Consider the following 70921-nt stretch of genomic DNA (forward strand, 5'->3'; position numbering starts at 1 on the left):
TGTACCTCCCAGGTTCAAGTGATCCTCCCACCTCAGCCTCCCGAGTACCGGGATTACAGGTGCCCACCACCTCGCTGGGCTAATTTTTTGTGTGGGGGGGGGGGGGCCAGAGTCTCGTTCTGCTGCCCAGGTTAGGGTGCAGTGATATGATCTCAGCTCACTGCAACTTCCACCTCCTGGGTTCAAGCGATTCTCCTGCCTCAGCCTCTTGAGTAGCTGGGATTACAGGCATGTGCCACCACGCCCGGCTAATTTTTGTATTTTTAGTAGAGATGGAGTTTCACCATGTTGGTCAGGCTGGTCTCGAACACTCGACCTCAGGTGATCCAACCGCCTCAGCCTCCCAAAGTGCTTGGATTACAGGCGTGAGCCATTACACCTGGCCAATTATTGTATTTTTTGTAGAGATGGGGTTTCACCATGTTGGCCAGGCTGGTCTCAAATTCCTAAGCTCAAGTGATCCGCCAACCTCAGCCTCTCAAAGTGCTGGGCTTATAGGTGCGAGCCATCGCACCAGGCCATGACTATATTAAATAAAAAACCCTTGAGAGGTTTTTTTTACCCCTGGGAGCCTGGAAGAGATTTTTCCCCCCTATCTTTTGCCTATAAAGACAGGACTGGCCAGGCGTGGTGACTCATACTTGTAATCCCAGCACTTTGGGAGGCCAAGGCAGGTGAATCACCTGAGGTCAGGAGTTCAAAACCAGCCTGGCCAACATGGCAAAATCCCATCTCTACTAAAAATACAAAAATTAGCTGAGCCTGGTGACACACGCCTATAATTCCAGCTACTTGGGGGGATGAGGCACAAGAACCGGTGGAACCCAGGAGGTGGAGGTTGCAGTGAGCTGAGATCATCCCATTGCACTCCAGTCTGGGCAATAAGTGTGATACTCTGTCTCAAAAAAAAGAAAATAGGACTGACTTACAAGAACAATTGTTCTTCTCCTCCTTCCTTTATCCCATTATCCATTACAGGAAAGAAGACCAAAAATGTAGCCATAAAAAGAGTCTCAACATGACCCTTTTTCAAGATAATGACTGTCTCTGAGGACCATTTAAAATCCAGGGAGAACTATTTACAAGTTAATTTTTGTTCCTCGATCCAATCATTCTCCCTCTGCCCTTCGATAGAATTCCTCTTCTCCCCCTTCCCATGACCTGTTTTTAACAGAATCCAAGCCACCCATTCTTTCTGTAACTTCAAGATGGTGGATGAGCTTCCATACCTCACTGGGAAGTTGGATCTTCATTCTTAAGCCTCCCATGTATACATGTTACATACATTTGCATTCCTTTTCTCCTATTAATCAATCTGCCTTATGTCAGTGACTTTTGGCGGACTTGTAGCTTGTCACTTACATAAGGATCCTCCAGTTTACATAGTTTTGTAAATGTCAGGCCACCCTGTCCCACTAGACCACCAAAGTCCTGGAAGAGAGCTAGGATTTAACTTTTTTTTTTTTTTTTTTTTGAGACGGAGTCTTGCTCTGTCGCCCAGACTGGAGAGCAGTGGCTGGATCTTGGCTCACTGCCAGCCCCGCCTCCCGGGTTCAGGCCATTCTCCTGCCTCAGCCTCCTGAGTAGCTGGGACTACAGGCGCCGGCCACCTCGCCCAGCTAGTTTTTTTTTTTTTATTTTTTAGTAGAGACGGGGTTTCACTGTGTTAGCCAGGATGGTCTCGATCTCCTGACCTCGTGATCCACCCGTCTCGGCCTCCCAAAGTGCTGGGATTACAGGCTTGAGCCACCGCGCCTGGCAACTTTCTTTTTTTTTTTCTTGAGACAGTCTTGCTCTGTCACTGAGGCTGGAGTGCAGTGGCAGGATCTCCACTCACTGCCACCTCCACCTCCCGGGTTTAAGTGATTCTCCTGCTTCAGCTTCCCGAGTAGCTAGGACTATAGGTGCCCCCCACCATACCCAGCTAATTTTTGTATTTTTAGTAGAGACGGGGTTTTACCGTATGGGCCAGGCTGGTCTTGAACTCCTGACCTCAGGTGATCTGCCCGCCTCGGCCTCCCAAAGTGCTGGGATTACAGGTGTGAGCCACATGCCCGGCCTGGCTTTTAACTTGTAATTCCTCAGAGAGCCAGGCATGGTGCTTTGCTCAGGAAGCGTTGGTTGAATTAAACCAGAGCACTTCTTGAAAAGGGAAAAGAACAGGAGTTAGAGGGAGATGGCGGGAACCCCTCTCTGGAGATGGTTCTTTAAATGAGTGGATTCTGCAGGGCGCTGTTACTCATACCTGTAATCCCAGCATTTTGGGAGGCCAAAGCAGGAGGATCACCTGAGGCCAGGAGTTCGAGACTAGTCTAGGCAACATACAGAGACCACCCCCCCATCTCCACAACAAATAAAAACTTAGCCAGGTTTGGTGGTGTGGGCCTGTAGTCCCAGCTTCCCAGAGGCTGAGGCAAGAGGATACCTTAAGTCCAGGAGATTGAGGCTGCAGTGAGCTGTGATGGTGCCACCGCAGGACAGCCTGGGCAACAGAGTGAGACCCCATCTCAAATAAATAAACAGATAAACAAGTGGATTCTCAGCAAAACTTCTAGCCACTCACCTCATATATCCACAAGACCTTTGAGAATCCACAGTGTCTTGATGCAGTCAGTTTTCTAACAAGCTGGGGCTTCGCCTGTTTTCCCACAGATAAAAACATGCTGGAGGAAGCAGAAAGGGGCTGGCAGGTGGAAAGGTGAGGACTAGCTCATCATGTCAAGACTATGAGGTTGCTCTGATCTAGAGGGTCCCCCTGCCTGGTGGCCAACGGCCAGGAAGACTCCCACTGCCCCTGGATGCCAAGAGTGGGATGTCAGCTCCATCACTTATCAACTCCTCATCTATAGGGGCATTCTCCCTGAGGCTTCTCAGAAAATAGGGCTCTCCATTTGCTCCCCATGTGCTGAGCACATGATGATAGAACCCCTCCCGACTCAGAGACCCGGGCTCCTAGCTGCCCTGCCATGACCCAGACGGTGGCCTTTGTATATTTTTTTAGACTCACCTTGACTCACCTCAGACCATAGAAACTCTCATCCCAGAGGTCACTGCAATAGTTACTCCACAACAGAGGCTTATCTGGGTAGAGGGAGGCTCCCTACCTATGGCCCAGCAGCCCTGACAGTGCAGATCACATATACCCCATGCCCCAGCACTGCCTGCCACGCATGGGCTTACTTTGCACCCACCCACAGTTACCACCACATTACCTGCTCTCCAAGGTTAGGCGTGGCAGGAGAAGGTTGCTTGGACCAGCAGAAACTATGCAGTCAAGGGCAATTGGAGTCAGCATGGGCTGGGTGGGAGCCCTTGGTGGGGTGGGGAGGAGACTCCAGGTCATACCTCCTGGAGGATGTTTTAATCATTTCCAGCATGGAATGCTGTCGACCTTTGCCACAGATTCATTAGCTCTGAGTCTCTTTTCTCTGTCCCCAGCTACCCCTTACATGTCAATATGGACTTAATGATGGGAAATTCAGGCAAGTTTTTAAACATTTTATTCCCCCTGGCTCTTATCCTCAAAAATGCATGAATTTGGAGGCAGTGGCTCATGCCTGTAATGCCAACACTTTGCAAGGGTGAGGTGGGAAGATCACCTGAAGCCAGGAATTTGAGACCATCCTGGGCAGCATAGTGAGACCCTGTTTCTACAAAAATAAATAAATAATTAAATAATAATAGTGATATGAAGCATGATTAAATAGCTGTATTTTTAAAAATGCATGAATTCGTTACCTGATTCATTCCCTGGTTCCTCTCATAGTCCTCTGTGACCTCAGTGGGAGGGTTTTGGTCTCTCTACTATTTGTAGGCTGATATACAGTACACACACACACACACACACACACACACACACAGTGTATCTTGAGCTTTCTTTTGTGTATCTACACACACACACATATATATAAGAAAGCTCAAAACATAGAAGCCCTTTTTCAAAAATAACTGAAAGTTTCAAACAAAGTCTTTAAGTCTCCAGTTACCAATTTGCTGATATTCTTATTTAGAACCATATGTTCATCATATTGTTGCACAGGAAGACTATACATTCATTCTTTTGCTTAAACGTATGAGTTAAAACACTTGGCCAGGCATGGTGGTTCACACCTGTAATCCCAGAGCTTTGGGAGGCCAAGACTGGCAGATCGCTTGAGCTCAGGAATTGAAGACCAGCCTGGGCAACATGGAAAAACCTCGTCTCTACAAAAGATAGAAAAATTAGCCAGGCATGATGGCGTGTGCCTGTGGTCCCAGCTACTCAGGAGGCTGAGGCAGGAGGATCACATGAGCCCAAGAGGTTGAGGCTGCAGTGAGCCGTGATTATGCCACTGCACTCCAGCCTGGGAGACAGAGTGAGAACCTGTCTCAAAAAAGAAAAAAGAGAGAAATTTTAAAAAAGAAAACAACACCAAGGGCTGTAACTTTAAGATCATTAAATGAACTAATCACTGCATTAAAAAATGATTACTTTATGATCCTAAGAGATATGAGGCCAATACCAGGAAGGGGGTTGATTTCCCAAACCAGAGGCAGACCCTAGACTCTAACACAGTTAAGGAAAGGCCAGCAAGATGACAGTCCCCAGTACAATAGAAGTTACTGTATTTTATTTGTTGTTTTTCTTTTGTTTTGTTTTTTTAGAGATTGGGGTCTTGCTCGATTGCCCAGGCTGGAGTGCAGTGGTGGGACAATAGCTCACTGCAGCCTCCAGTTCCTGGGCTCAAGCAATCCTCCTGCCTCAGCCTCCTGAATAGCTGGGACTACAAGAGTACACCATCACACACACCAAAACAATTTTTTAAATGTTTGTGTAGAGATGGGGGTCTTGCTTTGTTGCCCAGGCTGGTCTCCAACTCCTGGCTTCAAGGGATCCTCCCACCTCAGCCTCCCAAATTGCTGAGATTACAGATGTGAGCCACCACAACCAGCTAGAACTTACTAATTTTAAAATTAAGAACTTAAAACTTGAGCAGCTAGAGCACCAAGATTTTTCTTTGTCCCCAAATAAGTACAGTTGCAGGCATAGAAAATCTGACATCTTTGCAAGAATCATCGTGGATGTAGACTCTGTCCTGTGTCTCTGGCCTGGTTTCGGGGACCAGGAGGGCAGCCCCTTGCACTGCCAAGAAGCATGCCAAAGTTAATCATTGGCCCTGCTGAGTACATGGCCGATCAGGCTGTTTTTGTGTGCCTGTTTTTCTATTTTACGTAAATCACCCTGAACATGTTCGCATCAACCTACTGGTGATGCACCTTTGATCAATACATTTTAGACAAAAGTGGTTTTTGAGTCCAAAGATCAGGGCTGGGTTGACCTGAATACTGGATACAGGGCATATAAAACAGGGGCAAGGCACAGACTGATAGCAGAGCAATCACCACCAAGCCTGGAATAACTGCAAGGGCTCTGCTGACGTCTTCCTGAGGTGCCAAGGGAAACGAGGATGGAGGAAGGAATGAATGTTCTCCATGACTTTGGGATCCAGTCAACACACTACCTCCAGGTGAATTACCAAGACTCCCAGGACTGGTTCATCTTGGTGTCCGTGATTGCAGACCTCAGGAATGCCTTCTACGTCCTCTTCCCCATCTGGTTCCATCTTCAGGAAGCTGTGGGCATTAAACTCCTCTGGGTAGCGGTGATTGGAGACTGGCTCAACCTCGTCTTTAAGTGGTAAGAACCATATAGAGAGGAGATCGGCAAGAAAAAGAGGCTGGCATTCACTCTGGAAATATCTGTCCATCAGAAGTTGCTTTCCCCCAGGCTATTCAGGAAGCCACGGGCTACTCATCCTCCCAACCCTTCTCTCTGACTTTGGATCATCTACATAAAGGGGGAAGACAGAAAAAAATCCTACCAGTGAGTTGAAAATACAGGAAAGCCTATTTCATATGGGTTAAAGGGTAGGACAGTTGAATTTCGTGAAAAGTCTGAATTATATAGGCTTTGAGCAAAGAGTTTTCTTAGTGTGAAGCAGAAGAGGTAACATAAAGAAAGATGTATGGGACCAGGCATGGTGGCTCACACCAGTAGTCCCAGCACTTTGGGAGGCCGAGGTGGGCGAATCACTCCTGGGCGAACTCAGGAGTTCAAGACCAGCCTGGGCAACACAAGGATACTCCATCTCTACAAAAACATTACAAAAATTAGCTGGGCGTGGTGGTGTGCACCTGTAGTCCCAGCTACTCAGGCGGCTCAGGTGAGAGGCGGAGGAGGTTGCAGTGAGTTGAGATCATGCCACTGCATTCCAGCCTGGGCAACAGAGTAAGACCCTGTCTCAAAAAAAAAAAAAAAAAAAAAGAGGATGTATGCTGTATGAAAAAAGGAAACAGATGATTCAACAGCCTGTTTTGTGGGGTAATGAAAAGTCACCCTGGGAACCGGGCTCCAGCCCTCGTTCTACCACCCACCAACTACATGTCCTTGGCAAGTTATATCAATTATCTGAGTTTCTGTTTTATAATCTACAAATAGGTTATCTCTGGCAGCTTAATAACAATCAGGGTTAACATTTACTAAACAGTACATGCCAGGCCATGTGCTATGTGCTTTTCTGTGAGGTAGTTACTGCTATTTACAGAAATAGTAGATGCAGAGACCAAGGTGCTGAGTTAAATGATTAGGCCAACGAGGTTAGTACATGCTGAGCCAGGACAGAAGCCCAGGCAGGCAGGCTGGCTTCCGCAGCAATGCTCTTAAGAACTATGTTACATCCAGTGCTGATAAACTGACTCTTTGTGGGGGGGAAAAAGCCCTGAGTTTAGCATTTGCCAGTTTTCTACCACATAAACATTCCCATTATGGCTTCTTTCTTTTCTTTTCTTTTCTCTTTTCTTTTCTTTCTCTCTCTCTGTCTTTCTCTTTCTCTCTCTCTTTCTGTCTTTCTCTCTCTCTCCCTCCCTCCCTCTCTCTCTCTCTCTCTCTCTTTCATTTGTTTGAGACGGAGTCTTGCAGTATCACCCGGCTGGAGTGCAATGGCGTGATCTCAGCTCACTGCAACCTCTGCCATTCGGGTTCAAGTGAGTCTCCTGCCTCAGCCTCCTGAGTAGCTGGGATTACAGGCGCCCGCCACCATGCCTGGCTAATTTTTTTGTATTTTTATTAGAGACAGGGTTTCACGATGTTGACCAGGCTGGTCTCAAACTCCTGACCTCATGATTCGCCTGCCCTGGCCTCCCCAAGTGCTAGGATTACAGGCGTGAGCCACCACACCCAGCCACATGATTCTAAAAAATAAGAAGATGAAGTGTTATTCCAAACATCTGATCTCCATTGAAGAACCATGCAATCTCTCTGGGTTGGTGGAGGTCAGAGTTAGTGGCTCTCCCTGATTTCGGTGAGAAATCACTATTCCACCGTCACAGGGGATAAAAGGCATCCTGACTGACAGTTGACACCTATTTCCACAGTGAAAGATACATCTAGTGCTTTTAAAGGGGAAGTGGTTTGTCTGAGACACTCTGTTTCAAAGCAGAGAGCATTCCGAAGCTATATACATCCTTACAGAGAGCAATTCTGATGGAAATGCAGGCCATGTTTCCTGGGGGAGCTCGTCCTAGGGGCTGGAGTACATTCTCTGATGTCAGAGGAAATGCAAGATTCCTTGAGGCCTGAGGGAACCCATGCTATATGCAAGTCCAAGTTTCAAACTCTAGTTCCATATGCATTCTTCCAGGACAAATACTGCTTGAGGTTAAAAAAAAAAAAAAAAAAAAAAAGTCACATAGCTGCCATTATATGGATTTCAGGATCTTTTTTTTTTTTTTTTTTTTGACATGGAGTCTCGCTCTGTCGCCCAGCCTGTAGTGCAGTGGCATAATCTCGGCTTACTGCAACCTCCGCCTCCCAGGTTCAAGTGATTCTCCTGCCTTAGCCTCCTGAGTAGCTGGGATTAAAGTCACGCACCACCACACCTGGCTAATTCTTTATATTTTTTGGTAGAAACAGTGTTTCACCATGTTGGCCAGGCTGGTCTGAAACTCCTGACCTCATGCGATCCGCCCTCCTCGGCCTCCCAAAGTGCTGGGATTACAGGTGTGAGCCACTGCACCTGCCCGGAGTTCAGAATCTTGGGCTTCATTATTTGTGTTTAAATAGATCATACAGTCAGGCGCAGTGGCTCATGCCTGTAATCCCAGTACTTTGGGAGGCCGAGGTGGGAGCACTGCCTGAGTTCAGGAGATGGAGACCAGCCTGGGCAACATGGTCAAACCCCATCTCTACTAAAAATACAAAAACTAGCTAGGTGTGATGGCACACACCTGTAGTCCCAGCTATTCAGGAGGCTGAGGTGGGAGGAGCCCAGGAGGTAGAGGTTGCAATGAGCTGAGATTGCGCCACTGCACTCCAGACTGGGTTACTGAGCCAGATCCTGTCTCAAAAAAAAATAAAAGAAGGAAGGAAGGAAGGAAAGAAAGAAAGAAAAAAAGAGTGAGAGAAAGGAAGGAAGGAAGGAAGGAAGGAAGGAAATACATTCAAACAAACAGTTCAAAATGAAGTTACATATATAAGGATGTGTCATGAAACATCTCCCTCTCACACTTCTCCCCAGCCACCCAGTTCTCCCTTCTAGAGGCAACATGTGAAATCCTTCTCAAGCTACACTCTTCTTGAAGGTGTGGGCTTTGGGCAAAAGCGTTCATTCAGTAACCCCAGAAACTCGTTCTGTTTCTCCATAGGATTCTCTTTGGACAGCGTCCATACTGGTGGGTTTTGGACACCAACTACTACGGCAACACTTCTGTGCCCCTGATAAAGCAGTTCCCTGTCACCTGTGAGACTGGACCAGGTAAGCATCCCAGCCCCTGTAGAGACAGAAGCTGGGTGGACCTTGTTCATCTGTTATGGATGACACTGACCTTGAGGGCACATGAGGAAAGCCATTCCTTTGTACTTTTGTCATGCTCTTCAATTGGCACAAATTAATTCACTTCAGCAATGCTTTCCTGAATAGCACAGTAGTATTGGAAATCTGCCTGTTACAGAACCTGGGTGGAGTCCAGAGAGGTACGGGCACCCACGGGCAAAGGCTCATGAGAGTCACTGCCCTGCAGCGCTGTGTCCTGAGAAAGGAGGGGGCAGAAGCCTGAGCTCCTGGGGGTCCTTCCCAATGGCCCGGCCCACTGGATGTGCCCTCCTGAGCTGACTGTCCAATCCCTCGCATGCCTACATTTTATTAGTTACAGCCAGATGGGTACTGTCAAATCAAATGATAGATTTCATTTTCAGTATGTAATAGGAAGCCCCCTCCCTTGCCCTAAAGTCTCAGCTGCCCTCTGAGACTAGTACCCTCTAAGGTACTAGCATCCCTTCCTCAGAGACCCTTTCCTGACCCCAAAACTAGGGAAGGTCCCTTAGTTATTCGCTCTCACAGACCATTCATTCACCTCAGAGCATTCACTCATTCAGCTGTTACTTACCAAGCACCTACTGGGAGCTCTACGCTGTTCTATGTGCTAGGGATACCTCACAGACACAAAGATCCCTGCCCTTGTGGAGCTGAAATCTGAATAGAGGAGGTGAAATATACAAAAATTGTAATAAATAAGTAAACTAGGCCAGGCGTGGTGGTTCATGCCTGTAATCCCAGCACTTTCGGAGGCCAAGGTGGGTAGATCACCTGAGGTCGGGAGTTCAAGACCAGCCTGGCCAACATTGTAAAATGCTGTCTCCACTAAAAATGCAAAAATTGGTCAGGCGTGATGGCACATGCCTGTAGTCTCAGCTACCTGGGAGGCTGAGGCAGGAGAACTGCTTGAACCTAGGAGGCAGAGGTTGCAGTGAACCAAGATCGGGCCACTGCACTCCAGCCTGAGTACAGAAGGAGACTCTGTCTCAAGAAAAAAGTAAACTATTAATATGTAGGATAGGCCAGGCATGGTGGCTCACACCTGTATTCCCAGCACTTTGGGAGGCTGAGGTGGGTGGATCACCTGAGGTGAGGAGTTCAAGACCAGCCTGGCCAACATGGTAAAATCTCATCACTAATAAAAAAAAATACAAAAACTTAGCCGGGTGTGGTGGCAGGCACCTGTAATCCCAGCTACCCAGGAGGCTGTGGCAGGAGAATCACTTCAACCCGGGAGGTAGAGGTTGCAGTGAGCCAAAATTGTGCCACTGCACTCTAGCCTGGGCAACAGAGAAAGATTCTGTCTCAAAAAAAAAAAAAAAAAAGTTTAAATGAATTACCCAAGGTATATAATTAGTTACAGGGAAGAAGAAGGGAGGGAGGAAGGGAGGCAGAAAGGAAGGGAGGAATGAAGGGAGGGAGGGAGGGAGGGAGGAAAGAAAGCCTTTATTTATCTATGGGGTTTCCTGGAAAGCAGGCTGAAATGGAGGTTCACATGCAGGAGTTTAGATACTCTGAGGAACTATACTTGTAGAAGGGAAGGAACAGGAACAGGGCATAAGGAGAGGTCCGGTTGTGATTCTGCCTCATCCAACTCCACAGGGAGCTCTGAAGCTGGGGATGGCTCCTCAGAGTTGGCCCCAGTTGGGTCAAGGGAATCAGATCCCGGGGAGAGCGTAACCTTGATCAAGGCGACTCTCTTTAGCCCAGGGCAATGCCCGGAGAAGGCTGAGAGCAGAGAGCCATCTGCCACACACTCTCAACAGCTACGAAATAAGTCCTGCAGTTCAGGAGGGAGGTCTGGGCGGCACATCTCAGGACCCTCTGTCTCTCAGGGTAGAGGAATTAAGAATGGGATAGGAACCAGACTGGGCATGGTGGCGCACACCTATAATCCCAACACTTTGGGAGGCCAAGGGTGGGAGGATTGCTTGAGCCCAGGTGTTCAAAACCAGCCTGGGCAAAAACAAACAAACAAACACAACACATTTTAAAAATTTGCTGGGCCAGGCGCGGTGGCTCAAGCCTGTAATCCCAGCACTTTGGGAGGCCGAGACGGGCGGATCACGAGGTCAGGAGATCGAGACCATCCTGGCTAACATGGTGAAGCCCCGTCTCCACTAAAAAATACAAAACTAGCCGGGCGAGGTGGCAGGCACCTGTAGTCCCAGCTACTCGGGAGGCTGAGGCAGGAGAATGGCGTAAACCCGGGAGGCGGAGCTTGCAGTGAGCTGAGATCCGGCCACTGCACTCCAGCCTGGGTGACAGAGCGAGACTCCGTCTCAAAAAAAAAAAAAAAAAAATTGCTGGGTGTGGTGGTGTGCACCTGTGGTCCCAGCTACTCAAGGGGCTGAGGCGGGAGGATTGCTTGAGTCCAGGAGGTCAAGGCTGCAGTGAGCTATGATCATGGCACTGCACTGCAGCCTAGGAGACAGAGCAAGACCCCATCTCTAAAAAACAAACAACAAAACAAAAAACGGAACCGGTTGCAGGCAGGGTTAGATAGCGTGGTCAGAGTAGGACTCACTGAGAATGTGAGATCTCAGTCAAGTCTTAAAGGATGTGAGGGAGTAAGTTTCTGGCAGAAGAGCTATGAAGGGCTGTCTGGCCAGAGAGGATCGCCATGCAAAAGCCCTGAGGTGGGAACGTGCTTGGTGTGTTTAAAGGAAAGCAATGAGGCCAGTGTAGCCAGAAGAGTGTGCAAGGTGAGAAGGAACAGAAGATGTGGAGGGCAGATCAGTTTGTAATTGTACGCCCAGTATACTGATTCTTTGTGTAATCTCCAGACTGCATTTAACTGCAAGAGCAGGGACCCTCTCTGGTTTTGCTCACCATTGTATTCCCAGAGCCTTGCACAATGCCTGGTGCATAGTAGATGGAAATTTGTTAAATAAATGACTTATGGATAACGAATAGATGGGAAGATGCGTGGATGGATTGGGGGGTAAACAGATGTATGAATGGGTAGACGGGTGGATAGGGGGATGGCTGGGTAAATGATGCGCTGTCTCCCAGATGAGGACTTTTTCACCTGTACTCATTCTCTTTCCTGCCCTTTAGGGAGCCCCTCTGGCCATGCCATGGGTACAGCAGGTGTATACTACGTGATGGTCACATCTACTCTTTCCATCTTTCGGGGAAAGAAAAAGCCGACCTACGGATTTCGGTAAGAACTCACCACTGGGGTGTAGGTGGTGGAGGGCAGGAGGCGGCTCTCTCTGTAGCTGACACACCACGTGCTCTTCCTCACATACCCCTAGCCTGCTCCCACACCTGGGCAGGCACTGATTCAGAGTTGTGGCAGTTTGGATAAGGGTGAAACTCAGAGTCACGGAATGTTTGGGCTGAAAGGGATCCAGTAGTGCAATCTCTTGATTTACAGATAAGGAAACAAGGCCCAACACCATAAAGGGACTTATAAAAATCAGGTAGTGAGGTAGCAGTAGGGCTTAAATAAAAACGCATGTCTGTACCAACCACAGAGTCGCCCACTCAGGTTAAAATAACCAGAGAAACAGAAGATATTCCTATTACAGAGAATTCCGGGTGTGCAGCCACAGTGCAAAGCCTTTTTATTTTTGTTTTTGAAACGGGGTCTCGTCTGTCATCCAGGCTGAAGTGCAGTGAAACGGTAACGGCTCGCTGCAACCTCTACCTCCCAGACTCAAGCGATCCTCCCACCTCAGCCGTCTGAGTAGCTGGGACCACAGGCCACACACCACACCCAGCTAATTTCTCGTATCTTTTTGTAGAGACAGGGTTCTGCAATGTTGCCCAGGCTCAGGCTGGTCTTGATCTCGAGCAATTGGCTTGCCTCAGCCTCCTAAAATATTGGGATTACAGGCGTGAGCCATGGTGCCAGCCCATGCAAATCCTTAATTATCAAATAGATAAAACAGGGAGGTTAAAATTCATATACACAAGGGTTCACCACTTGCCACAGGCATCTTTCTTTTTTTTTTTTTTTGAGACGGAGTCTCGCTCTGTCGCCTAGGCTGGAGTGCAGTGGCGCAATCTCGCCCCACTGCAACTTCTGCTTCCTGGGTTCAAGCTATTCTTCTGCCTCAGCCTCTCGAGTAGCTGGGACTACAGGCTCGTACCACCACACCCGGCTAATTTTTGTATTTTTAGTAGAGATGGGGTTTCACCATATTGACCAGGCTGGTCTCGAACTCCTGACCTAGTGATCCGCCCGCCTCAGCCTCCCAAAGTGTTAGGATTACAGGCGTGAGCCACCGTGCCCGGCCTACTTTTTATTATTATTATTATTATTTTTGAGATGGAGTTTCGCTGTTGTTGCCCAGGCTAGAGTGCAATGGTGTGATCTCGGTTCACTGCAACCTCCACCTCCTGGGTTCAAGCAATTCTCCTGCCTCAGCCTCTCAAGTAGCTGGGATTATAGGCATGCAGCACCACACCCGGCTAATTTTGTAATTTTTTTTTTTTTTTTTTTTAAGTAGAGAAGGGGTTTCACCTGTTGATCAGGCTGGTCTCAAACTCCTGACCTCAAGTGATCCACCCACCTCGGCCTCCCAAAGTGCTGGGATTACAAGCGTGAGCCACCATGCCTGGTCAATTTTGATTTTTTTTTAAAGATACAGGGGTCTTGCTATGTTGCCTAAACTGGTCTTGAACTCCTGGCCTCAAGTGATCCTCTCACCTTGGCCTCCCAAAGTATTGGGATTACAGGTAAGAGCCACTGCACCCAGCCCCCAACAGGCATCTTTGGGCTTTTGAGTACCGGCTTTAATTTACAAAAATTCCACTGAGAGCACCTAAGTTTGCTAGGCTCCAACATTCCTGCCGGGGCTGTTTTCTTTTCTGAAGGGTCTGCACCTGTGTTCTGTTATGGTTGCCTCTTCTGTTGCAGGTGCTTGAATGTCATTTTGTGGTTGGGATTCTGGGCTGTGCAGCTGAACGTCTGTCTGTCACGAATCTACCTTGCTGCTCATTTTCCTCATCAAGTTGTTGCCGGAGTCCTGTCAGGTATGGGCTGATCTGACTCCCTTCCTCCTCCCCCCAACCCCATTCCATTTCTCCCCCTAATGAGGACAAAATCCCAGCATTCCAGCCACATCCTGTGTGTAATCGGTACTGTGAGCATTTCTGTGGGTTCAAAGTCAAGAATGAGCAAGTTGAAATGATTAATTTCTGTAGGAGTGCCCAGATCCATAGAATGAATTGTGTAGAAGTTACCATGCATCAAATTAACTAACCAAATTGAATTAGCTTGAAATCTCGGAGCTTTTTACAATCTTTATTTCTTACTGATCTTCAACAGGCCCTAATTTACTTTTCAGGGAATCTGCCAAATTTAACAAATTAACACGGTGTCCTAGGAAAGCTCTTTATTTAAATACATTCATTTGCAAACCTAATAGATAACTGCAGTTAATCTCTTTTATAGGTTCAGAGTTTTGAATATCTGTGTTTTCTTAGATCCAGTTAACAAGGGTAAGACAAGATTTAGGTTAAACATAAGAAAGATTTTGTGGGAGGCACTAGAATATAAGACCTTAACAAAACTGTGGAATTTCTCCCCTGGAGATTTGTAAGAACAGAACACAGCAGCATTCAAAGAAGAATGTTGAGAACAAGGGAGATGATGGTTTCATGGTAATCACAAAAGTAACACAGCATTTAGTAGTGGGTTCTATGTTTGAGGAAGAACCTGGAAGCCATATCACTTGAAAAACCTGGGAATGTTTAGGTTAGAGAGAATAACTGTGTCCAAATGTGTGACAGAGGGACTAGATTCATCATTTACTAACTCCTGCAGAAAGAACTGAGAAAATAGACAGTATTAGAGGGGGACCAGTTTCACACAGACAAGGAAGAACTATTCAGCAATCAATTCCATTCAAAGATAAAATGGACTGTTCTAGTGGAGGTGAGCTCCCTACCTCTAAGGGTACTCAAGTAGAGATAGGAGGACCTCCTGGTAGGAAATTTGCGTATGGGGGGAGAATGTACGTGATATGGCACCTCCATCTGAAAGAGTCTATGTTGAGGGCAGACTGGAGTCACACATGCGAATAAGCCAGGCGACCCTCCAATCTGCCATCTGTGATTTAATTCCACAGTCACAGAACAGCTGGCATGTCACCCACTGCTCCAAACCCACCTCTAGCAAAGGTCCCAGATCCTTCCTATCTCTCACAGTAATTCTTTCTTCCACTCAGGCATTGCTGTTGCAGAAACTTTCAGCCACATCCACAGCATCTATAATGCCAGTCTCAAGAAATATTTTCTCATTACCTTCTTCCTGTTCAGCTTCGCCATCGGATTTTATCTGCTGCTTAAGGGACTGGGTGTAGACCTCCTATGGACTCTGGAGAAAGCCCAGAGGTGGTGCGAGCGGCCAGAATGGGTCCACATTGACACCACGCCCTTTGCCAGCCTCCTCAAGAACCTGGGCACCCTCTTTGGCCTGGGGCTGGCTCTCAACTCCAGCATGTACAGGGAAAGCTGCAAGGGGAAACTCGGCAAGTGGCTCCCATTCCGCCTCAGCTCTATTGTAGCCTCCCTCGTCCTCCTGCACCTCTTTGACTCCTTGAAACCCCCGTCCCAAGTCGAGCTGGTCTTCTACGTCTTGTCCTTCTGCAAGAGTGCGGTAGTGCCCCTGGCATCCGTCAGTGTCATCCCCTACTGCCTCGCCCAGGTCCTGGGCCAGCCACACAAGAAGTCATTGTAAGGGATGTGCAGTCTTCAGTATTTCAAGTCAACAACTGTGCCAGGGATTGAGGGGGACTAGTATTTGAAGCAATGGGTGCTGGTATTTGGAGCAAGTGACATGCCATCCATTCTGCCATTGTGAAATTAAATCACAGATGGCAGATTGGAGGGTCGCCTGGCTTATTCCTATGTGTGACTCCAGCCTGCCCTCAGCGTAGACTCTCTCAGATGGAGGTGCCATATCACATACATCCTCCCAGCATAAGCAAGTTTCCTGCTAGGAGGTCCTCCTCTCTCTACTTGAATACTCTCACAGGTAGGGAGCTCACTCCCATTGGAACAGCCCATTTTATCTTTGAATGGTCTTCTGCCAGCCCATTTTGAGGCCAGAGGTGCTGTCAGCTCAGGTGGTCCTCTTTTACAATCCTAATCATATTGGGTGACGTTTTTGAAAAGCTAATGAAAAGCTATTGAGAAAGACCTGATGCTAGAAGTTGGGTTGTTCTGGATTTTCCCCTGAAGACTGACTTACTTGTTCTTCTGTCAGATATACAAAAGTAAGACTTCCAGGTAGGGTCAGATCACAAGCCCAGGCTGGAGATCCTAACTGAGAATTTTCTACCTGTGTTCATCCTTACCAAGAAAAGGAGAAAGGAGCTCTGAATCTGATAAGAAAAAAAGGCTACATAAGGAGGAGTTTTTAGTATGTAGCGTATCATGCAAGTGCTATGCCAAGCCATGTCTAAATGGCTTTAATTGTATAGTAATGCACTCTCAGTAATGGGGGACCAGCGTGAGTATAATTAATAGGTGGTTAGTGGGGTAATTCTGCTTCTAGTATTTTTTTACTGTGCATACACGGTCTTTGTATTTCCTCGGATTTCTGAATGGCTGCAGTGACCCAGATATTGCACTAGGTCCGAACATTCAGGTATAGCTGACATCTCCTCTATCACATTACATCATCCTCCTTATAACCCCCAGCTCTGCTTTTTCCAGATTTTTCCACTGGCTCCACATCCACCCCACTGGATCTTCAGATGGCTAGAGGGCAACTCTGGTGGTGCTTTTGTATGTTTCAATTAGGCTCTGAAATCTTGGGCAGAATGACAAGGGTAGGGCCAGGATTTCTCTCTCAGAGGTCACTCCAGTGTTTCTTTTGATTCCCAGAGGGTAAATATGACTCCTTTCTCTATCCCAAGCCAACCAAGAGCACATTCTTTTTTTTTTTTTTTTTTTTTTTGAGCGGGGTCTGGAAGCTCTGTCACCAGGCTGGAGTGCAGTGGCGGATCTCAGCTCACTGCAGCTCCATGCCTCCCGGGTTCCGCCATTCTCCTGCCTCAGCCTCCCGGTAGCTGGGACTACGAAGCCCGCTCTGCCTAGCCGACTTATTTTTTTGTATTTTTAGTAGAGGCAGGGTTTCACGGGTTAGCCAGGATGGTCTCGATCTCCTGACCTTGTGATCATGATCTCGACCTCCCAAAGTGCTGGGATTACAGGCTTGAGCCACAGCCTTGACCAGAGCACATTCTTAAAAGGAAAGTCAAGCTTTATTTTATTTTTTTTGAGACAGGGTCTCACTACATTGCCCAGGCTGCTCTTGAATTCCTGGGCTCAAGCAATCCTCCCACCATACCGCAGCCTCCTGCATAGCTGGGACTACAGGTGCAAGCCACTATGTCCAGCTAGCCATCCTTGCCTGTTTTTCTTTTCTTTTCTTTTGAGACGGAGTCTTACTCTATCACCCAGGCTGGAGTGCAGTGGCACGATCTTGGCTCACTGCAACCTCTTCCTCCTGGTTCAAGCAATTCTCATGTCTCAGCCTCCTCAGTAGCTAGGACTACCGGCGCGCACCACCATGCCAGGCTAATTTTTATATTTTTAGAAGAGATGGGATTTCATCATGTTGGCCAGGCTGGTCTCAAACTCCTGACCTAAGTGATCCATCTGCCTCGGCCTCCCAAGGTGCTATGATTACAGGCATGAGCCACTGCGCCCGGCCCTCCTTGCCTGTTTTTCAGTCTCAGCTGATTTGCAGAGTATTTCTTCCCCACACTGCCCCCCACCAAAAAAAAAGCTGAAGCCTATTTATTTGAAAGTCCTTGTTTTTGCTACTAATTATATAGTATATAATACATTATCATTCAAAACAACCATCCTGCTTATAACATCTTTGAAAAGAAAAATATATATGTGCAGTATTTTATTAAAGCAACATTTTATTTAAGAATGAAGTCTTGTTAATTACTATATTTTAGATGCAATGTGATCTGAAGTTTCTAATTCTGGCCCAACTAAATTTCTAGCTCTGTTTCCCTAAACGAATAATTTGGTTTCTCTGTGCCTGCATTTTCCCTTTGGAGAAGAAAAGTGCTCTATCCTGAGTTGACCAAGAGTCCCATTAGGGATAGGGAGACTTATAAAGCATCCACAGGGGCAAAGGCAGAGTCGAGCACATAAACGAAGGCCCAAAATCAGCAAAGAACCAGAAAGATTCAGAGTTGGCCAAGACTGAACATTGGCTACCAGACCACAAGTCAGCATGAGTTGCTCTATGGCATCAAATTGCAACTTGAGAGTAGATGGGCAGGGTCACTATCAAACTAAGCAATCAGGGCACACAAGTTGCAGTAACACAAGACTAGGCCAGCTCTGGCATCCAGTAACTCACTGTCAGCAAGATTTTGGGTTATAGTTCAAGAAAGTCTAAACAGAGTCAGTCACAACACCAAGGGAGCTATTGCAGGTTTCTCTGCTAAGATATTATTTCATCCTGGGTGCAGGGTTCTACCTCCAAAGACCTCAAATCATCACCGTATCCCTGGATTTCCTGAGGGTGAGATCTGCTATTTCACATCAGAACTCTGGAGTCTGTATATTCAGGGAAGATTGCATTCTCCTACTGGATTTGGGCTCTTAGAGGGCATTGTGGGAACTAGGCCCCTCACAGAATCAAACGGTCCCATCCAGGGAGAAAGAAATAGTCTTTTTTTTTTTTTTTTTTTTTTTTTTTAATAGAGATGGGGGGTCTCACTACGTTGCCCAGGCTGGTCTTGAACTCCTGGGTTCAAGTGATCCTCCTGCCTCAGCCTCCCAAAGTGCTGGGATTCCAGCGTGAGCCACTGCACTTGGCCAGAAATGGTTTTGATCTGTCTGAACTGAACCCTACTGCTGAGGCACAGCCCCATCCTTGATAATCTATTTGCTTCCAAGGACCAAGTCCAAGATCCTTATAAGAGATATCTGCCAGAAAGTAAATACTGCCCCCACTCCCTGAAGTTTATGAGGTTGATAAGGAAACATAACAGATAAAGTTTATTGAGTGCTAACTTTATCCCAGACTCTGTTCTATGTACTTTGTTTATACAATTAACTCGCTTGGTTCTCCCAGCATCTCTGTGATTTGGCTACTGTCATTTATCCTCATATTACAAATAGGTCTGGAGGGGTTAGGCATCTTGTCCAGAATGGTGGAAATAGGTTAAGGATCAGGCAGTCTGGGCTGAGCATGGTGGCTCACACCTGCAATCCCAGCACTTTGGGAGGCTGAGGTGGCAGATCGCCTGAGGTCAGGAGTTCGAGACTAGTCTGGGCAACATGGTGAGACCCCATCTCTACCAAAAACACAAAACATTAGCCAAGCGTGGTGATGCATGCCTGTGGTCCCAACTACTCAGGTGGCTGAGGTGGGAGGATCCACTGAGCTCAGGAGGCAGAGGTTGTAGTGAGCCGAGATTATGCCACTGCACTCCAGCCTGGGTGACAGAGTGAGACCCTGTCTCAGAAAAAAAAAAAAAGAAGAAGAAGAAGGAGCAGGCAGTCTGGGCGGGGCGCTGTGGCTCAAGCCTGTAATCCCAGATACAAAATAATCATTTTGTAATATAGCCAGCTTATTTTATTTATTTAATTAATTAATTAATTTATTTATTTATTTATTTTGAGACGGAGTCTCGCTCGTCTCCCAGGCTGGAGTGCAGTGGCGCGATCTCGGCTCACTGCAAGCTCTGCCTCCCGGGTTCACGCCATTCTCCTGCCTCAGCCTCCCGAGTAGCTGGGACTACAAGCGCCCACGACCACGCCCGGCTAGTTTTTTGTATTTTTAGTAGAGACGGGTTTCACCATGTTAGCCAGGATGGTCTCGACCTCCTGACCTCGTGATCCACCCCTCTCAGCCTCCCAAAGTGCTGGAAATACAGGCGTGAGCCACCGTGCCCGGCCTACAGCTGGCTTATTAGACAGAACAATTTGATCACTCATCTATTCCCCAAGTTATAGATTTATGTCCACTTTAGAAATGGTTTGTGAGGCAAATTTAAGTGACTGATGACAGTTTTAAAGCAAGGTCCATGTCATGTTATGGCATAATTTGGTAGAATGTTCTAGCAGTGTATCAGTTTTCAGGTGGTAGGCTTGAGGATGATATAAACACACACACACACACACACACACACACACACACAATGCAATTCTATTAATGCCCAAGGAAAATAGACCCATTAAGGAAGTCCAACTTCTGCTGCCTGGACCAGTGCTGCCACAGCACACATAGACCAAAGGCTTAGGTTTTTGTGGTTCTGGAGTCCATTCCGTTCCGTTCCGTTCCGTTCCGTGTCATTCTATTCTAGATGAAGTCTCACTCTGTCACCCACGTGGGGGCACAATGGCACAATCTCAACTCACTGCAACCTCCAACTCGTGGGGCTCAAACGATCCTCCAGCCTCAGCCTCCCGAATAGCTGGGACTACAGATGCATACCACCATGCCTGGCTAATTTTTTTATTTTTTGTAGAAACGGGGTCTCAAGCATCCTCCTGCCTTAGCCTCCCAAAATGCTGGGATAACAGGCATGAGCCACTGCACCCAGCCATGTTTTTGATTTTTAATAAAATTGTAACACCTTTAAAAAACACCTTTAAAAAAATGTATAACAAGGCCAGGCACGGTGGCTCATGCCTGTAATCCCAGCACTTTGGGAGGCCAAGGCAGGCGGATCACCTGAGGTCAGGAGTTCAAGACCAGCCTGGCCAACATGGTGAAACCCCATCTCTACTAAAAATACAAAAAATTAGCCAGGCGGGGTGACACATGCCTGTAATCCCAGCTACTCAGGAGGCTGAGGCAGGAGAATCGCTTGGACCTAGGATGCAGAGGTTGTGGTGAGCCCAGATTGCACCATTGCACTCCAACCTGGGCAACAAGAGTGAAACTCCATCTCAAAAAAAAAAAAAAAATTGTATGACAGCTTGAAATATAATTCACAATACCATACAATTCACTCATTTAAAGTGTACAATTCAGTGGTTTTCATTCTACTCCAACCCACTCAAGCCTAGGTAACCACTAATCTACTTTCTGTCTCATAGATTTGCCTATTTGGGGCATTTCATATAAATAGACTCCTACAATATGTGGCCTTTTGTGTCTAGCCTCTTTCACTTAGCATGATGTTTTCAAGGTTTATCTGTGTTGTAACATGTATTGGTACTCCATTTCTTTTTATGGACAAGTAATATTCCATTGTATGAATATATTACATTGTATTAATATACCACATTTATCTGTTTATCAGGCCAGGCATGGTGGCTCACATCTGTAATCTCAGCACTGTGGGAGGCTGAGGCAGGAGGATTACTTGAGCCTAGGAGTTCAAAACCAGCCTGGGCAACACAGGGAGACCTGTGTCTACAAATACTAAAAGATTAGCTGGGCATGGTGGCACATGCCTGTAGTCTCAGCTACTCAGGAGGCTGAGGTGGAAGGATGGCTTGAGGTTGAGATGGAGGCTGCAGTAAGCCACTGCACTCCAACCTAGGCAACAGAGCAAAAGCCTGTCTCCAAATAATGATTGAATGAATGAATGAATGAATGATAAATAAATAAATATTTGTTAATTAGTTGATGGGTAACTGGCTTGTTTCCACTGTTTGGCAACCACAGGCACACACCACCACATCTGGTTGTTTTTTGTTTTTGTTTTTTTTTTGTAGAGACAAGGTCTCACTATGTTGCCCAGGCTGGTCTCCAACTCCTGGGCTCAAGCAATCCTCTTGCCTTAGCCTCCCAAAGTGCAGGGATTACAGGTGTGAGCCACCTCACCCAGCCAGGTGGTCAGATTTTATGTGAGGAACTTTCAGTGCACTCCTCCATTTGCATTGCCAATGTCTTTGTTTGTCCAACAGGCGTTCCAGGAACATTTCATTTGCAGACATGTCTGCATATCTGAAATTCCAGCTGTAATTAATTGACTCATTGTTTGCGACTTGTCAAAATTTGCTGACTTGTTTTCTGAAAATCATGACTTTAGCTGCTGAATTATTAATATTCATTGACTTCACTCTGCAGTAACTGCTGAACTAGGCTGTAAGGCCTGTTTGTGTGAATACGATAGGACTATACCATTTGTATGCAAAAGTTTTTCAAGTGTCTTCTTGATAATAGAAAAAACTCTGGCTAGATAGCCTTCTGGTTATGTGGTTAAGGAAATAATTGACTAGAAGTGGCATGAAGAAGCAGGCAACAAAAATCACTTCCATCAGGGAACCAAGACCTTCGTTAATCAGAGGGAAAACTAGTGATTTTCTAGTCCACTGATGGACAATTCGAAGCTCAAAGTCTAATTTCAGGAAGAAAGGTTAAAAAGCTGCATCCAACCGGGCGTGGTGGCTCAAAGCTGTAATCCCAGCACTTTGGGAGGCCGAGGTGGGTGGATCACCTGAAGCCAGGAGTTTGAGACCAGCCTAGCCAACATGGTCAAACCCCGTCTCTACTAAAAATACAAAAAGTAGCCAGGCACAGTGGCACATGCCTGTAGTCCCAGCTACTGGGGACGATGAGGCAGGAGAATCGCTTGAACCTGGGAGGTTGCCGTGAGCTGAGAATGCGTCACTGCACTCCAGCCTGGGCAACAGAGTGAAACTCTTGTTTGTTTGTCTCAAAAACAAACTAACAAATAAATAAATAAAATACAAAGCTGCATCTGGACTGGACGTAGTGGCTCATACCTGTAATCCTAGGACTTTGGAAAGAGGCCCAGGCAGGAGGATTCCTTGAAGCCAAGAGTTCAAGACCAGGAGTGCAACATGACAAGACCCTATCTCTACAAAAAAAAAATTTTTTTAATAAAAATTAGGCCGGGTGCAGTGGCTCATGCCTGTAATTCCAGCACTTTGGGGGCCGAGGCAGGAGGATCACTTGAGGTCAGGAGTTCGAGACCATCCTGGCCAACATGGTGAAACCCTGTCTCTACTAAAAATATAAAAATTAGCTGGGCACGGTGGCCCGCGCCTGTAGTCCCAGCTACTCAGGGGGCTGAGGCAGAAGAATCGCTCGAACTCAAGATGCGGAGGTTGCAGTGAGCTGAGATCTTGCCATTGCACTCCAACCTGGTGACAGAGTGAGACTCTGTCTCAAAAAAGAAAAGAAAAAAAAAATTAGCCGGGCATTATGGTGTGCTCCTGTAGTCCTAGCTACTCGGGAGGCAGAGGTGGGAAGATTGCTTGAGACTGGGAGGGTGAAGCTGCAGTGAGCCATGATTGTGCCACTGTACTCCAGCCCGGTGACAGAGCAACACCCTGCCTCTAAAAAGATAAATACAGAAAAATAAAGCTGCATCTGCGCTGCTCTTCTCAATAAAAGAAAGAAGTCTATAAATATTTTTTATTTGTCCTGAGTTGGCCTCTATTTCAAAAAAGAAAGTTGCTCACTATAAATTCTACCCAAAAATTTTTTTCATTTCATGAATATAGAAATGAAGGCCAAGAGAGGTGAAGTGGTGCATCTAAGTCACGTAACTCACATATTCACAGGTCTCTTTATTCTCAGCAAAGAGCAGTCTCCTCTCTGCCAGTCTCCTGCATATGTTTGGGCTGCGGTGTCAACGTGCAGCTGTTGAAACAGAAGTAAAAGACATATGTAAACAGTACAGTCAGATTATTTGAGCCAGACTGAGGCCTTATTAACCAAATTAAAGGCAAAGCTAGAATAATTGTGTTTGAAGTGGCCTTCTCCTAATTATGTTATGGGTTTCTCTCTTCTTTTACTTTTGTAAGTCTCCCCAGGACACAAGGGTAATAACTAACTACAACCAGAACAGCTGGGTGTGTTTGTGGAGTTTGGGTTTTTTTTAGCAAGAAGCTAGTTTTCCAGCCAGCAAATTTTCAATACTTTCCTTTCTGCCACCTCCTCACTTTCTTCTGCTCTTCTCATTCCATAGTTACTGCCCTCAGAACAGTTCAACTCAGCTTCAACACTAGAATGGCCTCATGCTGCTCCATCACAGAACTGGGGATTCTAATCCTTTATTATTCTGTGCTCCTTTCTCTCTCTCCAGAGGCAAAAAGAATGAAAACTGGGGCTGGGCGCAGTGGTTCACACCTGTAATCTCAACACTTTGGGAGGCCGAGGCGGGTGGATCACTTGAGGTCAGGAGTTCAAGACCAGCCTGGCCAACATGGCAAAACCCAGCCTCTACTAAAAATACAAAAATTAGCCAGGCATGGTAGCACATGCTTGTAATTCCAGCTACTCGAGAGGCTGAGGCAGGAGAATCACTTGAACCTGGGAGGCGCAGGCTGCAATGAGCTGAGATTGTATCACTGTATTCCAGCCCAGGAGGCACAGGTTGCAGTGAGCTGAGATTGCAGCACTGCACTCCAGCCTGGGTGGCAAAAAAAAAAAAAAAAAGGAAAGAAAGAAAAGAAAAGAAAAGAAGGGCCGGGCGCAGTGGCTCAAGCCTGTAATCCCAGCACTTTGGGAGGCCGAGACGGGTGGATCACGAAGTCAGGAGATCGTAGACCATCCTGGCTAACATGGTGAAACCCCGTCTCCACTAAAAAATACAAAAAACCAGCCCGGGCAACAAAAAAGAAAAGAAAAGGATGAAAGTCAAATTTCTTTCCCTCCATTGTGAACTGTTTTGAGATTCTTGACAGAGGCATGCCACCTTTGAGGGCACGAATGTCATCTTTTCTACTCCATCTTTCATTCTAATCTTCTACCCCAGCTGATTGGCAATGCTGCCGCTGATCCCTGCTTGATCCACCCTGGCCATTAACTGAAATGAGCCTTTTGAGAGATGTAATTTGGCTTAATTGATTTAATAAGCTGGGTGGCAGCTGGAGGCGCAGTGGCTCACGCCTGTAATCCCAGCACTTTGGGAGGCCGAGGCAGGCGGATCATGAGGTCAAGAGATCGAGACCATCCTGGCTAACAAGGTGAAACCCCATCTCTACTAAAAATAGAAAAAATTAACCAGGCATGGTGGTGGCAGGCACTGTAGTCCCAGCTACTCGGGAGGCTGAGGCAGGAGAATGGCGTGAACCCACTAGGCGGAGCTTGCAGTGAGCGAGATCAGACCCACTGCACTAGCCTGAATGAGTGAGACTCCATCTCAAGGATGGCATAAATCTGTTTCTTTACTTAGATCTTTAAACTGCCAAGGTCTTTCCTGCCAGTCGATTTGTTCCCTACACAGTGACTGCAGTGGAATGACAGGAGCGTCATCTCTCCTTACAGACTATGGACTTAGTCTGTAGGGGGTGCATGGACACTGCACCAAAGCCTCCAAAGGGCTCCTCAGTGGAGAAGCCTTAGGTGAGGCCCTGACTCCTGATGAGTATTAGCGTCCATCGGGGAGAAGCTGACACAGCAGCCTTGGTCTTTGATCTGGCTCTCTGAGCTTTGTCAGCAGGCTCACTAGCTACAGCGGCCGCCAACTGTTATCTCCAGAACTATGCCCTTTCTCATTTTTCACCTGTGCTCTGCACAGCGATAAGATACTCTGCACAGCTTCTAGGAACTTCCAAAGGGTAAATGACCCCAAAAGTAAAGACTTCATCAACTGGTGAGTTAATTTATCCTCCAGTTAGGAGATAGCTGAACTCAACCCACTTTGTTGTTGTTGTTGGTTGAGACACAGTCTCACTCTCACCCAGGCTGGAGTGCAGTGGCCCGATCATGGCTCGCTGCAGCCTCAACCTCCCAGGCTCAAGTGATCCTCCCACCTCAGCCTCCCGAGTATCTGGGACTACAGGTGCATGCCACCATGCCCGGCTAATTTTGGAGGTTTTTGGTGTTTATTTGTAGAAATGAGGTCTCCTTATGTTGTCCAAGCTGGTCTTGAACTCCTGGGCTCAAGCAATCCTCCCACCTCAGCCTCCCAAAATGCTGGGATTACAGGCATGAGCTACTGCACCTGGCTCAGGTCTGTCTGAAGTAGATTTGTCACTCTAAATTCCAAAATCTTTCCCTCCCATCAGGTCTACTCTTTAAAACTGGAGTTGTCCCATCTGAGTTCACATAAGTAAAATGACTCTTGGCTCCAGGCCTCTTGTAGAGACCTTGAGCTGAATATGTTACTAGGTACCCACAGATGTGCACATCATTAAATACAGGATAAAATGTGCAGTCAGATTGAGAGTCTTAGCCAAAGAGTGAGGGGGAAATAGGCAGGGCTGGCAAAGAGCCACCTATTGTAAATTTGGTAAATAAACTGCTCTCCCCAAAAAAGGCTCTGGGTGTACTTCATATTGTTGTTAAATCACCAGGGAGAAGAAAGAGTAAAACAAAACACATTCTCAGATGAACAAACAAAGAACGTAGTTAAGACAAACTCTGCCTAACACTGGTGCTGAGTGATTCTCAGCTTGGATTGGACTTCTTCAGAGAAGGTGGAAGAGATGACATACTTCTCTGTTGTCTCATTGCTGTAAAACTCATGTCCAATACTGTTGGCACACACTCCCATTTTAATTTGTTTGTTATTAATGAATAATATCCTAGCCGGGCACAGTGGCTCAAGCCTGTAATCCCAGCACTTTGGGAGGCCGCGACGGGCGGATCACGAGGTCAGGAGATCGAGACCATCCTGGGTAACCCGGTGAAACCCTGTCTCTACTAAAAAATACAAAAAACTAGCCGGGCGAGGTGGTGGGCACCTGTAGTCCCAGCTACTCGGGAGGCTGAGGCAGGATAATGGCGTAAACCCGGGAGGCAGAGCTTGCAGTGAGCTGAGATCCGGCCACTGCACTCCAGCCTGGGCAACAGAGCGAGACTCCATCTCAAAAAAAAAAAAAGAAAGAAAAGAAAAATATCCTAATTTAATTGTTTCTTACTGTCCAAGTTAAGGTTGAGAAAGAAAAAAAAAATCCCAGGCCAAATAGCCTTCTGATGAGGTTGTTTTGTTTTTGTTTTGTTTTGTTTTTTTGAGCCGAGTCTCACTCTGTCACCCAGGTTGGAGTGCAATGGCACCATCTTGGTTCACTGCAACCTCTGCCTCCCGGGTTCAAGCGATTCTCTTGCCTCAGCCTCCCAAGCAGCTGGGATTACAGGTGCCCACCACCCTGCCCAGCTAATTTTTGTATTTTTAGTAGAGAGAGGGTTTTACCATGCTGCCCAGGCTCGTCTCGAACTCCTAACCTCAGGTGATCCACCCACCTTGGCCTCCCAAATTGCTGGGATTACAGGCGTGAGCCACCGTGCCCCGTCTCTAATGAGGATGTTAAGGTAAGAATTTATTAGCAAAGTGAACTTTAAATCATGTGTAAACTTTAATAATAGTTCATTCCACTGTGTGTTTCCTTGCTTCCCGGTTGGTAAATACTAATTCATACCCATGATGTATTATTTTTAAAATACTATATAGCCCCTAAAGCTTACTGCAAATATCTATCCACCTCCTATTTCTTACAGTTCCTTGATTCAATGTCCTGTTAGTTTCTCTGACTGTTCAGTTTCGTATTCTGAATTCTTGTGTTTCATGTTTAAAAAAAAGAAAAAAAAAGTGTGAATCTTCTTCTGTAGAAATGAGGTCTACATTACAGCCTGATTCTGTAATAGTAATTGAAGAGTCAGTGTTACTTTTCCGTAAATGTTTCTTTGGCATCTCTGATTTATTTGACTTCTGAAATCTAATTTCTTCCTCTTTCTCCTTTGAAAAAGTAGGTCCCTTCCACTTGGTTCATTGTGGTGAGCCCTGAGCAATGTCTAGAGATTGATCTTCCAGCAGACAGTGGATCGATTCCAGGAAGGTTTTAGTACCCGGCCTGTCTTTGCAGTTCTGCAATCCTCAGAGTCTCCAAACTCTGATGCTAGCATTTACATTTTCCTGTGCACAGGGACAAAACTACGAAGACTTTTTGCTGCAAAACGAAAACGCACTGTCTGATCTACCTTGTAACTGCTGTCTACTTTATATACTCAAATAGCTGTGTTTAGGATCGAAATGGTCAGGTCTGGAATATACTGCAGTAGATACTGCAATTCACAAGCAATTTTACAGAAGAAGCACCCAAACCCGACTCTAAACTATGTTTGCCTTTCCTCAAGAGTCACTTCTAAACTTTTTTTCACAACACACATTTTTCATAGTTGTAACCTTTCCATTTGGTGTTTTGTTTTGGGGTTTGTCACTTAATCTAATCTACACATTCCCCAGAGCCAGCAGAGGCTACATTCCTGTCATTTAAAATCATTTGCTGGTGTTTTCCTTATGTCACTATACCATAATTTGCTAAGCCATTTCCTTATTTGGTATTTGGATTATTTCCAATTCTTCACTCTTATAAATAGCGGCACAGCAACATCTTTGAACAAGTTGCATTTTTTCCCTTTTGGGTTATTTCCTTGGGGTATATTCCCAAAACTGGTATTGCTGGGTCAAAGGTTTGAAAAGTTTCATAGCTCTTGTTACCCACTGCCAGAATGTTCTCCAGGCAGATTGCGGCATGTTTGAGCATTTCAAATGTTTAAGTAGGTTTCCCACGATATAAAATAATATTAACCATCATCTTTTTTTCTGATTCTTCCATAACCTTCATGAGGGAAGGAATTGCAAAATTTCAAAACAAAATAAAAATAAAGATGAAAAAGCACTATTTCTGTAGCCAGAGATGAGCCCTTTTAGGCTAGCTTGATTGTAATGTCAGCTGATGAGGATCTGAGACTGAGATAGTTTTCGGGAAAATTTAAACCCTACTAGTGGCAAGCAATCAGGAAAACTTGTTAAGAAGAGTAGATAGGGAGGCAAAAAATAGTAAAAAAGGTTGCATTCTCTTTGCTCAGCTACCTTTAGAGTAATGTCCCCAGCAGAGAGAAAAATAAACTTTCCGTGCCTTTCAGATTCAGGTTATCCATTATCTTTAGGTGACTTCTAAGGATTGTGAATGCTTGCAGACCTTGATCTCCTCAGCTTCAGAACTGAAAGATTTTTTGGTTTTGTTTTTGGTTTTTATTTTATTGAAACAGCATCTCACTGTGTCACCCAGGCTGGAGTGCAGTGGCACAATCATGGTTCACTGCAGCCTCCACCTCCTGGGCTCAAAGGATCCTGCCACCTTAACCTCCCAAGTAGCTGGGACCACATGCACGTGCAACCATACTGGGCTTTTTTTTTTTTTTTTTTTTTTTTTTTTGAGACAGAGTCTCACTCTGTTGCCCAGGGTGGAGTGCAGTGGTGGGATCTTGGCTCACTGCAACCTCTGCCTCCTGAGTTCAAGTGATCCTCCTGCTTCAGCCTCCCAAGTAGCTGGAATTACAGGCGCCTGCCACCACACCTGGCTAATTTTTGTATATTTAGTAGAGACGGGGTTTCACCATGTTGGCCAGGCTGGTCTTGAACTCCAGGCCTCAAATGATCTGCCCGCCTTGGCCTCCCAAAGTGCTGGGATTACAGGCAAGAGCCACCGCACCTAGCCTTCTACTCTTTATTTTGAAAAACAGCAAATTAAAAAAATGCAATGGTTCGCAATCAGCCTGGGCAACATAGTAAAACCCATCTCTACTTAAAATACAAAAAATTAGCCAGGCGTGCTGGTACACACCTGTAATCCCAGCTACTCAGGAGACTGAGGCAGGAGAATCATTTGAACAGGGAGGCAGAGGTTGCAGTGAGCCAAGATCATCCCACTGCACTCCAGTCTGGACAACAGAGTGAGACACCGTCTCAAAAAAAAAAAAAAAAAGCAATGAATTTCTGTATATTCTTCTTGTAAATCACCAACTACAGTCTTCACATGTTGCCACATTGCTCTATCACTCTCTCGCTAGATATATGTATATATTCTTGGTTTTTGATCATTCATTTCAGCAAAATTTACAGTCATCACGGCCTTTACTTCTAAATAACTTCATGTATCTCCCAAAAGCAAGGACATTTTCTTACATAGCCACAATAACATGTGTTCTTTTATAAATGAACCTCAGTTTCAAAACAAAAACCTCAGTTTAAGAGAAACAAAAAATTAACAATAAACTGAGGCAAATTAAATATTTTCTGTTTCAATACCTGGCACCCTGGGTTCAAAGACCTCCTTGCTCACTGAAGCTCACCTGCCCTGCTTGCCGCTCGTCCACACCCCGGAGCTGTGGCCCATCCCTGCTGGGGAACATTCCAGAAGACCCTTGACTCCTTGGCTCTGCTGAGCCTCAGATTCCTGCTGGGGCTTTGAATGTCTTAGTGCCAATCTACACATTTCCTTCCTTCTCTGAAAGCCAACAAGTTGATCATTCAATTAACAGAACACTTAGATTACTGTCAAAGTTAACATCTTTATTTTATTACTGTAATAAGAAACTTTAAACTCTAAATGTTTCAAATTATTTGTTCATAAAATCCCTTATGATTACCACTTATGTAAGCAGGGTCCATCTTTTAATTTAATAATTTTTCAACTGGAACAATTTGTTCATTTCACAAGTATTTATCAAGCATCTACTATATTCCAGGCATTTCTGGAATTTAAATAGCTAGTACAGGCCGAGCGCGGTGGCTCACGCCTGTAATCTCAGCACTTTGGGAGGCCAAGGCAGATGGATCACCTGAGGTCAGGAGTTCAAGACCCACCTAGCCAACATGGTTAAACCTTGTCTCTCCTAAAAATACAAAAATTAGCCTGGCGTGGTGGCATGTGCTTGTGGTCCCAGCTACTTGGGAGCCTGAGGCAGGAGAATCACTTGAACTCAGGAGGCAGAGGTGCAGTGAGCCAACATTGCGCCACTGCTCTCTAGCCTGGACAACAGAGCGAGACTCTGTCTCAATAAATAAATACATACATACATACATACATACATACATAAAATAGCTAGTACATTTGAACAACTACTATGTCCCAGGCACTGGGACACCTAGGTTAATCCTCAAAATGATTTCTATTCCAATTTTCCAGATACATAAACTAAGAAGTTAAGTAACTTGCCCAACACCCAGGCAATCTGCCTCCATCTGGAACCTGTGTTCACAGGCACCAGGTAACACTGCTGGGAGAGCCTTAGGGGAAGCTCTTTTGTGGGGCCACCAAGAGCACCCACATTGCTGAGATAGAGGGGACACTTGCCTTAGGTGGGGCTGGTTGTTTTTGAAGGAAGGACTCCCCCAAAAGGCAATTCCATTTTCCCAGCTTCTGTGCTCTAGCAGATAAAATAGATAGCAGCAAGAAAATGGCACCTGTGTGTGTGTGTAATTGTTTCTGAAAAATTGACAATGCAGTCAACCTTAACTTGGCTTCTAGGACATTCTCGGTGTTCTCTTCCCTCTGGTCATGCCTCCTCTGTCTCCTTCATCAACCTTCACCCTGGTTTTCCATGTCCCAGGACCTCAAGGCTCTGTGTGGGTCCTTTTTTCCTCACGTCCTATCTGAGATTTATTTATTTATTTATTTATTTATTTTTATTATTTTTTTTTTTTTAGACGGAGTCTCGCTCTGTCGCCCAGGCTGGAGTGCAGTGGCCGGATCTCAGCTCACTGCAAGCTCCGCCTCCCGGGTTCACGCCATTCTCCTGCCTCAGCCTCCCGAGTAGCTGGGACTACAGACGCCCGCCACCTCGCCCGGCTAATTTTTTGTATTTTTTAGTAGAGACGGGGTTTCACTGTGTTAGCCAGGATGGTCTCGATCTCCTGACCTCGTGATCCGCCCATCTTGGCCTCCCAAAGTGCTGGGATTACAGGCTTGAGCCACCGCGCCCGGCCCGCTATCTGAGATTTAAATTTCCCTCTGTGGCCAGGCACGATGGTTCACACTTGTAATCCCAGCACTCTAGGAGGCTGAGGTGGGCAAATTGCTTGAGTCCAGAAGTTCGAGACCAGCCTGGCCAACACGTGAAACCCCCACCTCTACTAAAAATACTAAAAATTAGCCAGGTGTGGTGGTGCGTGCCTGTAGTCCCAGCTACTCAGTAGGCTGTGGCAGGAGAATTATCTGAATCCTGTCTGGGCAATCAGAGTGAGACCCTGTCTAAAAAAAAAAAAAAAAAAAAAAAGTCCGGGTACGGTGGTTCACGCCTGTAATCCCAGCACTTTGGGAGGCTGAGGCGGCTGGATCACCCGAGGTCACGAGGTCCAAAACCAACCTGACCAACATGGCGAAACCCCGTCTCTACTAAGTACAAAAAAGTAGCCAAGTATGGGGGCGCATGCCTGTAATCCCAGCTACTTGGGAGACTGAGGCAGGAGAATCACTTGAACCTGGGAGGCACAGATTGCCGTGAGCTGAGATCACGCCATTGCACTCCAGCCTGGGCAATAACAGCGAAACTCCGTCTCAAAAAAAAAGGAAAAAAAAATCCCCTCTGGATCCCGCAGGGCTCCATTCTGTCCACACTGCTCTGCAGCCTGTGTTACAGCAACATGGAGAACAAGCTGTTTGCCGGGATACGGCGGGACGGGCTGCTCCTACGTTTGGTGGATGACTTCTTGTTGGTGACACCTCACCTCCCCCACGCAAAAAACTTCCTCAGGACCCTGGTCCTAGGTGTCCCTGAGTACGGCTGCGTGGCGAAATTGAGGAAGACGGTGGTAAACTTCCCTGTGGAAGACGAGGCCCTGGGTGGCGTGGCCTTTGTCTAGCTGCCGGCCCACGGCCTGTTCCCCTGGTGCGTCCTGCTGCTGGACACCCGACCCTGGAAGTGCCGAGCGACTACTCTAGCTATGCCCGGACCTCCATCAGAGCCAGTCTCACCTTCAACCAAGGTTTCAAGGCCGGGGGGAACATGTGTCCCTTGTGAACTCTTTGGGGTCTTGCGGCTGAAGTGTCACAGCCTTTTTCTGGATTTGCAGGTGAACAGCCTCCAGACCGTGTGCACCAACATCTACAAGATCTTCCTGCGGCAGGCCTACAGGTTCCACACGTGTGCACTCCAGTTCCCGTTTTCAGAGGTGAAGCCAGCTGAACTTCCTGGGTCAAGTGGAGCCTTGGAGAACTTTTCTGTCTTACAAGAGGATTGTAAAACACACCAATCAGTGCTCTGTAGCTAGCAAGAGGATTGTAAAATGCACCAATCAGCACTCTGTAAAATGTACCAATCAGCACTCTGTAAAATGCACCAATCAGCAAGAGCCTAAAAGTAGCCAATTGTGGGGAGGATTGAAAAAAGAGCACTCTGATAGGACAGAAATGGAACATGGGCGGGACAAATAAGGGAATAAAAGCTGCCCACCTGCGCTCCCACCAACCAGGGGAGGTAACTGTGATGGGTGACTTCTCCACACTGTGGAAGCTTTGTTGTTTTGCTCTTCACATCACAGTAAACCTTGCTACTGCTCACTTTTTGGGTCTGTCTTTAAGAGCTGTGACATTCACCATGAAGGTGTCTGCGCTTCATTCTTGAAGTCAGCGAGACCACGAACCCACCAACTCCAGACGCAGTTTCATCGGTAAGTTTGGAAGAATTACCCGTTTTTCCTGCGCCTCATTTCTGACACGGCTTCCCTCTGCTACCTCATTCTGAAAGCCGAGTAACACAGGAATGTCGCTGGGGGCCAAGGGCGCCGCCGGTCGTCTGTCTTCTGAGGCCGTGCAGTGGCCTTCCAGCTCAAGCTTACTAGACACGGCGTCACCTATGCCCCACTCCTGGGGTCGCTCGGGACAGCCCAGAAGCAGCTGAGTCAGAAGCTCCCAGGGACAACGCTGGCTGCTCTGGAGGCTGCAGCCAACCCAGCGCTGCCCTCAGACTTCAAAACCATCCTGGGCTGATGGCCGCCCACCCACAGCCCGGCCTAGCGAGGGCACCCCCAGCTCTCTCACACTGGGTTCTACGTCCGAGAGGGAGAGGGGCGGCCCACACTGAGGCCCGCACTGCTGAGAGTCTGAGGGCCTGAGTGAGTGTCCAGCCGATCCCTGAATGTCCAGCACACCTGCCATCCTCACTCCTCCCGGGCTGTCGCTCGGCTTCACCCCAAGTCCCGCTCCTCTTCACCGGGAGCCTGGCTTCCACTCCCCACAAGGGAATAGTCCCTCACCAGACTTGCCGTTCTCCACTCATCACCCTGACCTTCTCTGACGTCCACCCCCACCATCCAGGTGGAGACCCCGAGAAGGAGGACCCTGGGAGCTCTGGGAATTTGGGGTGACCAAGGGTGTGCCCTGCACCTGAACGGGGGTCCCTGGGGGTTACCCTTGGGGGGCTGCGGGAGAAAATAATCTGTTTTTCAGTTTTGAAAACAAAATCTCCTCTGCGCTGGGCATTTCCCGTTTGCCCTCCGTTCTGCCTCCCTCTCTCTGTTCTGCAGGCTGCCCTGGAGAACTGCAGCAGGCTCACTCTCCCTCGGTTTCCACATGGGTTTTGCCAGTGGGAGGCACAAGCAAGAGACCAGAGTGAGGCAGGGAGTTTATTCTTGAGGGGTCATTGAGCGTTGGTGGTGTTCCTTACTGAAGTCCACAGCTGCTGTTCGAACACCTTCTCCATAGAGCCCTCTCTCTGGCTTCCAGTAATCCTTCAGGCCTATTGTAGTAGTAGCTCCCAGTATGCTGGCCCCAGGGTACTGCAGCCTTTGTTGTGTTTCCTTTTGTAATATTCCCTGTCCAGACCAATCACCATTTTCTAGAGCTGTATATTCAACTACGCATTCAGCCTCTTGACTTGAATTTCACACAGGTGCCTCAAATTCAAAACATACACACCTGGGTTTTGTTACCTGGGGTTTTTTGTTTTCAGACAGGGTCTCACACTGTTGCCAGGGCTGGAGTGCAGTGGTGGTATGATCATGGTTCACTGCAGCTTTGACCTTCCAGGCTCAAGAGATTCTCCCAACTTAGCCTCCTGAGTAGCTAGGACCACAGGCACACACCACCGCACCAAGCTAATTAAAAAAATTTTTTTTGTAGAGGCCAGGAGCAGTGGTTCACACCTGTAATCCCAGCACTTTGGGAGACCGAAACGGGTGGATCACCTGAGGTCAGGAGTCTGAGAACCAGCCTGGCCAACATGGTGAAACCCCGTTTGTATTGAAAATACAAAAAATTAGCGGGGCACGTTGGCAGGCACCTGTAATCTCAGCTATTTGGGAGGCTGAGGCAGGAGAATTGCTTGAACCTAGGAGGCGAAGGTTGTAATGAGCTGAGATCGCCGCACTGCACTCCAGCCTGGGTAACAAGAGTGAAACTCCTTTTCAAAAAAAAAAAAAAAAAAATGTTTTTGTGAAGACAAGGTCTATGTTGCCCAGGCTGGTCTCAAACACCTGAATTCAAATGATCCTCTTGCCTCAGCCTCTCAAATTGCTAGGATTACAGGTGTGAGCCACCACACCCAGTTTAGATTCTTAATATTTTACCCCAAACCGGGTCATTTCTAGAATTCTCTGTCTTCATGAAAGGTTAAGTCCATCCATCCCACATGCTATCTTCCTTCTCATCCATCCTCTACCATCAAATCCTCTTAATTTTACCCCTTAAATATCTCTAAAATTTCCCATTTCTGGCCATTTCTACTGCTGCCTATCCCAGATCAAAGTCACCACCATCCATGGCAATGGCCTGCAATGGCCTTCTTTTTTGTTTTTGAGACAGAGTTTTGCTCTTGTCGCCCAGGCTGATGTTGGCTCACTGCAACCTCCGCCTCCCAGATTCAAGTGATTCTCCTGCCTCAGCCTCCCAAGTAGCTGGGATTACAGGCAGCCCGTTCCACCATGCCCAGCTAATTTTTATATTTTTAGTAGAGATGGGGTTTCACCATGTTGGCCAGGCTGGTCTTGAACTCCTGACCACAGGTGATCACGCACCTTGGCCTCCCAAAGTGCTAGGATTATAGGCATGAGCCACCCGCCTGGCCTCAATGGCTTTCATAACTGCTCCCTGCATTCACTCTCACCCTTTTCATATCCATTCATCAGAACACTGATGGAGTGATTGTTTTATTTTTATTTTTATTTTTATTTTATTTTTTTTTTTTTGAGACGGAGTCTCGCGCTGTGTCACCCAGGCTGGAGTGCAGTGTCGCGATCTCGGCTCACTGCAAGCTCCGCCTCCCAGGTTCATGCCATTCTCCTGCCTCAGCCTCCGAGTAGCTGGGACTACAGGCGCCCGCCACCACGCCCGGCTAGTTTTTTTTTTTTGTATTTTTAGTAGAGATGGGGTTTCACCGTGTTAGCCAGGATGGTCTCGATCTCCTGACCTCGTGATCCACCCGCCTCGGCCTCCCAAAGTGCTGGGATTACAGGCTTGAGCCACCGCGCCCGGCCCTGGAGTGATCGTTTTAAACCCAAACTCTGATACCACATTCTTGCTTGAACCTTTTTAATGGATTATCACTGTTCTTAGGATATAAATCTTTATTATGAAAAACTTGGCTGTGCGCTGTGGCTCATGCCTGTAATTCTAGCACTTTGGGAGGCTGAAGAGATAGGATTGCTTGAATCCAGAAGTTTAAGACCAGCCTGAGCAATGTAGTGAGACCCTGTCTTTATTTTTTTTCTTTTTTGTGTGTTTTTTCATTTCTGCTTTTTTTTTTTTTTTTTAAGACACAGTCTTGCTCTGTTGCCCAGGCTAGAATGCAGTGGCTCAATCTTGGCTCACTGCAACTTCCACCTCCCAGGTTCAAGCAATTCTTCTACCTCAGCCTCCCAAGTAGCTGGGATTACAGGCACACACCACCACACCTGGCTAATTTTTATATTTTTAATAGAGACAGGGGTTTCACCATGTTGGTCAGGCTGGTCTTGAACTACTGACCTCAAGTAATCCACCTGCCTCGGCCTCCCAAAGTACTGGGATTACAGGAGTGAGCCACCACGTCCGGCCTCATTTCTTTTTGCATCTTTGTCCTTTTTTTTTTTTTTTTTTTTTTTAGTCTTTTATTTTCTACCCATCTCCATTTTTTAATTAATATATATATTTTAAAAAAGAAAATACACAAATATTCAGAGCAGGATTATTCATAATAGCTAAAAAGCGGAAATAACTTGAATGTCCATCAACTAATGATAAATAAAATATAGCCTAGCCATACAATGCAGTATTATTTGGCCATGGAAGTAATGAAGTACGAATACATGCTAGAGTGTGGATGAACTTTGAAAACATTATACTAAGTGAAAGAAGCAAGGCACAAAAGATCGCATACCATATAATTCCATTTATAGAAATGTCCAGAGTAGGCAAATCCAGAGACAGAAAGTAGATTATTGGTTGCCTAAGGCTAGATGTTTGGGGGAAATGGAGAGTGACTGCTGAAGGCTGCAGGGTTTTTTTTAGGGTGATGAAAATGTTCTAAAATTGACTGTGGTTATTGTACAACTTTGTGAACATACTAAAAACCAATGAATTGTATTTTTTTCTTTTTTTTGATTTCTTTTTTTTTTTTACAATTTTTTTTTTTTTTTTTTTTTTTTTTAAAGACAGAGTCTCACTCTGTTGCCCAGGCTGGAGCACAGTGGCATGATCATAGCTCACTGCAGCCTCAACCTCCTGGGCTCAAGAGATCCTCCCAACTTAGCCTCCACAGTATTGGAATACAGGTACATACCACCATGCCTGGGTAACTTTTTAATTTTTCGTAGAGATGAAGTTGCACTATGTTGCCCAGGCTGGTCTCAAACTCCTGGCCTCAAGCAATCTTCCCACCTTGGCTTCCCAAAGTGCTGGGATTATACACATGAGCCACCCTGCCCGGCTGAATTATACATCATTTCATTTCATTTCAGTTCAGTTCAGTTCATTTCGACGTAGTTTTGCTCTTGTCCCCCAGGCTGGAGTGCAATGGTGTGATCTTGGCTCACTGCAACCTCACCTCCCAGGTTATGTTAATTAGCTAGATTGAGCCATCCCACAATATATACATATTTCAGAACATCATGTTGTACATGATAAATATATACAATTTTTTTTTTTTTTTTTGAGACAGAGTCTCACTCTGTTGCCCAGGCTGGAATGCAGTGGCGTGATCTCAGCTCACTGCAGCCTCCGCATCCCAGGGTCTAGCGATTCTCCTGCCTCAGCCTCCTGAGTAGCTGGAATTACACGCACCCACCACCATGCCCAGCTAATTTTTATGTTTTTAGTGGAGACAGGGTTTCACAATGTTGGCCAGGCTGGTCTCAAACTCCTGACTTCAAGTGATCTACCCATCTTGGCCTCCCAAAGTGCTGGGATTACAGGCATGAGTCACTGCACTCTGCCTTTTATTTTCATTTTTATTTTTTTGAGATGGAGTCTCACTCTGTCACCCAGGCTGGAGTGCAGTGGTACAGTCTCAGCTCACTGCAACCTCCACGTCCTGGATTCAAGTGACTCTCCTGCCTCAGCCTCCCGAGTAGCTGGGATTACAGGCGTGTGCCAACATACCCAGCTAATTGTTTGTATTTTTAGTAGAGACGGTTTCAGCATGTTGGCCAGGCGGTCTTGAACTCCTGGCCTCAAATGATCCACCTGTCTCTGCCTCCCAAAGTGCTGGGATTACAGGCATGAGCCACCTCAACCAGCTACCAAATTGTGCATTTTAAATGGATGAATTTTGTGCTGTGTGAATTATATCCCAATAATGCTCATATAGCCTCTGAAAGCTTACTTCAACTGGACCTTGTCTACCGCACCTTACCTGGTCAACCTTCACCTCATTCCACAAAGCACAGCCAATGTTCTCTTGGTTCCGCCAATGCAGCACACTCCAGCCCTCCTCCAAGCTTGGGCTTTTACACACCCCCCTTCTTAGAGCACTCTTCTGCCTCTTCACATAATTCACTCCTCCACATTGATATAACTTTCTCAAGGAAGCCTCCCTGCCCACCCACCCTGAGTCATGATCAAGTTCCTCTTCTGGGCCTGCCAAAGCACCCCTTTTACTTTGCTCTCTACCAAACGTCACTTTGTGATTATTTGAATCATGTCCGTCTTCCCCACTAAACTAGGCCCCATGAGGGCAGCTCCATGCCTGCTTTGCTCACCCTTGCACTTAACCCCTGTGCCTAGCCCTGGCCTAACACATGAGGAGGCCTCCAGATATCTTGGTTGAATAATAAATGGGCACTGTATTACTGTTTGCCCCCAACTTGGAAAACAAATGATAGGTTCAACAATTCTAGAGCTCCACAAATGACTCAACAAAAACATGTTCATAGGCACTCCCAACTTGAAATTAGAAGGTTGGAAACTCAGAGGACGGAACAGGCTTAGATAGAAACATTGGCCTCTTCCCAGGAAAGTTCTCCCCAGGAGGTGGGGAGCAAACTCTCCGAGCAGCCAATTACTGGGAACTCATGACTAAGCCCTGTTGCTGTTTATCAAGATACAGACTGACTCTCAGAAGTTCTAGGGTGAACCAAATCCTGCTTCAACCCCATGGGCTTTCAGTGTAGGACTTTTTCTTTTTGTTGGTGATCGCACACCCTACTGGTGGCTTAACCAATACATTGCCTCAGCCCCTGTGACACTCCAGCTCCCCATCCCTTTTATGATGCTTCAAGTATCATAAAAGCAGAGAAAAATCATATATATCAGAAAATCATATATCAACTTTTTTGTTTTGAGGTCTTTCACACACTGAACTTATTTTAATCATAATTGTCAGTTGTAAATAAACGTAATTACTATGTTCCTTTTTTGATGTCAAATTGTTGCAATTTGGACAGTGGCTTCCTTATCCTTCTACCATTGCTGGCCTAAAATCCTTGTGTTCTAGGCCCATTCTAAATTGTCCTTGTTCCAAGACACAGAATCAGCCACCCCCTAAGAAGTCTCATTTCCTTTTGATGGGTGCATGAAAGTGGGAGGTTGGTGGAAGAAATGCTGTTAATGGGCTAGGTGCAGTGGCTTAGCCTGTAATCCCAACACTTTGGAAGGCCGAGGCAGGTGGATCACCTAAGGTCAGGAGTTCATGACCAGCCTGGCCAACATGGTGAAACCCCATATCTACTAAAAATACAAAAAATTAGCTGGGCGTGGTGGTGTGTGCCTGTAATCCCAGCTACTTAGGAGGCTGAGCCAGGAGAATTGCTTGAACCCGGGAGGCGGAGGTTGCAGTGAGCTGAGATTGTGCCACTGCACTCCAGCCTGGGCAACAGAGAGAGACTTCATCTCAAAAAGAAAAGAAATGATGTGGCCAGGGCACGGTGGCTCACGCCTGTAATCCCGGTACTTTGGGAGGCTGAGGCAGATGGATCATAAGGTCAGGAGTTCGAGACCAGCTTGGCCATTATGGTGAAACCCCATCTCTACTAAAAATACAAAAATTAGCCAGGTGTGGTGGCAGATGCCTATAATCGCAGCTACTCAGGAGGCTGAGGGAGTAGAACCGCTTGAACCTGGGAAGCGAAGGTTCAGTGAGCCAAGATTGAGCTACTGCACTCCAGCCTGGCAACAGAGCGAGACTCCATTTCCAAAAAAAAAAAAAAAGAAATGCTGTTAATGAACTGTATTTTAGGGTGAGAGCCAGGAAATTATATTTCTCTTAAAGGTTTTGGGTTCACAATAATGTTTCCAATTGAACTCTACGTTGTAATTTTTTTTCAATATAAAATATTTTCAGGCCAGGCCTGGTGGCTCATGCTTGTAATCCCAACACTAGGAGGCGAGATGGGAGAAGTGCTTGAGACCCAGAGTTCGAGACCAGCCAGGGTAATGTATCTCTATAAACCTCATCTCTATAAAAGAAAAAAAAAAGATATAATTGTTTTCATTTATTGTATCTGCAATATTCCTGCATAGAGATTTAATCTTCACCCTCACTGTAATTGCATTTCCCTTCCTAGCCCTCATTTGCCTTGCCATCAGCCATTATACTGTCACTTTGCTGATGGTGATGTCTGTTGGCTTGGTCTCCTTGTTCTGGTTGACCAGACTATCCTCCTGTTACAAACAGCAGGAAACACACCCCCCAAACACAGATACACACACATTGGAAGCCCACATGAATTTCACGTGCATCGTTTGAGGCAGCCTCCTGAGAGCCAGTCATCCTTCCAAGACAGTGACTGCTTCGGGAGTAAAACTAACTGAGAGAGTTTCAGGGAACTTTGTTGTTGTTTTACTGGGTTGACATTTGGAAAGTTTAAGGTCTTTATTGCTCTGAGAGAGTATTTTAACTTAGCTTTTTTTTTTATTGAGACAAGAGTCTTGCTGTGATGCTCAGGCTGCTCTCCTGGGCTTGAGCAATCCTCCTGCCACAGCCTCCTGAGCAGCTGGGATTACATAGGTGCACATCACCATACCTGGCTGTTTATCTTGCTTTTTGTCATTAGAAAAGTATCACACAAAGGAATTACAAAGAAGACCATTTCATTCAGAAATGTTGAAAACTACTGAAAAGTATAAAGATGAAACTAAAAATCACGCCAATCTCATCATCCAGAAATAACTGAGGGTCAAGGTGCAGTGGCTCACGTGTGTAATCCCAGCACTTTGGGAGGCTGAGGCTGGAGGATCACTGGAGCCCAGGAGTTTAAGACCTGCCTGGGCAATATAGAGAGACTCCATCTCTACAAAAATACAAAAGAAACAAATAACTGAAGCTAACATTTTGAAAAAAGAAGTAGGCCAGGCGTGGTGGCTCACACCTGTAATCCCAACACTTTGGGAGGCCAAGGTGGGCGGATCACCTGAGGTCAGGAGTTCAAGACCAGCCTGACTGATATGATGAAATCCCGTCTCTACTAAAAATACAAAAATTAGCCGGGCGTGGTGGCACTCGCCTGTAATCCCAGCTACTCGGGAGGTTGAGACAGGAGAATCGCTTGAACCTGGGAGGCAGAGGTTGCAGTGAGCCAAGATCACACCATTGCACTCCAGCCTGGGCAACAAGAGTGAAATTCCATCTCAAAAAAAAAAAAAGTACTGAGAGTATGAAAAACCTTTTTTTTCTAGATCCATCAATGCCTCTTGAAGAGAGTATCAAAAATCAATATGAAACTGAAAGAGCTACTGAACTGCAGACAAAAATTTCATCAGATACATCAGAGATTTCTCTAAAGGTTAAAAAAATGTGAGAAATATTAAGAGTCAATTGCCTGGTGTGGTGGCTTGCACCTATAATCCCAGCTACTTGGGAGGCTGAGGCAGAAGAATTCCTTGAGCCCAGAAGTTAGAGGTTACAATAAGTTCTGATTGCACTACTGTACTCCAGCCTGGGCCACAGGACAACAAGGCTCTGTCTCAAAAAAAAAAAAAAAAAAACAAAAGTCAGTTGTAAAAGTCATCAGTGTTGGTAGAATGCTGATTTAAATGTATTTATGAGAAAATATCACCTTGTCACCTGAGTTAAAACACCCTTACAATCAAAATGGCAGGGTAAAAACTGTGGGCTCCAAAGTTCATGCTTTCCCTAATTTCATTTCTTTAAAAACAAAAAAACATTTTTGGCTGGACACAGTGGCTCACGCCTGTAATCCCAGCACTTTGGGAGGCCGAGGTGGGTGGATCACAAGGTCATGCGATTGAGACTATCCTGGCTAACACAGTGAAACCCCGTTTCTACTAAAAATACAAAAAAATTAGCCAGGCGTGGTGGGATGCACCTGTAGTCCCAGCTGCTCGGGAGGCTGAGGCAGGAAAATCACTTGAACCCGGGGGGTGGAGGTTGCAGTGAACCGAGATGGTGCCACTGCACTCCAGCCTGGGTGACAGAGCAAGACTCCATTGCAAAAAAAAAAAAATTGGTAGGTAACTATGTTTTGTTTTATTCTTAACTAATGTTTCTTTTTTCTTAATCCAGTGAAATTGAGCAGTGGGGGGTTGTATACCAACTTTAGTGACACTAATGTTAATAAGTTCTGATGACCCACTACCATCGGACCAGCCGAATATTTCTTAATGAGGAACACTTCTTTCTGGGTGGTTAAACTTAGTCAACCATCCCATAAAAATCAGAAGACTCCTCTGCTGCCTAATTAAACAGTCAAAAAACCAGTTTTTTAATTAGAAAAAAAAAAGGTTTAAGATTCAAGCCTATTTTTAGGCTCATCCTCTAAGAGAAACGAGTAAGCAAAGGCTGAGCTATAATCACAACATCCAGGGCTGCACTCAGTCCCAAAGCACCAGAACACACACATGGGCAGCCTGAGCGCCTCAAGTGCCCCTGCTGCACGCCACTGTTACCAGAAAAAAATGAGGTTGGTTCACCTGGCAAGTAACAAACGACTTGCCATGAGAACACAGGGTTTTTTGGGTTTTTTTGTTTGTTTGTTGTGGGGGTTTTTTTTGAGACAGAGTCTCACTCTGTTGCCCAAGCTGGAGTGCAGTGGCGTGATCTCGGCTCACTGCAACCTCAGCCTCCCAGGTTCAAGCGATTTTCCTGCCTCAGCCTCCCAAGTAGCTGGGATTACAGGTGCCCGCCACTATGCCCAGCTAATTTTTGTATTTTTAATAGAGACGGGGTTTTGCCATGTTGCCCAGGCTGGTCTTGAACTCCTGACCTCGGGTGATCCACCTGCTTCAGCTTCCCAATACTGGGATTACAGGCATGAGCCACCGCGCCTGGTTGGAGAACACAGGTTTTGATCAGGAGTTTTACTCAGCACAAGTAAGAAGGACACTGGGCGTGTTCTTGAAAGCAGTGTCTCCCTGAGGGAAAGTGACAGGAAGGTTTTCCAGGGTGATAGAAATGGGAGAGGGTACATGACCACTTACAGAGAAGGGGTCCCAATTGTCCAGATGCAGTGAGGCATCATGCCAGCCCATAGGTTACATGTGATGGTAATGAAACCGTTACTCCTGCTGGGGTGCAGACTCTAGCACTGTCGTGAGGAAAGTTCACTCTGGTTCCTCTGTGAGTTGGGGTCTGTCAGGAGCTGGTTCCAACAAACAAGAGGACCACATTCCACATAGGGTTCAGTGGAAAACAGGTTGCAGGGCAGGAGGCTGTAGAACAGGCTGATTGCTCAAGTTGACTAAACCCTTATAATCCCTGGAGACCCTTCCTGTCTGCTTATAGCCTCCCCATCCCCCCAATGCTGCCACAGCAATGAAGGGCCCAGCAAGGCACCCCCACAACCTGTTCCAGCCCCAGCAGAGCATCCTTCACTCCTCTTTTTCCCTCCCTCCTCCATCCAATCATCAAGTATGTCCAAAACCCACTCCTCCCCCAGATCTGAGTCTCTATCTCCTCTCACCAGAATTACAGTGTCAGCCTCCAAACAGACACCTCCTCTACTCTCTCCTGTACCTCCCCGTACAGTCTCTCAACACAACAGCTATGCTGATTACTTGAAAATGAGGCCTGGCGCGGTGGCTAACACCTGTAATCCCAGCACTTTGGGAGGCCGAGGCAGGTGGATCACCTGAGATCGGGAGTTCGAGACCAATCTAAGCAACATGGAGAAATCCCATCTCTACTAAAAATACAAAATTAGCTGGCTGTGGTGGTGCATGTCTGTAATCCCAGCCACTCCGGGAGCTGAGGGGCATGAGAATCCCAGCTTGAACCCAGAATGGAGGTTGTGAGGTTAGGCTAGGGTGTAGCCATTGCACTCAGCCTGGGCAACAAAATGAAACTCTGTCTCAAAAAAGAGGGCGGTGGCGGTGGCTCAAGCCTGTAATCCCAGCACTTTGGGGAGGCCGAGGCGGAGGCCGAGGATCCACTGAGGAGTCAGGAGATGAGACCATCCTGGCTAATGGGTGAAACCCCGTCTCTACTAAAAATACAAAACTAGCGGGTGGTGGCCGGGCGCCTGTAGTCCCAGCTACTTGGGAGGCTGAGCAGGAGAATAGGCGTAAACCGGAGTGAGGGCTTGCAGTGAGCTGAGATCCAAGCCACTGCACTCAGCCTGGGTGACCAGGCAGAGACTCAGATCTAAAAAAAAAAAAAAAAAAAAAAAAAATCGAACCCACTGGCCTGTGTAAAAGAGCCAGCTAATGGGGTGGGATCTCACTCAGGTAAAGGTTGTAACCTTGCTTACAGGGCCTAAGACCCTTTCTGTTTAACTTCATCTCCTCACTCTTCCCTGCAGCCCCTCCACTCAGCCCCTCCAGCCCCTGCAGTCCCTGGTGCAGACCAAGCACACTCCAGGCATAGGACCTTGGCACTGCCCACCCCTCTAATGCTTTACCCCCAGATACCTGCTTGCCTGATGCCCTCATCTCTGGCAAGTCTCTGCTCATTTCTCAGTTCCCTTCCCCTTCTCCTTCCCTCCTCTCCTCTTCCCCTCCCCTCCTCCTCCCTCCCTCCCTCCTTCCCTCCCTTCCTTCTTTCTCTTTCTTCTTTCTCTCTTTCTTTCTCTTTCTTTCAATGGAGTTTCACTCTTGTTGCCCAGGCTGCAGTGTAATGGCACAATCTTGGTTCACTGCAACCTCCGCCTCCCAGGTTCAAGCGATTCTCCTGCCTCAGCCTCCCGAGTAACTGGAATTACAGGTGCCCGCCACCAAGCCCAGCTAATTTTTTTGTATTTTTAGTAGAGATGGAGTTTCATCATGCTGGCCAGGCTGGTCTTGAACTCCTGACCTCAAGTGATCTGCCCACCTCCACCTCCCAAAAGTGCTGAGATTACAGGCGTGAGCCACTGCACCTGGCAGTTTTTTTTTGTTTTGAATTTCACCCATTTTTTGGGGGTCTCACTGTTGCTCAGGCTGGAGTACAGTGGTGCAATCACGGTTCACAGCAGGCTAGACTCAAGTGATCCTCCCATCTCAGCCTGCAGAGTACCTGGGACTATAGGTGCACATCACCACACCTGGCTAATTTTTTTTGTATTTTTTTTTTAGAGATGAGATTTCGCTGTGTTGCCCAGGCTGGTCTCAAACTTCAGGGCTCAAGCAATCAGCTTCAGCCTCCCAAAGTGCTAGGATTACAGGCATGAGCCACTGACCCCAGCCTATTTCTATTTCTTAATGAGATCTTCCAGGACCACCCTATTTAAAATTTCAACCCACCCTATTACCCTCCGCTCCACACTCCTACCTCCTGGATTCCCAATTCTCCTTCCCTTCGCTTCTACGTTTCCTTTTATGTCCCCCTTAGCACTTATCACTTTTTAACATAATGTATCGTGGTGGGGCAAGGTGGCTCACACCTGTAATCCCAGCACTTTGGGAAGCCTAGGTGGGCGGATTACCTGAGGTCAGGAGTTCCAGACCAGTGTGGCCAACATGGTGAAACCCCTGCCTTGTATTAAAAATATGGAAATTAGTTGGGTGTGGTGACACACGCCTATAATCCCAGTTACTCAGGCGGCTGAGGCACCAGAATCACTTGAACCTGGGAGGCGGGGGTTGTAGTGAGCCAAGATCGCACCACTGTAATCCAGCCTGGGTGATAGAGGGAGCCTCCCTTTAAAAAAATAATAATAGTAATGTATCACTTGTTATGTTTACTGTTTATTCTGAGTGTCTGCATCACTAGAACATAAGCTCTACTAGGAAGGGAATTGTTTTGTTCACTAATGTATCTGCTGGCACATGGTAGGCACTCGATATATATTTGTTGAAATTGGTCAATACTCATGCCACAGCAATTGGTAAATAATTTGAATATATTGCCTGAAAATATCCCATAAAAGTATCCTATAAAAGATAGTCAAAGGAAAAAGAAACAATGAACCACATCATGGAGAAATGATTGTGGTTAGCAACGATCCTCTTTATATTCAAAATGATTGTACAGGCCAGGCACAGTGGCTCATGGCTGTAATCCCAGCACTCTGGGAGGCCAAGGTGGGTGGATCACCTGAGGTCAGGAGTTCGAGACCAGCCTGGCCAACATGGTGAAACCCCATCTCTACTAAAAATACAAAAGTTAGGCAGGCGTGGTGGTGGGCACCTATAATCCCAGCTACTTGGGAGGCTGAGGCAGAAGAATCACTTGAACCCGGAAGGCATAGGTTGCAGTAAGCCAAGATCATACCAGTCTAGGTGACAAGAGTGAAACTCCAGTCTAGGCGACAAGAGTGAAACTCTATCTCAAAAAAAAAAGATTTTACATAAAATCAGAGTATCTGTCCATCCCACTGCTCCTGCCAACCTTGCCTTACCTGACTGCAGGCAGCTTGCCTTTGTTGGTTTAGGAAGTGCACTGCTCCTGCTTCATTAATTCTCAAATTCATTTCAAAATCATAGATTGCTGGCCCGGTGCGGTGGCTCATGCCTGTAATCCCAACACTTTGGGAGCTGAGGTGGGTGGATCACTGAGGTCAGGAGTTCGAGACCGGCCTGAGCAACATGGTGAAACCCCGTCTCTACTAAAACTACAAAAATTAGTTGGACGTGGTTGCAGGTCTCTGTAATCTCAGCTACTAGGGAGGCTGAGGCTGGAGAGTCGCTTGAACCCGGGAGGTGGAGGTTGCTGTGAGCCGAGATCACACCATTGTACTCCAGCCTAAGCGACAGAGGGAGATTGGAGATTGTGTCTCCAAAAAAAAAAATCATAGATTGCTTTATTATCCAATCATGACTTTCTTGAACAGTGCATCTTTTTTTTTTTTTTTTTTTTTTTTTAGCGGTTTCTAATCATCTTTCCATTTTTTCATTAGAAGACAAGACTTTTCTTTTTTTTTTTTTTGAGATGGAGTCTCAGTCTGTCGCCCAGGCTGGAGTGCAGTGGCGCTCACTACAGTCTCCGCCTCCCGGGTTCACGCCATTCTCCTGCCTCAGCTTCCCGAGTAGCTGGGACTACAGGCACCCGCCACCACGCCCAGCTAATTTTTTGTATTTTTAGTAGAGACAGGGTTTCACCATGTTAGCCAGGATGGTCTCGATCTCCTGACCTCGTGATCCACCCGCCTCGGCCTCCTAAAGTGCTGGGATTATAGGCGTAAGCCTCTGTGCCCGGCCAGAAGACAAGACTTAATGCCTGCAGCGCACTGAGGACTTCAACATTTATCATCACATAAAGCAGCTGTTATGTTGCAATGTCTTTATCTGCAGTCCTCGGTCAGTTTCACTCTTTCCTATATCCTATATGTTCCTCTTTCTTGAATTGTTCTCTTATTTTCCTGGAATTCATGCAACAAATCGAATCAAATCAAATGTTGTTTGTTTGTCATGTGTCTACCAGTATCTCTGTTTCGTTCCTGTCAAAAATCTTGTCAATGTTTATAGCCTGGGCGACTGTTGATGCCAACAGAAGCCAGACTTTGCAGCCCAGTTTTGCTCATATGTTGCCCAAGCTCACTCTGCATCCCTATACGCCTCTCTCACAGTGGCTAAGAAACCACACAGAAACCAGCCTGGGTGGCAGGGGGAACATCTAGATTCTTATAAAGCAAATCTGCTTAGAGCAAAGTATAACTGAACTAGCCAGAAATGTAGAGCATCATTGTTGCTTTCTGTCAACCATCAAGAGGTGAAATGGCTGTAGGAAGACAACTAGCTGGGGGGAGGGGGAGAATGAGTTAAGGATCTGGAATTTCAGGAAAAATGGAGAAAAGTTGAGAGAGAACCTGGATTTAACATTCAAACCTCAGCTTAAAAAAGAAAACTGAGGCCGGGTGCAGTGGCTCATGCCTGTAATCTCAGCACTTCGGGAGTCTGAGGCAGCTGGGTCACAAGGTCAGCAGTTCCAGATCAGCCTGGCCAATATGGTGAAACCTCATCTCTACTAAAAATACAAAAAATTACCTGGGCGTGGTGATGCGTGCCTGTAGTCCCAGCTACTCAGGAGGCTGAGGCAGGAGAATCGCTTGAACCTGGGAGGCAGAGGTTGCAGTGAGCTGAGATTGCACCACTGCACTCCAGCCTGGGTGAAAGAGCGAGACTCCATCTCAAAAAAAAAAAAAAAAAATTAGCCAGGCGTGGTGGTTTGCCCCTGAGGTCCCAGCTACTCTGGAGGCTGACGGAGGATCGCATGAGCCCAGGAGGCAGAGGTTACAGTGAGCCAAGATCATGCCACTGCACTCCAGCCTAGGTGACAGAGCAAGATCCTGTCTCAAAAAAAAAGGCCAGGCATGGTGCCTCATACCTATAATCCCAGCACTTTGGGGGGCAGAGGCAGTTGGATCACTTGAGGTCAGGAGCTCGAGACCAGCCTGGCCAACATGGCGAAACCCCGTCTCTACTAAAAATACAAAAATTAGCCAGGCGTGGTGGTGGACGCCTGTAATCCCATCTACTCAGGAGGCTGAGAATCGCTTGAACCCACGAGGCAGAGGTTGCAGTGAACCGAGATCGCGCCACTGCACTCCAGGCTAGGCAACAGAACAAGACTCTGTCTCAGAAAAAAAAAAAAAGAGAGAGATAAATCTCCAGTTTGGCTAGAATGATGGAGTTAAATGCACAAAATATCAAGCATCAGTTTAATTGGAGAAGAACTGAAACTCGTCAAAAATAGAGATGATAATTTCCAGAAGGCCACAGCTTGTCCCTTGATTTCCTGCTTGTGTTTTGGGAAACGCCATACTCCACATCGCATGGGCAAGTCATCTGAAGCCACATGGGAACAGAACAACCAGAAGCCTACTTCCAGGCTGGCTGAATGAGGGCCTCTTTCATCTTTTTCTTCTGGCGGAGGCCTTGGCAGCCACAGGCTCACAGCACCCTCTGCTGTTAAATTGCAAAGGATGGTGCCTGGGTTTTGAGACTGGGACTGCTAAAAGATTCTGGTCTGGGGCAGGAAGAAAATTACATGAGCAGAAGAAATTCAAAATTGTTTTATTACCTCTAAATAAGTAAATAGCCAGGTGTGTTGGTGCCCAGTTACAGTCCTGGCTACTCGAGAAACTGAGGTGAGAGGATCACTTGAACCCAGGAGTTTGAGGCCAGCCTGGGCAACAGAGAGAGACCTCATCCCACAAAAAAACTTTTTAAATTAGCTGGACATAGTGATGTGAGCCTATAATTTCAGCTACTCCGGGGGCTGAGGCAGGAGGATAGATTGAGCGCGGGAGTTCAAGGTTACAGTGACCTATGTTGTGCCACTGCACTCTAGCCTGGGTAACAGAGCAAAACCTCATGTCAAAAAAGAAATGTTTAATGTTCTTAATTGATTATTTAAAAACTGTTTTCATGCAAAACTTCAGGATGGGTTAATTTTGCTGGTGACAGGAGGCAATGATAAAACAAAGAAAAATTATGCAGCTAAACTTTTTCACCAAGGCAGATTTTCAGCCTTTTCCAAGCCAAGTGGAAATGCCCAGTTCACCCACACCGAGGTTCCAAAAACAGGAAAAACACACTTTCTAGCAGTGTTAGTGAAACTCATGTAACAGTGTCTCCATTGAGATCGAGCCCTGAGTAACAAAATGGGGGAGACGAACAGGCTTAGCATTATATGTAGGGGACTGGGGCATAGCTTTCAGACCCCATAAAGCATAAACCTCCAGCTTTTCAGTTCCAGCATTTTAATACGCCTACCTGCCTGAACAGAGGTAAAATTAGAGACTACATGGTAACATTACAATAGAAGTTTTTACTTCTATTTATAACTTGCTTATTTGGTTATTTTTCCTTACCAAAAGCACAAGACAGCCTCAATATCCTTAAATGCCCCAAGTCCTAAAATTACTTATTTAACCCTGAGAGATCTAGCCGTTATAAAATAGAACAGCTATCAGTCATGAATAATTTGTGTGCTCTTTTTTTTAAGTCAATCAATTTTTATTTAGGGAATTCCATTTGTGTTGTGATTTCTTCCACTGTCCATCAAGGTCACTTTAGATCCTCTAAAGAACTGGAGTCAAAATATTTATCTTCAAGTTAGCCCTTTTTAGTGAAACGGATGCTTATTTTAATCCAGTTGTCCTGTCAGCCCATAATTCTTTTATTTTGCTTCTGTCATCTCCTTTTCATATGGATATACTGAAGAAGACTTCAAAATTCACCAAGAATCTTTGGGATCTAATTTCTTTTCTTTTTTTTTAATGGAGTCTCGCTCTATTGCTAGGCTGGAGTGCAGTGGCATGATCTTGGCTCATTGCAACCTCCCCCTCCCGAGTTCAAATGATTCTCCTGCCTCAGCTTCCCGAGTAGCTGGGATTACAGGCGTGCCCCACCACACCCAGCTAATTTTTGTGTTTTTAGTAGAGAAGGGGTTTCAACATGTTGGCCAGGATGGTCTTGATCTCTTGACTTCATGATCCGCCTACCTTGGCCTCCCAAAGTGCTGGGATTACAGGCGTGAGCCACCGTGCCTGGCCACAGGATCTAATTTCTTCAACCCATTTAAGGTCATTTTTAGTGTAGGTGGATCTGCCTGGTTCTCAGTTTGACACCCTCTCTAAACATGAATGAGTTCAAATCATATTCATTCCTAAGCGATCGCACTCAAGAATAGTACAGATGTGTGGAATATGCCAATACCTTTAACTCCAGACATCATGTTCTCAAGATAAAAGCCTTTCAAACAAAAAGCCATTTTATGTATCAAGTCAACATGCAATTGGAATACAAAATTAATACAGCTGAGGATTTCGCTCATATCCCATGCTGTTTAACTATCTATTCTACAGTCCTAGAATCAACCTTTTTTATTATTATTATTAAGAGACAGGTTCTGTCTTTGTTACCCAGGCTGGAGTACAGTGGTGCCATCAAAGGTCAGTGCACCCTCCAACTCCTGGGCTCAATCCTCTTCCCCTAGCCTCCGCTTCCTGAGTAGCTGCAACCACAGGCACAGGCCATGATACCCAGCTAATTTTCAAATTTTTATGGAGATGAGGTGTTACTTTCTTGCCCAGGCTGGTCTTGAACGCCTGGCTTAAAGCAACACTCCCACCTAGTGTGGGGATTGCAGGCATGAGCCACTGTGCCTGGCCTGGAACCAAACTTTATGGCTATCAATACTCCCATAAATTAACTGTCTCAGGTATCAAAATATCCCTTCTTATATATATCAAAACTCATACTGAACAATGAGTTCTAGGTTGCAAAAGAGGATTTATTTTTTGCACCTATCCATAAGTCTTTGTCCACAAGTTAAACAAAAACATATTTAAGTACGTTAGACATACTACTGAGAGGCCACGGCGCACAGGGGTTAGGTGAGTGGACTCGGGAGCCAGGTTCCTAGTTCAAAGATGTGCCCTTCCATTTACTGAGTGACTTTAGGCAAACTCCTTCTCTTGGTGTCTCAGTATCCTCAGTTGTGAAATGGGGATGACATTAAGACCTATTTCGGCCGGGTGCAGTGGCTCACGCCTGTAATCCCATCTCTTTGGGAGGCCGAGGAGGGTGGATCATGAGGTCAGGAGATCGAGACCATCCTGGCTAACACGGTGAAACCTTGTCTCTACTAAAAAACAAAAAATTAGCCGGGCATGGTGGCGAGCGCCTGTAGTCCCAGCTACTTGGGAGGCTGAGGCAGGAGAATGACGTGAACCTGGGAGGTGGAGCTTGCAGTGAGCCGAGATCGCACCACAGCACTCCAGCCTCGGCGACAGAGTAAGACTCTGTCTCAAAAAATAAAAATAAACATAAAAATTAAAAAAGACCTATTTCATGGGGGTTGTTATGACGATTAAATGAGTTAATTTTTGTAATGTGCTCACAACAACGCCTGGGAGAACTATATAAGTGTTGGTTTAATGCCAACCAATAATGAAATGATGCTGAACAATAATAAAAATTATATAGTGGTTTGAAGTTGGCTTTTCACTATTTAGAATTGCAACTGACAGAGGTGTTTTGTTTTGTTTTGTTTCGTTTCGTTTCAAGATGGAGCTTCGCTCTTGTTGCCCAAGAGTAGGAGTGCAGTGGCATGATCTTGGCTCACTGCAACCTCCGACTCCTGGGTTCAAGTGATTCTTCAGCCTCAGCCTCCCAGGTAGCTGAGATTATAGGCGCCCGCCACCACACCAGCTAAATTTTGTATTTTTAGTAGAGACGAGGTTTCGCCATGTTTACCAGGCTAGTCTTGAACTCCTGACCTCAGGGGATCTTACAGGCGTGAGCCACTGCGCCTGGCCTTGACAGAGATTTTATCAATAATATCTTCTTGTTTGTCTTCATGAGGTCTCTTTCAGGCTGTTATGCCTTGGTCACCATCTTCTGCTGAGGTCTAACAAAGGGTTTACTTTCTGCTAAGGGGAAGAAAAGTTGGCCTCATGGGGTCAGAAGAAATGGTTTAGCAGTGGTGGAAGAGGCTCCTGGAGTGTAAAGTGACACAAGCAAGTTTCATGTCAGTCTTATTCTTTGCTTCCTTGTAACTGCCACATAAAAGGTGCCCAACATATGTATCGTTCATTGATGAATCCAGTAACCCCAAGACAATGGTCATCTTCTGTGACTGGCAGACAATTCACAGCTCTAGAATTTCTATAAAGAAAGGCTAGGATGGGCGCAGTGACTCACGCCTGCAATCTCAGCACTTTGGGAGGCCAAGGCAGGCAGATCACGAGGTCAGGAGTTCGATTCTAGCCTGGCCAACATAGTGAAACCCCATCTCTACTAAAAATACAAAAGTTAGCCGGGCGTGGTGGTGCACACCTGTAGTCCCAACTACTCAGGGGGCTGAGGCAGGAGAATTGCTTGAACCCGGGAGGCGGAAGTTGCGGTGAGCCGAGATGGCATCACTGCACTCCAGCCTGGGCAACAGAGCAAGACTCTGTCTCAAAAAAAAAAAAAAAGAGAAAAGGCTGAAGGCCGGGTGCAGTGGCTCATGCCTGTAATCTCAGCACTTTGGGTTTGTTTGTTTGAGATGGAGTCTCACTCTGTCACCCAGGCTGGAGTGCAATGGCATTATCTTGGCTCACTGCAACCTCCACCTCCCAGGTTCAAACGATTCTCCTGCCTCATCCTCTCGAGTAGCTGGGACTACAGGTGCACACCACCTTGCCCAGCTAATTTTTGTATTTTTAGTAGAAACGGGGTTTCACTATGTTGGCCAGGCTGGTCTTGAACTCCTGACCTCAAGCGATCCTCCTGCCTCAGCCTTCCAAAGTGCTGTGATTACAGGTGTGAACCACTACACCCGGCCATAATCTCAGCACTTTGGGAGACTGAAGCAGGAGGATTACTTGAACACAGTTCTAGACCAGCTTAGGCAACATAGTGAGACCCCTGTCTCTACAAAAATTTTTAAAATTAGGCAGATATGGTGGCATATGCCTGTAGTCCCAACTACTCAGGCAGCTGAGGTGGGAGAATTGCTTGAGCCCAGGAAGTCAAGGCTGTAGTGAGCCACGATCACACCACTGTACACTGTACTCCAGCCTGGGTGACACAGGGATACCCTGTCTCAAAAAAAAAAAGAGGGATGCTTAGGCATAGCCATGTGATTGGAAGGGAAACCAGCAGACTTCTGTCAAGTAAAGAAAAATATCAAGGTTTTAAAGAATTAAAGTTAACTTTATTCAGAAGTCTTACTAAGGACTATAGATTGAGGCCTCTAGCCTAGGAGCAGGCTCTGGCCCAGTGTTTCAGACCCCTGCTTATATACAGGGGTGGAGGTTCTGTATATGCAAAATCCCATCAGACTTGCTCAGAATTACATGAAAGCAGAATCACAGCAAGGTTTGTGTGTCAGAGTACATCTGGTCCTGGATCACAGAGGTATCATCACTAACCCCGTCAGATGTCATTTTATGTGTAGGAGAAGTCAGGGATTAAGGCCATTCTTTTGTTTTTGTTTTTTTTTTTTTTTTTTTTTTTTTTGAGACAGGGTCTCACTCCATCACCCAGGCTGGCATGCAGTAGCACAATCATGGCTCACTGCAGCCTCAACCTCCCAGATTCAGGTGATCCTCCCACCTCAGCCTTCCAAATAACTGAGACTGAGACTACAGGTGCACACCATCACACCCAGCTAATTGTATTTTTTTTGTAGGGACGAGGTTTCACCATGTTGCCCAGGCTGGGGGTCATTCATCTTTTAAGGAATGCAGTGACTCAGGCAAGAGGACAAGAGACGTGGGGGCTGTGTGTTCTGTTTTGTTGTTTTCAAAGCATCTTTCTGGAGAGCTGCAGGTCTCCACAGAGTTAGAAGCTTTGGAAAATTATGCTGGCAAGCAGAAATGGGCCAAGGTGGCTTACGTTTGCTACTTTGTCTCACACTTGCCTAAAAACTGTGTTGTCGGCTGAGTGCAGTGGCTCACGCCTGTAATCCCAGCACTTTGGGAGGCCGAGGCAGGTGGATCCCGAGGTCAGGAGACTGCGACCATCCTGGCTAACACAGTGAAACCCTGTCTCTACTAAAAATACAAAAAAATCAGCTGGGTGTGGTGGCGCGCACCTGTAGTCCTAGCTACTTGGGAGGCTGAGCCAGGAGAATCACTGAACCCGGGAGGCAGAGATTGCAGTGAGCTGAGATCGTGCCGCTTCACTCCAGGTTGGGTGAAAGAGCGAGAGTCCATCTCAAAAAACAAAAACAAAAACTGTGTTGTCTATTAAACTATGTTGGCTTTATTTCAGATGGCCTGGATGCTGGAAATTGTGAGAAAACTTAAATCCTCCCCCAGCTTCCTTTGACACCACCACTACCCTCTCCTACCCTCTTCCTCCCATTATTCTCTATTAGTTTACCTGCTCTCTTCCTCTCAGATTCAACAGAATTTATAATTTTACATGTATTTGATTGTTTCTTTCTTATCTTCCTTCTCCACAGCTGTAAATGCCGTAACAGGGACCACGGCCGGATTACTCACCATTGTGGCCCTAGTGCTGGGTACAATGCTTGGCACACACTACACTCTCAATAAACATCTGTCATATAAACAAATGAATTCTGTGATTATGTATCATATGCACAAGTCAACACAAGTTATGTATTATGAAAGGGAGAACTTGAATTTTCACAGAAGAAAATGTTGATTCCTCCCTTCTTTTCTTAAACACTTGGCCTTTTAAATAATTAATTAATTTTAATTGATACATATAAAATTGTAGGCCAGGCACGATGGCTCATGCCTGTAATCCCAGCACTTTGGGAGGCCAAGGTGGGCGGATCACCTGAGGTCAGGAGTTCAAGACCAGCCTGGCCATCATGCGGAAACCCCGTCTCTACTAAAAATACAAAAATTAGCTGGGCGTGGTGGCGGGCGCCTGTAATCCCATCTACTCAATAGGCTGAGGCAGGAGAATTGCTTGAAGGGATGCGGAGGCTGCAGTGAGCCGAGATCACACCACTGCACTCCAGCCTGGGCAACAGAGTGAGACTATGTCTCAAAACAAAAAAGAATTGTATATATTTATCATGTACATGAAGTTCTGAAATATGTATATATTGTGGGATGGCTCAATCTAGCTAATTAACATATGCATTACCTCACATGCCTATCATTTACTGTGGTGAGAACACTTAAAATCTACTCTCTTAGGGCGGGAGTGGTGGCTCACGCATGTAATCCCAATACTTTGGGAGGCTGAGGCGGGTGGATCACCTGAAGTCGGGAGTTCGAGACCAGTCTGGAGAACATGGTGAAACCCTGTCTTTACTAAAAATACAAAAATTAGCTGGGCGTGGTGGTGGGTGACTGTGATCCCAACTACCTGGGAGGCTGAGGCAGGAGAATTGCTTGAACCCAGGAGAAGGAAGTTGCCAAGAGCTGAGATCACACCACTGCACCCCAGCCTGGGCGACAAGAGCAAAACTCCATCTCAAAAACAACAACAACAACAACAACGAAAAAAGAAAACACTACTGTCTTTGGTAGCCTTCAGGAATGCACACATTAGTTTTGGTGGTTTTTGTTTTTGACTGAGTTCTGTTTCCGTCGCCCAGGCTAGAGGCGTGAGCAATCTCGCTCAACAACCTCTGGGCTTCCTGTTCAAGTGATTCTCCTGCCTCAGCCTCCCGAAAGAAGTTGGGACTACAGGTGTGTGCCACCACACTCAGCTAACTTGTATTTTAGTAGAGATGGGGTTTCACCATGCTGACTAGGTTGGTCGCGGAACCTCCTGACCTCAAGGATCCTCGGGCCTGGCCAGCCTCTCAAAGTGCTGGGATTACAGGCATGAGCCACCACTCTGGCCTAATATATATTTTTTTTTTTTTTTTTTTTTTTGAGACGGAGTCTGCCTCTGCCACCCAGGCTGGAGTGCTGTGGCCGGGATCTCAGCTACTGCAAGCCCTCCCGGCTCACGCATTCTCCTGCCTCCCAGCTGGGACTACAGGCCACTCCTCGGCCTCAAGGTTTTTTGTATTTTTAGTAGAGATCGGGTTTCACCGTGGTTAGCCAGGATGGTCTCTCGGCCTCCTGATTCCAGGGATCCTACTGCCTCGCCTCCCAAAGTGCTGGGATTACAGGCTTTGAGCCAATCGCTACCTCGTCACGGCTATCGTTTGCTAAACACCCGGTCGTCACTGTGTAGTACTACAGTTATCTTAAATTTATTTCTCCTATCTTGGCCAACCAAGGTGGCTCAGGCCTGTAATCCGAGAACTTCAGGAGGCCAAGGCAGGAAGATCACTTGAGCTCAAGAATTCAAGAGCAGCCTGGGCAACATGGCAAGACCCTATCTCCATAAAAGTAGAAAAGTAGTGCGTGGTGGAAAACCTGTAGTCCCAGTTACTCAGGAGGCTGAAGTGGGAGGATCGCTTGAGCCCAGGAAAGTCAAGGCTGCAATGAAATAAGATTTCCACTGCACTCCAGCCCAGGAAACAGAGTAAGACCTTGTCTCAAAAAAAAGCAAACAAGCCCATAAGCAGACAAAAAAAAAAAAAAAATCAAAAAACGTATTCCTCCTAATAGTGTGTATCCTTTGACCAACAACTCCTCAACCCCTCTCTCTCTTCCAAACTCTTGGCTTTGAGGTTGGTGTTTTAAAATAAACAGGGATATTTACTAACAGGCCTCTGCCACAGTTCACTTCTGCAGGGAGTTTATCGTTCAGCGAGAGAGAAAGCTGTCCCTGTGAGAGCCTCTTCTGCTCCAGACACAACTCCAGGTCAGTTAACTAAGTCCTGCTTGTTCCTTAGTTTGGAGCCTGGCACTCTGCCTGTAGTATTTTGCACAGAAGATACAGACCTTTCTAGAGAAAGAAGGAAATTCCTCCATCACTCGTTCCCAAACATCCCTGCTTGCCCTCCGTTGAGAACACTTTAGTCATAGTTTGGATCAAATTCAGGAAAGGAATGGGAGACACAGACGCTTTCTGTAAAAGATTTTTTTCATTAGGGCAAACACTGTCTGTTTTCCCGTTGGTACCAGGTGGGGCCCTGGAGTTTATTTAAGTTCTTATTTAGGGAAAGACCTGGCGTTCTAGCATAGCTTGGCCGACTCACTGGTTTCCACTCAGGACTCCAAGGCAGGGTGGAGCACAGGACACTGGCACGATGCCTTCCTGAATTCAGTCTGTGTTTTGTTGTTGTTGTTGTTGGTTTTTGGCTTTTTTTTTTTTTTTGAGACGGAGCTTCGCTCTTGTTGCCTAGGCTGGATGGAGTGCAATGGTGTGATCTTGGCTCACTGCAACCTCTGCCTCCCGGGTTCAAGCAATTCTCCTGCCTCAGCCTCCAGAGTAGCTGGGATTTCCCCTTTTATATTTTTAATAGAGGCGAGTTTCTCCATGTTGGTCAGGCTGGTCTCGAACTCCCAACTTCAGGTGATCCACCGGACTCAGCCTCCCAAAATGCTGGGATTACAGGCGTGAGCCACTGTGCCTGGCCCTGAATTCAGTCTGTCTACTGCTCTGGGTTTCTTTCACCTGATACCTTTCATCTTTCATACTAACATCCGTTCCAGTACCTACATGTGTCACACTGGTGGAAGCTACAGCAGCTGTCTTCAGCAATTTATGGGTATGTGCTTAAAAAAATTTCCTTAGAAGCCCAGGAGTCCCCCTTACTATTTCTGTGCCATAAAATGGGTTATAGCAATATTCCAGAATATATAATCTCTGTGTGTGTGCCTAAAACTCGATTACTCCAATAAATGAACTCATTTTATTTCCTGGTGAACCTCATAAAAGACAATCCACCCCTTCCCCTGAACACACTCGGCTTCTCCCCTTCTCCCTGGGGCATTGGATTAGGGCCCCAGTGACAGGAAAGAATGACATCACCAGTTCAAAAACTGCTGCTTTATTTTCTTTATACAACCAATTACCATTTTCACATAATTTGCTCAAGTGTTTATGCCTTTTCTTATTTCACAAGGTTTCTTCCTTCTTAGGACACCCAGTTCATGTCCCCATTTTCAGGTCAAGAAACTGAAGCTCAGGGAGTGTCAGCAGGGAGACCAGACATCCAGGCTACCTTAACGCAGTCTGAGTTTATGACTATTGTTCTGGCATGAGGTTTGCCTAACTTTGGATATTAAAATTATATGGTCGTTCTAGGTCTAAGTGACTAGAACCCACCTGAGTGGTGGTGAGTAAGAGTGGCCTCCCAGGTCACTGTTCTTTTTGTTGCACCTGCTGTGTTCTGAATGTTTGTGTATGCCTAAAAATTCATGTTGAAATCCTAACCCCCTAAGTGACATTAGGAGGTGGGCCCTTTGGGAGGTGATTAGGTCACAGGAACAGAGCCTTCATGAATGAAATTAGTGCATTATAAAAGAGGCCCAACTATCCTGGCTAACATGGTGAAACCCCGTCTCTACTAAAAATACAAAAAACTAGCCGGGTGTGGTGGCGGGCGCCTGTAGTCCCAGCTACTTAGGAGGCTGAGGCGGGAGAATGGCGTGAACCCGGGGGGCGGAGCTTGCAGTGAGCCGAGATCGCGCCACTGCACTCCAGCCTGGGAGACACAGTGAGACTCCGTCTCAAAAAAATAAATAAATAAAAAATAAAAATAAAAGAGGCCCAAGAGGGCTGGGCGCAGTGGCTCATGCCTGTAATCCCAGCACTTTGGGAGGCTGAGGCGGGCGGATCACCTGAGGTCAGGAGTTCGAGACCAGCCTGGCCAACATGGTGAAACCCCATCTCTACTAAAAATACAAAAAATTAGCTGGGTGGGGTGGCAGGCACCCATAATCCCAGCTACTCGGGAGGCTGGGGCAGGAGAATCACTTGAACCTGGGAGGCAGAGGTTGCAGTGAGCCGAGGTCGTGCCATTGCACTCCAGCCTGGGCAACAAGAGTAAAACTCCATCTCTGTCTCAAAAAAAAAAAAAAAAAAAAGGTCCAAGAAAGACCCCTTACCCTTTGTACCATGTGAGGACACAGCAAAAAGATGGTTATCCCTGAACCAGTATTTGAATCTTCACACCAGACACCGAATTTGCCAGCTTCCCAGCCTCCACAACTGTGAGAAATACATTTTTGTTGTTTATAAGCTACCTAGATTTTGTTATTTTATTATAGCAGTCAGATCAGACTAAGGCACACCCTAAAGAAACAAACACAGAAAGGGACAGAGATCTCACACAGAGACAAATTCACATGGGTCTCTGTTCAAGAGAATCCTGCCTGAGTCCTACAAAAGTAAGGAAGCATCTGTGAAGCAAATATTTCCCTTTCTCCCACTAATGGACCCATTTTGTATAGCATGAGTCTTACACTATAGTTTTATCTAAAACATGGCACTCTGAGAAAAGCATGATGCAGAAGAGTACACAGTGTGCTACCATTTATGTTTCAAAAGAGGGAAGATTTATATACATTTATTTTTTAAAATACTACCAGAGGGATATATGAGAAATTGATAACAGGCTGGGCATGGTGGCTCACGCCTGTAATCCCAACAGTGGGAGGCCAAGGTGGACAAATTGCTAGAACCCAGGAGTTCAAGACTAGTGTGGGCAACATGGCAAAGCACTGTCTCTAGAAAAAAATACAAAAAATTAGCCAGGTGTGGTGGTGTGCAACTCTAGTCCCAGCTACTCAGAGGGCTGAGATGGGAGGATCACCTGTTCCCGGGGAAGTTGAGACTGCAGTGAGCCATGATTGTGCCACTGCACTCCAGCCTGGGCAAGAGTGAGACTATGCCTCAAAAAAAAAAAAAGGCCAGGCACTGTGCTATGCCTGTAATCACAGCACTTTTGGGAGGCTGAGGCTGATGATCACCTGAGGTCAGAGTTTGAGACCAGCCTGGCCAACATGGTGAACCCCCACCTCTACTGTAAAAATACACAAAATTAGCTGGGCATGGTGGCGATGCCTGTAATCCCAGCTACCAGAGGCTGAGGTGCAGGAGAATCAATTTGAACCTCGGGAGGTGGAGGTTGTAGGAGTCAAGACCACGCCATTGCACTCCAGCTCAAAGCAACAAGAGTTTTAAACTCTGTCTTAAAAAAAAAAAAAAAAATTAGGCCGGGCGCGGGTGGCTCAAGCCTGTAACCCAGCACTTTGAGGCCGAGGCGGGTGGATCAATGCAGGTCAGAGATCGAGACCATCCTGGCTAACATGGAAACCCCGCTTCTACTAAAATACAAAAAAACTAGTCATGGTATGGCGCCTGTAGTCCCAGCTACTTGGGGAGGCTGAGGCAGGAGAATGGCGAACTGGAGGCGGAGCTTGCAGTGAGCCGAGATCAGCCACTGCACTCCAGCCTGGGTGACACAGCACGAGACCCGGCCCCCAAAAAAAAAAAAAAAAAATTAAGTGATTGGATTCTGAGAAAGAAATTGGGTAACTCAATGGCAGGATTGAAGGAAACTTTTGGTGGTACACACCTGTAATCCCAACTACTTGGGTGGCTGAGGCACAAGAATTGCTTGAACCCAAGAAGCAGAGGTTGCAGTGAGCCAAAATCATGCCACTGCACTCCAGCCTATGTGACAGAACACATCTGCCCCAAAAAAAAAAAGTTCCTTTCAGAGTTGGAAGAATAAATAGCTGAACACAGCCAGAGCCACAGGTTATCTCCCCTGGGTGTCAGTTTTTGTATTTCTCCTGTTATTTCATCCTGACTGTCTAGGCCTTAACCATCTTTGTTCTAGCTAAAGTTGTAACTGGATCTTTGTTTTATCACCTTTCCTAGATGTGCAAATCCAGTATTTCTACCCAGGTCTGTGAAACTTCAAAGCCTGTGCTCCTAAACATATTATGTTTCCATTTGCTCTACTTAAGATGAGCTTAAGTCTTCCATTGATTACAGATTTGTCTATTTCTTTGAGATCTGTCAATGTCTGCTTTATGTATTTTGAGACTGTTATTAGATGCATACAAATTTAGAACTGTTATATTTTTCATCATTACACGTCCCTCTTAATCTCTTACTTTAACTCTTTTCCTGTTTGCCCTGAGAATACTTGCCAGTGTCACTTGCAGCTGTAGCACTGACCCCAAGAAGTTGACAATGCTGTCAACATTCCACAATGATACTGTGATTGAAGTAGACAACAGAAATGGAAAGAAAACTAAGAAGCCAGCCGGGCACAGTGGCTTATGCCTGTAATCCTAGCACTTTGGGAGGCCGAAGTGGGCGGATCACGAGGTCAAGAGGTGGAGACCATCCTGGCCAACACAGTGAAACCCCATCTCTACTAAAAATACAAAAATTAGTTGGGCATGGTGGTGCGAGCCTGTAGCCCCAGCTACTCGGGAGGCTGAGGCAGGAGAATCGCTCGAACCCGGGAGGTGGAGGTTGCAGTAAGCCGAGATCACGCCACCGCACTCCAGACTGGTGACAGAGCAAGATTCCATCTCAAACAAAAACAAAAACAAAAACGAAACAAAAAAAAATTAGCCAGGCATGATGGCACATACCTGTAATCCTGGCTACTCTGGAGGCTGAGGCAGGAAAATCCCTTGAACCCGGGAGGCGGAGGTTGCAGTGAGCTGAGATCACATCACTATATCCAGCTTGGGCAACAGAGCAAGAGTCCTTCTCAGGGGGCGGGGCGGGGCGGGGCGGTGGGGGCGGGAAAAAGCCATGTATCTTTGTGGATTATAACAAAAATACAGGAGCAGTGGATTCAGCTGATCAGATGTTCTTATCCGACTGAGTGCAAAAGCACAAGGTTTGGTATAAATTATTCCACCACCTTCCAGACATTACAGTGCAGGAACTAAATTAGAAAATTATCTATTTACAAACAGAAAGTAACCAGGAAAGCACACTGGAGTATACGGTATGAATTAGTCATAAATACAAGTGGTATCACAACCATTCTGAGTCAAACTATTTTATTGACCAAAAGATGCCTGTGGAAACAGGAGGTGAGTACCCTAAGCCCTCACTCCTTAGTACTCTGCGTGGTGATGTAGTCCTGGAGAAGTGCCTGCACCTCTGTCCGCCGGCTCATCTTGGTGGCCTTGCCCTGAAAACGGCCTTTCTTCCCTGCTCCTTTGCCTTCCAGGACCTCAGCCACCCTGGGGAACAGAGGTATAGTCAGGGAGACTTTGAGGGAAAAGTCACACACACAAAAAAGGGCAGCTCTGAGTCTTTTTCCAGGGACTGGGGGAGGGATAAGAAGAGTAGATGACTTCTAGGAATGTTTCTTAAAAACACTTGCACATAGGCTGGGGGCGGTGGCTCAATCCTGTAATCCCAGCACTTTGGGAGGCCAAGGCGGGTGGACTACCTGAGGTCAGGACTTCAAGACCAGCCTGACCAATAGGATGAAACCCCGTCTTTACCAAAAATACAAAAATTAGCCGGGTGTGGTGGTATGCGCCGTAATCCCAACTACTCGGGAAGCTGAGACAGGAGAATTGCTTAAACTCGGGAGGCAGAGGTTGCAGTGAGCCAAGATCGTGCCATTGCACTCCAGCCTGGGCAACAAGAGTGAAACTTTGTCTCAAAAAAACACTTGCACATGTGCACAAAGATATATGTACCATGATCACATAAGACTGAGTAACTAAAAACAACATCAGTGTCTATGAATTGGGCTAGATAAATTATGTTAATCTCTAGGGAGCAGGGTGAGCACCTGTAATCCCAGCACTTTGGAAGGCCAAGGCGGGAGGATCACTTGAGGTCAGGAGCTCGAGACCAGACTGGCCAACATAGTAAAATTCTATCTGTACTAAAAATACAAAAAAATTGGCCAGGTGTGGTGGTGTGCACCTGTAATCCCAGTTACTTGAGTGGCTGAGGCAGGAGAATTGCCTAAACCCAGGAGGTGGTAGCTGCAGTGAGCTGAGATCGTGCCACTGCACTCCAGCCTGGGTGACAGAGTGAGACTCCATCTCAAAAAACAAAAACAAACACATTTCATAAAAACAAAAACAAAAACATACATGTGAGATGTGGAGCTAAAAGACCCTCATCTGTCAAACTGGAAATGACGGTAGTAACAATTATCTCTGCTCAGCCCACCTCACATGCCCATGATGTAATTAAATGAGATCGCAGATGTGATGGTCCTTTGAGTCAGTAAAGGAATGTATCTGTAGGATACAGGCTCTACTACATGTGCAAGAGAGTCCACCTAGGATTACCTGGGCCCCAGGGTCTCCACAGACGCAGGTGGCCCTGCCAGTAAGAAGAGTCCAGCACCTTTCTCATCGCCCACGGTTAAGAATAGGAGGGTCTCCTAGGAGGTAAGACAAGGAGATAAGCCCTGATACTTAAGGATGTAGAGTTAACCCCCCTAAACCCTGCACCCTCTTCAATCTTAAGAACAGATTATTTCCCCCTAAACCACCAAGTGACGCTCCTGATGAATGATAATCCCCCTCCACACTGGCCCACCAGGGCCAAGAAACTTTTTGAGAGCAACTACGGGAACTTAGGTGAAACATTAAGAAGGCAGCAGAAGACTGCTGTTCCTGGTTAAGCATAACATGCCTTTCATGGTTTCACTCTCGCAAACTTTTCCCTACCATACGTCCTTTCCCTGCCGCTGCCTAAACCACCAGGTTTCCCTCTGCCTGGCTGCCTCTGCCCCTTGTCTGTCTAATGACCTCTAAGCAGTCTTCAAGGCCCCCTTCCCTGAAACCTCCCTATCCTTCAGGTAATATACTCCTTCACCTCTAGCATTCATCACTCTATCATTCTAAATTATAAATGTCAACACACACATTTGTCCTCCAGACTAGAACGTGAGCTCCTTGAGAATCAGTTCTGTCTATATAGAAGAATTACGAAAAGAGAGATACACAATGCTTTACCCACAGTAGGCATTCCAAAGAAGGGTTTTGGAGTAAATACAAAAGAGAGAGTGGAGCATGGTGGCTCATGCTTGCAGTCCCAACTACTCAGGAGGCTAAAGTGGGAGGATTGTTTGAGCCCAGGAGTTCAAGACTGCAGTGAGCCATAATCACACCACTGCACTCCAGCCTGGGTGACAGAGCAAGACTCTGTCTCTGAAACAAACAAACAAATGAATAAAAAGACACACCTGGAAATCTCTAGGCTAGAGACCATCAGGAGTGGGAAGAATAAGTAAAGCCAGAGGAAGAGGAAAATGGATGGGGATGGCTTTCAAAGGGGCTTGCCCACTCCTGTATTCACTTTTTTTTTTTTTTTTTTTGAGACATTCTGTGTTGCCCAGGCTGGAGTACAGTGGCGCAATCTCAGCTCACTGCAACCTCAGCCTCCCGGGTTCAAGCAATTCTCCTGCCCCAACCTCCCAAGTAGCTGGGTCTACAGGCACCCACCACCACACCCAGCAAATTTTTGTTTTGTTTTGAGACAGAATCTCACTCTGTAGCCCAAGCTAGAGTGCTGTGGCACAATCTCAGCTCACTGCAACCTCCACCTACCGGGCTCAAGAGATTCTCGTACCTCAGCCTCCTGAGTAGCTGGGATTACAGGCGCACGCCACCACGCCTGGCTAAATTTTTATATTTTAGTAGAAATAGGGTTTCACCATGTTGCCCAGGGTGGCCTCAAACTCCTGAGCTCAGGCAATCCACCCGCCTTGGCCTCCCAAAGTGCTGGGATTACAGGCGTGAACCACCATGCCTGGCCTGATTTTTACATTTTTAGTAGAGGTGGGGTTTCACCATATTGGCTAGGCTGGTCTCCTGGCCTCAAGTGATCCACCCACCTTGACCTCCCAAAGTGCTGGGATTACATGCATGAGTCACCATGACCAGCCCACTCCTGTATTTCTAATATTGGATCCTCAGGACACATAAACCTGAATGGCTCTGAGGAGCTAGAACTCTGATGAAAGGAGCTCAGAAGATAATAAACATACAGCCCCAGAAAGAGCAATAACATAGATCTAGGTCAACACCTAAAACAGAGCTTGGCACATAGCTAGTGCTAAGAAAACAGTATTGAATGAATGGCTATTTCCTACTCCTCATGTATTCATGTGGAGGGACTTCAGCTAAACTAGCGCCCCTCACTTATGTCTCCCTAGGTCTCTATCCAGGCCGGGGTAGAGAATCTCATGCTCCTCTTACCTCTGACCCAATCTCATTGGCAATGATATTCATGAACTCTGAATCACCCTCCTTCCTAAAACAAAGGACACAGACATGAGACCCAGGTTGGAGTGGTGGCTGTGAAACGGCAGGAAGCCTGGCCCCTCCTTCTGAAGCTGGCCTTGCTGCTGCCTATTTGTACACATAAAGTCCCACATCCCTTAGCCAAGAGACAGTACTGGCTGAGAGCCAGCAAGCTGCCCTTCTCAGCCTCTGCAGTTTGGATTCAACCTCCAGGTTTGTCTCTATCTCCCTTAAATAGGATTCACTAGGATAAGCAGAAATCTGTTAGAGAGTAAAGTAAGTAGGGGACAGTCCTAAAGAAAGATACAGGCTGGACGCAATGGCTTACACCTATAATGCCAGCACTTTGGGAGGCCGAGGTGGGCAGATCACTTGAGGTCAGGAGGTCAGGAGTTCAGAACCAACCTGGCCAACATGGGGAAACCCCATCTCTACTAAAAATACAAAAGTTAGCCTGGTTTGGTGGCACATGCCTGTGATCCCAGCTACTCAGAAGGCTGAAGCACGAGAACTGCTTGAACCCGGGAGGCACAGGGTACAGTGAGCCGCGATCATGCCACTGCACTCCAGACACAGTAAGACTCCATCTCAAAAAACAAAACAAAACAAAACAAAAAAACAGGCCGGGCGCAGTGGCTCAAGCCTGTAATCCCAGCACTTTGGGAGGCCGAGGTAGGCGGATCACGAGGTCAGGAGATCGAGACCATCCTGCCTAGCATGGTGAAACCCTGTCTCTACTAAAAAATACAAAAAAACTAGCCAGGCGAGGTGGTGGGCGCCTGTAGTCCCAGCTACTCGGGAGGCTGAGGCAGGAGAATGGCGTGAACCTGGGAGGCGGAGCTTGCAGTGAGCTGAGATCCAGCCACTGCACGCCAGCCTGGGCGACAGAGCAAGACTGTCTCAAAAAAAAAAATTAAAAAAAAAAAAAGATACAGAGTTACAGCAAAGATTTTAACATCAAACCCAGGAGGCCTGGTAGGTAACGTATTTCTTTTTATTTTTTTGAGATGGAGTCTCACTCTGTCGGTCCAGGCCAGAGTACTGTGGCGTGATCTCCGCTCACCACAACCTCTGCCTCCCGGGTTCAAGTGATTCTCCTGCCTCAGCCTCCCAAGTAGCTGGGACTACAGGCGTGTACCACCATGCCTGGCTAATTTTTGTACTTTTAGTAGAGAAGGGGTTTCACCATGCTGGCCAGGCTGGTTTCAAACTCCTGACCTTGTAATCCACCCGCCTCAGCCTCCCAAGTGCTGGGATTACAGGCATGAGCCACCGCGCCCGGCCAGTAACATATTTCTTAGGATCTACCCAACCTTGAGAATACCAGTGAGCAATTCACCTCCCACTGTACACTGCATATAGAGAAGACACTGAGCCCTAAGTCCAGCACAGCCCCCATTCCTTGTCTCCAGCTCCTAATTTCTCACCTGTGTAACACGACCACACCTCCCCAGTCTGGGCTGTTCCTGAGGCTATGGGCAATGTGCACAGCCAGGTCTCTGAGCAGATTCAGGTTATTCTGAAATGGATATGGTAACTCAGTAGATAAATGGAAAGGATAACAATAGAGAGTATCAGCTTCCCTCCACCTCATTCTCCCCTCACTCCTACTTTGACAAACTACACATTTGCTTCGGCAGAAGACCAAGTCTGCAGAGCCTATTCTAGGCAGGGCCCATGCCCTCTCTACCCGCCAGGGAATACATCACCTTCTGCAGGATCTTGGTGGAGTTCTGGAGCTTTTTCACTGCTTCCACATGATCCTCTGCTCCACACCTGCAAGAGAAAGGTCAGTGGAAACCTGCGCAGCTTCCCAGTTGTTTCTGATGTTGGGGACATAAATCAGTAACTTCCTTCTTACTATGGTGCCTCCCTGCAGTCAGGGACCAGGAGATATTCTGAGGAGGTCTCTTAGGCAACTGGGAGAAAATATACGAAGGAATTAACTGTTTTTCGTGGTTCTGATTGACTATCCAAAGCACTTTATCATTTACGATTGCATCTTATCTCCCAGAGGTAAGAGATTATGTCCAAAATCTCAGCAATGGGAGGCAACTGAAGGTACTGAAAGACGCATACTTAAGCAGAGCAGTCAGTGCTTTTTCAGTTCCATGACTTCTCTCCATCCACTTCAGCACCCGGTTCCCAGCCAGAAATATCAGGTTGGTTTTGTTCTTTTTCCCCTTCTCAGTGCCCAGAATCTTAATGACCTACATGAGGCAAGGGGGTAACACACACACACACACATGGGCGTGTGTGTAAACCACAGCAGATCCTAGAACCTGAAGGCAGGAGAAACCTATCTTTTCCTCAGCTCTGGAACAGTGAAGGGGAGATTTCACTTAGGACTCCTCAATTATCCCCTTCTCCCACTCCCAGCCCCATGTGATCCCCTCTCCCCAATCCCTCTTCTCAGCCACTCCACAGCCCTTCCTCACTTACCTGAAGGTCACTGAGATTGCTCACATGGGTCCCACAGCACATGTTGGAATCAACGCCCTTAATGCTAACAACACGAACGGGCCCAGCATGATCATCCGGCAAACCCCGGCCTCTCACCTGGACTCAAGGAGAGCGGAGGGACTGTCTGAATCTGATGAGGAACGCTTGGAGAACCATTGTGCAGAAGCCACCCCTCTGGCTCTACCCTTACCTGCTCCACCTCAGGATCATCCAGGCTCAATTCTCGGACATTCACAGGAAGCCGATCTCTGATTTTTTCATTGACGCTCTGCTCAATGGCAGCTACTTGCTCTGTAGTCATAGAGGGGGTGTCCAGCTCAATCACACTCCGAAATCTCCCTAACTCCCTATCAGAAGTAGAGTGGCCACAGATAACACATCTTACCGAACAAGAAAAGCTGAAAGCTTTTTCTCTAAAAACTGGAACAAGCATACCCTCTCACCACTTTTTTTTTTTTTGAGACAGGCTTGCTCTGTCACCCATGCTGCCATTTAGTGGCAATCACAGCTCACCACAGCCTTAATCTCCCTGGCTCAAGCAATTCTCCCACCTCCGCCTCCCTCCCAGTGCTGGGATGGGCCTGCCTACAGTTAGTCTTACGCCTGCCACTCACCATGATGTTGTCTTCAGCTTAAATAGATGGTCAGCAACTGCCGTGACGAGATGCTGCCCTAAGCAAAGAGAGCAAGAAACAGGAGAAAAGTGAGAAGTCCACATACTCCCACAATGATAAAATAGAGCCACAATGATAAAAGCACAGAAATTATCCTTGTTGAAAACCTTCTAAGCACTTGGTAATACACTTTAGATACTTTATTGAAAATCACAATGAGAATCCTGCAAGAGGCCTTGTGATACCATTTCACAGATGAGGAAACTGAAGCCTAGAGAGATCAAATAACTTGCCATGGCAATGTAACTTATAAGGGGCTGGACATGAACTTAAGTTTTTTTTTTTTTTTCAGACAGTTCCATTTTGTTGCCCAGGCTGGAGTACAGGGGCTCACTGCAGCCTCCACCTCCCAGGATCAAGCAATTCTCGTGCCTCAGCCTCCTAAGTAGCTGGTATTACACACGTGCATCACCGCACCCAGCTAATTTTTCTACTTTTAGTAGAGACGGTGTTTCACCATGTTGGCCAGGCTGGTCTTGAACTCTTGACCTCAAGTGATCCATCCGCCTTGGCCTCCCACAGTGCTGGGATTACAGGTGTGAGCCACCGTGCCCAGTGAACTTAAGTTCCAATATGCAGCATTCATCCATTCAACAAGTACCTACCACATGCAAGGCACAGGCCTTGACATAAGAGATACAGCAGCATCCCTGAATGACAAGAGTGACGATGAGGAGAAATAAGAGGAAGAGGAGGAAGAAAAGGAGAAAGAGGAGGAACTGACTATCAAGGAAGAGGGAACAAGACAGCTAAAGGCCTTCAGGAAGAAAGAAGTAGGGTATGTCAAAGGAATCCAGAGATAACAAGCACAGCCAGGATGTAGCCAGCAAGAGGTGAAGGGGCACCAGATGAGGCTACAGCAGTAGACAAGAGCCACCCAGATACAGCTTGTATGCCATGGTAAAAAGTTTGGCTTTACATGAAGACCTACAGGAAGCCTCTGAAGAGCTTGAAGCAGAGGAGTGACATAATATTTTCACTTTTTAAAATTTATTTCAGCTGGGCGCGGTCGCTCACTCCTGCAATCCCAGCACTTTAGGAGGCCGAGGCAGGTGGATCACGAGGTCAAAAGTTTGAGACCAGCCTGAAACAACATGGTGACATCCCATCTCTACCAAAAATACAAAAATTAGCCAGCTGTGGTGGCACGAACCTGTAATCCCAGCGACTCAGGAGGCTGAGGCAGGAGAATGGCATGAATCCCAGGGGCGGAGGTTGCAGTGAGCCGAGATTGCACCATGGCACTCCAGCCTGGGCAACAAAGTGAGACTGTCTCAAAAAAAACAAATAAAAAATAAAGGCCAGGCGTGGTGGCTCACGCCTATAATCCCAGAACTTTGGGAGGCTGAGGCAGGCGCATCACGACGTCAGGAGATCCAGACCATCCTGGCTAACATGGTAAAACCCTGCCTCTAACAAAAATACAAAAAATTAGCCGGGCGTGGTGGCAGGCGCCTGTAGTCCCAGTTACTCGGGAGGCTGAGGCAGGAGAATGGCATGAACCCCGGAGGCGGAGCTTGCAGTGAGCCGAGATCGGGCCACTGCATTCCAGTCTGGGCAACAAAGTGAGACTCCATCTCAAAAAAATAAACAAACAAACAAACAAATAAATAAGATAAAATAAAATTTATTTCATTTTACATATTCATTTTTATTTATTTTTGGTTTTATTCATTTATTTTATTTATTTTTTTTTTTTGAAAGAGTCTCACTCTGTCGCCCAGGCTGGAGTGCAGTGGTGTGATCTCGACTCACTGCAAACTTTGCCTCCAGGGTTCAAGCGATTCCCCTGCCTCAGCCTCCCAAGTAGGTGGGATTACAGGCACCCGCCACCACACCTGGCTAATTTTTGTATTTTTAGTAGAGTCGGGGTTTCACCATGTTGGTCAGGTTGGTCTCAAACTCCTGACCTCAGGTGATCCGCCCACCTCAGCCTCCCAAAGTGCTGGGATTACAGGCATGAGCCACCACGCTC

At 46.6% G+C, this 70921-nt stretch overlaps 2 protein-coding genes, 1 non-coding gene and 1 pseudogene across 4 annotated transcripts in view; 2 read left to right on the forward strand and 2 right to left on the reverse strand.

The window, feature by feature from the left end:
• The first annotated feature begins 5343 nt into the window (after positions 1 to 5343).
• G6PC (glucose-6-phosphatase catalytic subunit) lies at positions 5344 to 16468 on the forward strand. Its single transcript, XM_031657109.1, has 5 exons — positions 5344 to 5677; positions 8683 to 8792; positions 11913 to 12018; positions 13723 to 13838; positions 15035 to 16468. The coding sequence occupies exons 1-5, from the start codon at positions 5448 to 5450 to the stop codon at positions 15544 to 15546; spliced, it is 1074 nt and encodes a 357-aa protein (XP_031512969.1). The 5' UTR covers positions 5344 to 5447; the 3' UTR covers positions 15547 to 16468.
• Positions 16469 to 33179: 16711 nt separating this feature from the next.
• On the forward strand, positions 33180 to 34522 carry LOC103878858 (annotated as a pseudogene).
• A 16935-nt stretch (positions 34523 to 51457) lies between these two features.
• Positions 51458 to 51585, reverse strand: LOC116271146. The gene has a single exon (XR_004179584.1). It is a non-coding gene; the product is annotated as a small nucleolar RNA SNORA40 (small nucleolar RNA).
• A 10985-nt stretch (positions 51586 to 62570) lies between these two features.
• LOC101016032 (alanyl-tRNA editing protein Aarsd1) overlaps positions 62571 to 70921 on the reverse strand; it is a 14749-nt gene continuing 6398 nt past the window's right edge. For both annotated transcript variants that reach the window (XM_009190718.4, XM_009190717.3), the window contains exons 4-12: positions 68887 to 68944; positions 68463 to 68619; positions 68252 to 68368; positions 67889 to 68019; positions 67519 to 67585; positions 67237 to 67328; positions 65765 to 65819; positions 63848 to 63942; positions 62571 to 62773 (exon numbers count right to left, since the gene is read on the reverse strand). In XM_009190718.4, coding sequence (XP_009188982.3) covers positions 62638 to 62773; positions 63848 to 63942; positions 65765 to 65819; positions 67237 to 67328; positions 67519 to 67585; positions 67889 to 68019; positions 68252 to 68368; positions 68463 to 68619; positions 68887 to 68944 — 908 coding nt within the window. In that variant the 3' untranslated portion in view covers positions 62571 to 62637. The remainder of the gene's footprint in view (positions 62774 to 63847; positions 63943 to 65764; positions 65820 to 67236; positions 67329 to 67518; positions 67586 to 67888; positions 68020 to 68251; positions 68369 to 68462; positions 68620 to 68886; positions 68945 to 70921) is intronic.

This window comes from Papio anubis, chromosome 17 (assembly GCF_008728515.1).
Source record: "Papio anubis isolate 15944 chromosome 17, Panubis1.0, whole genome shotgun sequence".
Classification (NCBI taxonomy): domain Eukaryota; kingdom Metazoa; phylum Chordata; class Mammalia; order Primates; family Cercopithecidae; genus Papio; species Papio anubis.

Coding starts and splice junctions, on each gene's coding strand:
- G6PC (XM_031657109.1), top strand. CDS start 5,448: ATGGAGGAAGGAATGAATGTTCTCCATGACTTTGGGATCCAGTCAACA. Junction 5,678..8,682: donor CTCAACCTCGTCTTTAAGTG/GTAAGAACCATA, acceptor GTTTCTCCATAG/GATTCTCTTTGGACAGCGTC. Junction 12,019..13,722: donor AAGCCGACCTACGGATTTCG/GTAAGAACTCAC, acceptor CTTCTGTTGCAG/GTGCTTGAATGTCATTTTGT.